This window comes from Rhinoraja longicauda, chromosome 5 (assembly GCF_053455715.1).
Source record: "Rhinoraja longicauda isolate Sanriku21f chromosome 5, sRhiLon1.1, whole genome shotgun sequence".
Classification (NCBI taxonomy): Eukaryota; Metazoa; Chordata; class Chondrichthyes; order Rajiformes; family Arhynchobatidae; genus Rhinoraja; species Rhinoraja longicauda.
The window spans coordinates 18,444,087-18,516,175 of record NC_135957.1 but is presented as its reverse complement, the minus strand read 5'-3'; the positions used below and the strand labels follow the sequence as shown (position 1 = coordinate 18,516,175).

Below are 72,089 nucleotides of genomic sequence, written 5' to 3'. Positions count from 1 at the left end.
GCAGATGACGGACAAATTCTCTCTATAATAAAGAAAAATCCCAAACACCTGTCCGACAGATCAGAAACATTCTTCAGGAGTCAGGTGTGGATTTGTCAATGACCACTGTCCGCAGAACACTTCATGAATAGAAGTACAGAGGTTACATTGCAAGATGTAAACCACTGGTTAGCCGCAAAAATAGGATGGCCAGGTTACAGTTTGCCAAGAAGTACTTAAAAGAGCAACCACAATTCTGGAAAAAGGTCTTGTGGACAGATGAGACGAAGATTAACTTTTCTCAGAGTGATGGCAAGAGCAAAGCATGGAGGAGAGAAGGAACTGCCCAAGATCCAAAGCATACCACCTCATCTGTAAAACATGGTGGTGGGAGTGTTAAGGCCTGGGCATGTATGGCTGCTGAAGGTACTGGCTCACTTATCTTCATTGATGATACAACTGCTGATGGTAGTAGCATAATGAATTCTGAAGTGTATAGACATGTCCTATCTGCTCAAGTTCAAATAAATGCTTCAAAACTCATTGGCCAGCGGTTCGTTCGACAGCAAGACAATGATGCCAAACATCCTGCTAAAGTAACAAAGGAGTTTTTCAAAGCTAAAAAATGTTTAATTCTTGTGGGGCCAAGTCAATCACCCGATCTGAACCCAATTGAACTTACCTTTTATATGCTGAAGTGAAAACTGAAGGGGACTAGCCCCCAAAACAAGCATAAGCTAAAGATGGCTGCAATACAGGCCTGGCAGAGCATCACCATAGAAGGCACCCAGCAACTGGTGATGTCCATGATTCGTAGAATTCAAGCAGTCATTGCATGCAAAGGTTATGCAACAAAATACTAAACATAACTACTTTCATTTACATAACATTGCTGTGTCCCAAACATTATGGTGCCCTGAAATGGGGGAATTATGTGTAAACACTGCTGTAATTTCTACATGGTGAAACCAAAATGTATAAAAAAGGCCTTTATTAAAATCTGACAATGTGCACTTTAACCATATTGATTTTTTTCTATTACAAATTTCAAATTGTGGAGTACAGAGGGAAATAAATAAATGACGGGTCTTTGTCCCAAACATTATGGAGGGCACTGTATGTGATTTATTATCTGCTTTTGTCATGCCCTTCCACTGTTGCATAATTTCAGCCATTTAACTTAGGTCAGTTTACAACATAAATGAGAAATATATGATGAGAGGATATCAATACTGTTTTATTCTCCACAGATACTGACTGATGCAGCATTTTATGTTTCTATTTCAGATTTCCAACAGTTACAATCTTGAGAAATTATTTTGCTTTTATTTTTAAATATATTTTACGAGTTATGTTTAAATATCTGATTTCCATGTTTGCCAAATTCTCTATATTTTTCAAGGTCATTAGAGATCACATTCAATCTTGGATGAATGACAGTTGATCATATTTCATGATGTAACAATCAATTTTCAAGAGTCAAGATTAAGCTGAACGAAAAGGGCGAATTGTCCTATGAAGCTGAAATTTGAAGACAGCTGCCTAGAAATTCCATCTCACGCACCTGTCAAGGATGTGTGCTGTGGCAATCAATATTAATCCCATTTCAAGAACTCTAACTTCAAGAACTGGCTAGAGCCAGGAAACATAGTTCAAGCATGAAGCTCACATACCCACACCCTAAGGATTATATCAACACTGTTGCAATGCCCAAGATTCCTCTTCAGCCTGATCAGCAGTTCTTGTTTACTAACAAAAAAAAGTCAGCTTTTATTAACCAAGGCACAATGGCGCATTTGGTGGAGCAATTGCCTCACAGTGCCAGATACCTGGGTTCTATCCTGACCTCAGGTGTTGTCTGTGTGGAGGTTGCACATTGACCCTGTGAATGGCTGGGTTACTTCTGGTTCCTGTTTTCCTTCCAAATTCCAAGAGATGTGCAGATTTGTAGGTTAATTGGCCTCTGTAAATTGTTTGGGAAGGAACTGCAGATGCTTGTTTAAAAGAAGATAGACACAAAATGCTGGAGTCACTCAGATGGACAGGCAGATTGCTCCTAGAGTATAGGGAGTGCATGAGAAAGTGGAATAACAAAGAACTTGTGTGAATGGATGATTGATGGTATGTGAAACCACATTTTTGCCAGGCTTCTCCACAATAATCTTCAATAAGCCTCTCTGCTTTTTTGGTAAATGACTCAAAATTAACACTAAAACTTCTTTGCATTTTCAGTGACATTTCTACCTTCAAATCTGAATTCCAATTGTGCTTGCAAGTGTGCCTACAATATTTTGCTCTAGGTGGGTCAAAGTCATTGTCACTCAAGATCATTCCAGCCTGTTCCCATTTCTTCCTGACCCAACTCACAGTTTGCTACTCATGCTTGCAATAGTGTTGGCATTATTACATTAATATTCCGAGGGTGAACTGGTGCCCAAGGTAACATGCCTCTATGACTACCGGCCAGTTGCACTAATGTCCATGGTGATCAAGTGCTTTTGGAGTTTTGCCATGGCGCATATCAACCTCAGCAAGAACCTGGATCCACTATAATTTGCCTATTGCCACAATAAATCAACGGGGGATGCGATCTTACCAGCTCCCCACTCTGTACTGGACCACAAGGGCAATAAAAACACACACATCAAGCTGTTGTTCATAGATGACAGCTCATCTATGTTCAACACCATCATCCCCACCAAACTTATTATTAAGCTCAGGGAACTAGGTCTCTGCACATGCCTTTGTAACTGGATCCTCGAGTTTCTCATCAACAGAACACAATCTGTACGAATTGGCAACAACATTTCCTCCTTCATAACCATCAGCACAGGGACACCTCAAGGCTGTGTGCTCAGCCCCCTGCTCTAGTCACTCTATACCCATGATTGTGTAGCCGGATACAGTTCCAACTTCATCTTTAAATTCGCTAACGACACCACCGTCGTTGGACGAATAATGGATGGGTCAGTGTATAGGGGGGAGATTGATCATCTGATTGAATGGGCCCAGAACAATAACCTTGCTCTCAATGTTAATAAAACTAAGGAACTGATTGTTGACTTGAGAAGAGGAACACCAAGGATCCAAAACCTGTCTTTATCATCAGGTCAGTGATGAAAAAAGTCAACAACTTCAATTCCTGGGCAAGCATATTTCTTCAGATTTGTCCTGGACCCAGCACATTGATGCAATCATAAAGAAAGCCTACCTTTCCGAGGAGAGTCAGTATGTTAATAAACTCTCTTGAACATCTATAGGTGTCGGGTAGAAAGCATATTGATTGGTTGCGTCATGACCTGGTTCGTCAACTTGAACGCCCAGGATTGAAAGAGATTATAAAAAGTGGTGAACACCGCCCGGTCCATCACTGGTACTGACTTTCCCACCTTCGAAGGGGTCTATAGAAAGTACTATCTCAAAAAGGCAGCCAAAATTATCGATGACCCACACGATCCTGATCACACTCTTATTTCACTCCTGTCATTGGCAAAAAGGTATAGGTATCTAAAAACTGTAATGTCCAGGTTCAGGAACAGCTTCTTCCTAATAACCATCATGCTATTGAACAATGCGAACTCCAACTAAACGAACTATGAACTGGCTTGGTTGTACTAGGAACTTCGGACTTTGTTTTGATTTTGCACAACATTGGGCTTTTATTTATTGAACCTCTTTTTAAAATTTGTTTGTTTATTATATTATCCATTGAGTACTGTGGGGTGCTGCTTTAAGAACAATTGCATTGTTCCATTTCGATATATATGACAATAAATCGCTCTTGACTCTTGTATTGGAAAGAGCAGAAGTAACAAAAATCTCTGTACCTTAGAAGAACCTATCTCGCAATGTCTTACTTTGTCGACGTGGCAATCAGCCTGTCTGATTTCCATGGACATTTTACAAAAGAACGTCTTCTACGGAAACTGTTTTCCACTAACTTGTCTGTGCTAGTATTCTCCCAATCTTTTACAAGGTGGAATGCTGACAGCTGTGTGATCTTCACACAGATCAATACAATAGTAAATGCCAACTTGCACACTGCACAGGGAAACCTAACAAAGCTGCTTTGAACTTAGCAAATGAAGATCCAAAACTTTAAAAGACTGATATTACCAACATTGGGATAGCACCTAACTATGTTTTAAGCTCATTAAAAGTAATAAAGGAGTTTTCGTAAAAGGTTATTGAACATCTTCATTTCTTTTAGAAAGAAAATGAAAAAATGAAAGAAGGAAAGAAGGCAAAGAGAATGAAAGAGGATAAGTAAGTCTGACCTGCAGGCAATTTTCTGATTCTATAGTCCAGAAGGAGTAAAGTGATAATTTAGTGCTTCAAATGATTTCTATGAAGGAATAAGTATTGGTCTAGAGACCTGGGGTAACTTACCTGCTCTTCTTTAAAACAGTGCTACTGTAACTTTGACATCCACCCAGATGTGCAATCTGATCCTTGGTTTTAAGACCACACCTGAAAAGCAGTAAAATGGCACATTCACCAGTGCATGTATAAGAGTTATAAATTGGTGGTTCCCCCCCTGACCTGCGTGGTTTTTTTCCTGGAGCTCCGGTTTACTTCCACACTCCAAAGACATACAGGTATGTAGGTTAATTGGCTTCGTATAATTGTAAATTGTCCCTCGTGTATGTAAGATTATCTAAGTGTGCGGCGATCGCTGCTCGGTACGGACACGGTGGCCCGCAGTGCCTGTTTCCGTGCAGTATCTCTGAACTAAACTGAACAGTTTTGATATCATATCAAAGTTTCTTTATTGTTAAATAAAATTCAGAGTCGATTTCCATCTTTGTTGCCATTATAAATGCTGAAAATATGCTGAAAAAACTGAATTTACTATTACTGCAAATAGGTAGATGCACAAATGCATGCTATCTGCGAGGGTCTTACCATCTCTGGATGTAGATGTTTCAAGGATGAGAAATAGCAAAGAAAAATAACCAAACATAGTTAAATAAAAAACAGAACCATTTGGAACAAATAGGAATGCAAATAAACCTTAAGGTTTTTATTAAGCCTTTCTAAACCATGTAGGTTCTTAATGGTGTATTAACAGAGAACCGTTTCTACTGGCAAGAGGATTGATAACCGGAGGATACAGAGTTAGGATAATTCGTATTTTTGTTAACAAACACAGCAGGTTGTTATGATCTATAGTGTTCTGCCTGATAAAGTGCCTGAAGTAGATTCAATAATAACGTCCTAAAGGGAAATGGATAGCAAGTTGAAAAAGAAATACAAGAAATGGGAAAGAACAGGAGAGATGGCTCTGTACGGCTCTCAACTAACTATTTGGACACTAGTGGGTGAATGGTCTCTTTCTTGTTCTGTAAGTATGAACACATTTCACACGTTTGAAGCCATCCAATTAACTTAAAGGGACTATGCTTGAAGGCCTTTTATTTTCTTCTGTCAATCACTAAACCGTTTTGAACCAAGCCATACTTTCTTCTCAACAGCAGATAACATCAATCTCTATAATTTATCGTGTGATTGCATGTCAATCAAAATATTCAAGAGCAATGAAGTTGAAGTGGTAAAAAAAATTGCTATGCCATTATTCCATTATATTAGGAATGGTAAATGGAAAGTCAAATGGGGTTAATTGTTTGAGATCACGCTGCTCAGAGAAAATTTAACCCGCGTGAATTGAATATCAAAGCACAACAGCACTTTCTGATAAAGCACGTGGTACAGCTTTCCTGATGGGAGAAACTAATGATAAATTTACCTCTCAATCAATTTTTGTTGCCGATATGCAAAATCATTTGTTTCCTCTACAAAAATGCATCTTCATCATACCGTTTTTACGAATTGAACTTGGCCAAAAAATTCAATTGAATGGTGCTGCATATTTCAGCATTGTGCAAATGAATGTGGAATTTTCTCAGAGTGAAGCACAAATATGGCTATTATATCACTCTGGAAATTCAATTGTGCACATCCTGAATGAGTTGTGCATGCATATCTGACATAACCACTGGCGAAACTAGCACTGTTGGGAAAATATTTCCACTTTCCATTAAAAAAAAGCATGATCAGGCACTAAGGGACACAAAGTGCTGGAGTAACTCAGCAGATCAGGCGGCATTTCTGAAGAATATGGAAAGGCTCTTCCAGCTGTGTTCTCCCGCCTCAACCACCCCCCCCCCCTCCTCCCCCTACAAACTGTCTGAAAAAGGATCTTGACCCGAAATGTCACCTATGCATGTTCTTCAGAGATGCTACCTGACCTGCTGAGTTACTCCCACACTTTGTTTTCCTTTGAGTATTCATGAGCATCTGCAGTTCCTTATTTCTACATGATCAGGGACAACTTGGTTTTGTTAAAATGCTGTTCTGGGTTGTGATCCCATTAGGTTCACTCCACAATCCACCCAAAGTTCTCTGCCCACATACTCCCAGAGTCTATGTGCCAATCCCCAAACAACCCTGGCCTCACCATTTATCCCAGAAACCCACACTTCAAACTGCACAAACCTTTGATCTGCCCCACATTGTACTTGGCACTGATCTCCAGCCAACCATCAAAACACAACTCTGCTCCTCAAGTCCTTGTTCATGTTTCTGAATACACCCCTCTATCCTTTTCTCAACTCTAAATATTACACTCTCCTTTGTGCATTACCCAAAAAACATACAGTGCCTCTCTGAATTATGGTGTTTTAATACCTATCTCAATTTCTCGGCCCCTGTATTACTCATATGGCTTTAACATTTTAGGAAACACCATGCTCCATCAAAGAACAATAGGGTTCAAATCATGGCTATTGGGCCACAAGGGGATGAAGTAGTGCCGCAAAATCTAAATGTGATATGTTAAGTTCTCTGCAGGGTCATTGTTTAGAGGTATCAATGACATGAAAAATCATTTAAAAAAATCCTACAGTTAAGCAATATATAAATAAACTCCTTTAATTAACTCATTAAACACTGCTTCATTTATTCCGTGGTAGAATATGAAGAAATTTATTAGACACCTTTTTTGATGAGGCACACATGCATGGAAATTATTATTGGACAAATATGTACCTGCTTAGCCCAACTTGTGCACAGCCCACTTGCACGATTATTATTCACCCGTTGGCTAATCTAAGCAAAATAATATGGATGTAAGAAATCTGGTATAAAAATTGTGATACAGGATTTCCTGAACATTTTCTATTTTCAATACTGTGTTTTTGAACTTTATTATTTAATGTTAGAAAGAAAATCGAAAAGGTAGCACTAGCATTATATCTTTTGCAGCTTTAGAACAATCTGAAATATTTTAAGACAATTGAGTATTTTTGAAGTGGGTTTGGTCATAATTCAGGAATAACGTTGAGATATAGACTCCGAACAATAGCCTCATGCATAGTCTCTGAAAAAGGATTTTCATTCCAGCAATCTACACATTGAGGTGCTCCTATCTGAATGTAGCCCCCAAATGCATTAAGGATTGATGGACCTGGAGAGCAGAGAAGTGTTTGCCCAAGCTCTGCCTCATGAGCCGTTATTACCTCTTTAATAATTGACTCCAGCATCTTCCCCACCACCGATGTCAGGCTACTTTTCAAGAAAGGAGCGAGAGAGAAAATGGGGAATTATAGACCAGTTAGCCTGACATCCGTGGTGGGGAAGATGCTGGTGTCAATTATTAAGGAAGTAATAACGGCGCATTTGGATAGCAGTAAAAGGATTGGTCCAAGTCAGCATGGATTTATGAAGGGGAAATCCTGCTTGACTAATCTTCTGGAATTTTTTGAGGATGTGACAAGTAAAATGGATGAAGGCGAGCCAATGGATGTAGTGTATCTAGACTTTCAGAAAGCCTTTGATAAGGTCCCACATGGGAGGTTGGTGATCAAAATTAGAGCACATGGTATTGGGGGTAGGGTATTGACATGTATAGAGAATTGGTTGGCACACAGGAAACAAAGAGTAGGAATAAACGGGTCCTTTTCAGAATGGCAGACAGTGGTGAGTGGAGTGCCACAAGGCTCAGTGCTGGGACCACATCTATTTACAATATTTATTAATGATTTGGATGATGGAATTAGAAGTAACACTAGCAAATTTGCAGATGACACCAAGATGGGTGGCAGTGTGAACTGCGAAGAGAATGTTAGGAGCTTGCAGGGTAACTTGGACAGGCTGAGTGAGTGAGCAGATGCATGGCAGATGCAATATAACTTTGATAAATGTGAGGTTATCCACTTTGGTGGCAAAAACAAGAAGGCAGATTATTATCTCAATGGTGTCAGATTAGGTAAAGGGGAAGTGCAACAAGACCTTGGTGTCCCTGTACACCAGTCACTGAAAGTAATTGTGCAGGTACAGCAGGCAGTGAAGAAAGCTAATGGCATGTTGGCCTTCATAACAAGAGGATTTGAGTATAGGAGCAAGGAGGTCCTTCTGCAGTTGTATAGGGCCCTGGTGAGACCACATCTGGAGTATTGTGTGCAGTTTTGGTCCTAATTTGAGGAAGGACATCCTTGTTATTGAGGCAGTGCAGCATAACTTCATGAGGTTAATCCCTGGGATGGAGGGACTGTCATATGAGGAAAGATTGGAAAAACTGGGCTTGTATTCACTAGAGTTTAGAAGAATGTGAGGGGAACTTATAGAGACATATAAAATTATAAACAGACTAGACAAGCTAGATGCAGGAAAAATGTTCCCAATGTTGGGGGAGTCCAGAACTAGGGGACACAGTCTAAGAATAAAGGGGAGGCAATTTAAAACTGAGGTGAGAAGAAACTATTTCACCCAGAGAGTTGTGAATTTGTGGAATTCTCTGCCACAGAAGGCAGTGGAGGTCAAGTCACTGGATGAATTTAAAAGAGAGTTAGATAGAGCTCTAGGGGCTAGTGGAATCAAGGGATATGGGGAGAAGGCAGGCACAGGTTATTGATTATGGATGATCAGCAATGAATGGTGGTGCTGGCTCAAAGGGCCTAATGGCCTCCTCCTGTACCTATTTTCTATGTTTCATCTGTTCATTATCTGTTGTCTTGATCTCAGTTGTACTTCCCTTCATATCTGCTGTCTGGTTTACCACATTCTGATTCTCAAAGGTGAATGAACCATTGTTCATATGATGCATGGTGTTATTCAAACAGAGAAGATAACAGCACAATATTCAGAAGTGAAAGTAGTTCTGCACAAAGACTCCCTGGCAATTTGATAAAAGAAAAGCAAAAGAGATTTCATAAAGCTCTCCAATGCCCATAACTTCCCTGGCCTCAAGTCCCAGCATTTCCAGATGTGCTCTCATCAAAGATCTTGTTGTTTCAAAACAGTAAAATATATATGACTAACAATTTACTATAACGTAAAGTAGGCTTCAGTTTTACAATCTGCTTTATAGTTCCCGATAGGTGCAGAGCACATAGAAAGTCATAAGTGGAATTTAGTTTGACAGATTGTCTTTTAGTGTTAGATTTTCTCACAGGATTAAAATTCAAGCTGGGGCATTATAAGATTGGAAGCTTTCTTGTTCAGAGTATGATAATTTATTTTGCTGATTTCCCATTATTTTGCCGTCGTTCCACCATTTTAGAAGTTAGCACTTTTAAGATATAAATTCAAGAAAAAAACAAATCTGGTCTCAGGCCAAAAGTCTACTGTCAATCTACCAACACAATTAAACAAATATTAACATCAAACATTTGAGGATTCCAGCTGTTGAGCTAAATCTTTCTTTTAGAATGGATCACTGTGAAACTTATTATTAGAAAGGAACAAGAATTATGTCAAATGTTAGCTGACCTCTGTTCTAGCTTTTTTTTATTCCCTTTGAGGCTGATCTCATTACAGTGATGTTACTTTGAATGCTGATGGTTGAATATTTGTAAATAAACTCGAAAGGGTCGTGCACTTATAAGATTAAATTTAGATTGGCAATTTCAGAATTTTAGTAAATGTGATGACTGCAAAATAGTCATTCATATTTTCTTGAGCAGACTACCAAAGAAATGTTTCTACTCTAGTGGAAAACTAATGCTCTGTGGTGAAAAAAGAAATGTTCTATTGGAGCAAAGTTAGCAGAGAAAAACAAAAATATCCTATCATTACACTTGATTGACTGTTATAAATAGAGGAAATAAGTAAGAAATAAAACAATTCAGAAAGTACACATTAAAGGCTATTTACAAACACAATATCATAACTAAAATCGCAATATCACTTGATAGTATGAAATGTTAATGAGCCGTTTGTGTGCTCGTGGGAGAACCACTCATGTGATCAGAATTTGGTGTACAATTAAATAGAAACAGTGGAATAAAAAGTTTACAGGGCAAAGTCCTTGGATGTTTTCAGATATAAAGGGACACAATGGATTTAGAGATAGTATAGGAAAATGGCATTGAATAGATTTGACATGATCTTATTGAATAATGGAGCAAGCACAATGAACCAAATGATTTCTACGCCCTTCTAGTTCTCGTGTTCATATGAAGAGAATAACTGTGAAGACCAAGTAATTGAATATAGTCAAGACTGAGATTTGCAGGTTTTTGGACTCCTGTGGTTGCAAGGGAATGTGTCATAACTCCCACAGTAGTTATGGGGATGGAAGTCAAGGATTATTGGAAACAGGCAAAAGCAAAGATGTGTTGAGGCCAAGATGCGATCTGCCAGGGGGCCATATGGCTTACCCGCTCTCCTATTTCGTATGTTCCGAACTGTACTTCCCAAAACCAAAAATTAATCCCTTAGATCATAGGATTGTGGGAGATGCCCTGTAGGGCAAGCTAATAAATAGTGAAAACCTAAGCCCAAAAAATAAAGAAGAAATTGGCAAAAAAATGGACAGGTTCGATGCTATCATTTAGAAAATGAGTTAACTAATGTTGGACAATTCCATATCGAGTCCAGAAACCTGTAATGTTCCCAGATCAAAGAAAATGTGCTCCTTCAAAAGCTTGCACTGGGCTTGTTTGTAACAGTGCAGGAGACTGCTGACAAATGGGTCAGAGTGGGAGTGGGATTGAGAATTAAGTATCATGCGACATGAGAGCTTAATGTTGCTTACATAGCAGTCAACCTGCCTGCGCTGGTTTCTTCACTGCAGGGGAAATCGCATTGTGAACTCAAATGTGGTACACTAGATTTCCATTGCTTTACCTGGAAAGACTGGTTCTCTGGAAGATGAAAATGTAAATAAAAGAAAAGATCAAGAACAGGACATTTTTCTGTACTGTGGTTGGGTGGCAAAGAGTCATAAGTCCAGGAGTGGGTACAGAAGAGAGAATCAGGGAGTCTTTCAGCATACAATGCTGAGGGAGGAATACGTGTCTGTTGATGGAATTTTGTTGGATCTGACATTTAAGCTCTTAAGTAATTTTGAATTAACAGATGAGAAAAAAAAAGTCCTTGATAACATTAATGTTCTATCATTGTCCAACTCAGCTAACCATCCAAAATGATTTCCTGCAAGCAACAAGTAAAATTACTATCCTTCTTTCTACAGGTATGTCCATTCCTTAGCCACTGAATTAGCTTCTTCCATTTAGTTTATTTTTCTAACCTAATCCAAATGTAGCCGAACATCCATGTTGCTACTTCCTCTTACTTCCTGGAATGACCATTTAATTCATTTGGTACGAAAATTGTGTATAGTCAGCTTGGTAAGTAAGCCTAGGAGTAGAAGAGCCAGATCAGTTGCTGATTATGATCAGTTCTTCATAGCACATTCACTACACCACTCGAATGGTACATTGAAGCTTTCTACAGTGCTTTCCATAATGTTTGGGACAAAGACCTTCATTTATTTATTTGCCTCTGTACTCCATAATTTGATATTTGTAATTGAAACAAACACACGTGGTTAAAGTGCACATTGTCAGATTTTATAAAAGGTATTTTTATACAGTTTGGTTTCACCATGTAGAAATTACAGCTGTGATATTCATAGTCCCCCCATTACAAGGCACCATAATGTTTGGGACACATGGCTTCACAGGTGTTTGTAATTGCTCAGGTGTGCTTAATTGGCTCCTTCATGCAGGTATAAGAGAATTCTCAGCACCGAGTCTTTCATCCAGTCCATCACCTTTGGAGACTTTTATTGCTGTTTATCAACATGAGGACCAAAGTTGTGCCAATGAAAGTCAAAGAAGCCATTATGAGATTGAGAAACAAGAATAAAACTGTTAAGAGGCATCAGCCAAACCTTAGGCTTACCAAAATCAACTGTTTGGAACATCATTAAGAAGAAAGAGCACTGGTGAGCTTACTAATCACAAAGGGACTGGCAGGCCAAGGAAGATCTCCACAGCTGATGACGTAAGAATTCTCTCTATAATAAAGAAAAGTCCCCAAACACCTGTCCGACAGATCAGAAACACTCTTCAGGAGTCAGGTGTGGATTTGTCAAAGCCCACTGTCCGCACAAGACCTCATGAACAGAAATACAGAGGCTACACTGCAAGATGCAAACCACTGGTTAGCTGTCAAAATCGGATTGCCAGGTTACAATTTGCCAAGAAATACTTAAATGAGCAACCACGGTTCTGAAAAAAGGTCTTGTGTACAGATGAGATGAAGATTAACTTATACCAGAGTAATGGGAAGAGCAAAGTATGGAGGAGAGAAGGAACTGCCCAAGATCCAAAGCATACCACCTCATCTATGAAACACGGTGGTAGGGGTGTTATGGCCTGGGCATGTATGGTTGCTGAAGGCACTGGCTCACTTATCTTCATTGATGCTACAACTGCTGATGTTAGTAACATAATGAATTCTGAAGTGTATACACACATCCTATCTGCTCAAGTTCAAACAAATGCCTTAAAATTCATTGGCCGGCAGTTCATTCTACAGCAAAACAATGATCCCAAACATCCTGCTAAAGCAACAAAGGAGATTTTCAAAGCTAAAAAATGGTTAATTCTCGAGTGGCGAAATCAATCACCCGATCTGAACCCAATTCAGCATCGCCAGAGAAGACACCCAGCAACTGGTGATGTCCATGCATCGTAGACTTCAAACACTCATTGCATGCAAAGTATAGGGTACAAAATACTAAACATGACTACTTTCATTTACATGACATTGCTGTGTCCCAAACATTATGGTGCCCTGAAATGGGAGGTCCATGTATAAACACTGCTGTAATTTCTACATGGTGAAACCAAAATGTTTATAAATGGCCTTTATTACAATCTGACAATGTGCACTTTAACCATATGTAATTTTTTCTACTACAAATCTCAAATTGTGGAGTACAGAGGCAAATAAATAAATGATAGGTCCCAAACATTATGGAGGACACTGTACATTTTGGGGGGTACCGAGATTCTTTCCCAAATGCTCAACCCCGTTCTAATCACATTCCAATATCAGAAAAGCAGGATGCCCATTCACATCTCCTGCCTGGCACTCTCAATGACAGTTCATTGAAAGCTGCCCCAATACTTTTCATAACTACAGTTCAGAAGCTCCAGCCCTGTTCAGAAATTGCATTTATTTATTTACAGTCTGTTCACAACGTCTAAAATTGTACTGGGTATATATGTTCGAATGTACAAAAGACCTGTAAATTATATCGCTAAAGTGCATGATGCTCCACAGAACATGGATGCGCAGAAATATTTTCATACATCCCTAGATCAAACTGATAGAAGTCCTTTGTGCAGTTTGATTTAAATTTGTGCTTTTATTCAATGCCACATTTCTTGGATCCTTGATCTGATTCTGATTATCAAAATGTTCATGCTCCGTGTTAGTGCCCAGATCAAAAGGGTATAGATGGCGAACCTGTTAAAATGATGCACTTTTGGCGTAATTATGGATTTATGGAAAGCTTACTTTCTAATAACACACTTACTAAGATTAACTGCATTCACAAAAAATGGTTCTGACTTTTCAATATTAGGATACTATCAATGATTACAGAATCCTGCCGTGCTAAAGTGAATAATTTAGCCATTTCGCAGAACAATTAAATGTTATTTGAAATTTCATAAACTCTTTCACTGATGAAAGTTTGCCAGGCCATCTGGGTGCACAACATTGCTGACCTTGTAGTCAATCTATTCTGAGGCAATTTCTAATTCAATATACACACATACAATACAATATTTAAGCTAGTCCTAGGGAGTGAAAGTAAGTTTTATTGTCAAAGTTGTGTGGTGGATTGCTGCCTTGTCAGTAAGAATTAATCAGTTTTCAAATGTGCTCTGAGTGGTATATGTCCATTGTCCTGGATAGCAGAAGATTGACAACATAAATTACAACATCTTCTATCCTTCAAGGAAATCATATAGACTAATAAATACAATCTGATTAAGTACCAATGTGCACTAACTAGCATTTAAACACATTGGTAACTGCTTGATTTAACTTTTCTGACTGAAGGCCATTTCATGGATGAAGTCATATTTCACTGTATTAATTGCTTCCTCTTCAATGAAAACCAATCCCTCGTGGAACATCTTCTGTCATACCAGTTTACTGATTTTTAATCACTCCTGCATCATTATAATTCTACCCATGGCTGCAAAGGCAAGCTTTAGACCTGGAGATTCAGACAACTTTTCTAAAGCAAACCTTCTCCTATGGTTATGCTGGATATATTTTTAAAATAATATTACTCTTAATTTTAAGAGCTATATATAACTTAATAGTTTAGTTATTAGGTCCACAGTTCTAGTTGACACTGTTTCCAATGTCCAATGTTGCAATATTCACATGGTAAAATAATTATATTACATTCCATTGCCTCCAGAATATATAAATCCCAGTTTCCCCAGAAAAACAGAATCAAGATAATTTAATTGATCTTTATGTGCCTTACAATGAAAATATAGTTGCACATGATATCTCTTCAAGATTTCTCATCACCATTAATGTGATATATGTAGCCCATAGATCTAATTACATGTTACCATTCCAGTGACAAGGACCTGTGAAAAAAAATCATTCATTCATTGAGCGTTTCTCCAAAGATTCTGACCTATTGCCTCATTTACATCTGGACTGAATTCTGATCAATCAAGATACAAATTAAATAAGTGGGTGTATCAGAAAGCACCCAAACATTGCTACAATTGCTACCTGCACCAAAATTCTCACTAAATTGTGGGATTTGATTCAATCTGATGGAGATTTTGTTTATACAGCGAGAGCATATATGAATTTGATCCAATATGAATATAATTTAGGAGTTGCAACAAAATCTTGCATTTATCTAATCTTCAACAGAGTAAAGCATCCTAAAGCACCTACAGGAACTTTAGCTAACAAAATCTGATACCAAATTAAATAGGGAAAGATTAACACATATGACGAAAATCATCATTTCATAAAAGGTTTAACAGAATTGCTTGTTGAACAAAGAAAAAGGACAGCAGCACTTTATAGAGCAATTAGTGCCAAAACCTCCTCTGAGAGCCGGAATGGATTGATGAGCTTAAAGTCTAGTTTTGTTTCAAATATGAGAGTAAAGAGTTAGAATAAAAATTCTAGAGCATGAGGCTGCTTTTTGAGTTGGATCCCCATAATGAGATGGGACTCTTTAATCCCCTGTCCTGCGGATGAACACATCTTGCTGTGTGGTGTGAAAATGATTCAGTGCTACATAATCCATAAATTAGAAGTCAAATCATATCTTTTGTTGGATGTTGATAAGGTGGTGGGTGCTAATATCTCCATTGTCCACAAGTCCTTTCAGAAATTATCAGAGCTTGACTTCATGACATAAAACTTCTTATATCTTAATGGACAACCATAGTTAGTAAGATCTGATATGCAACAAGGAAAATGTTGCTTGATTGGGAATCACAAGATTAGTCTTGCACCTTGATAATGCATTGATCGTCATAAACAATCGGGTCAAAGTGTGTAAGGACAGGGAATCATTTCATGCATCCTCCTGTAAGTCTAAGCATTTATCTGACATGTCAATCAACTAGTACCATTAAAAAGGAGCCCAATCATTGGAGAACAACTTCACAGTTGTAAATGCAGGTGAGCAATTAAATGCAAAATTTAAGAAGCCAGAACTTAAGGAACACAAAAATCTTGAAGGGTGGGAAAACTGGAGATTCAAGAGTTAGGAAGCGGGGAGATTCTATCCCAGACACAGTTTACGCATCTAATAATAACAGTCAACAAATAGTTAGAGTCAATAACTCAACAGTGATGGTCCTGAGCAGATCAAAGCCAGAGATAATGTTTCATTAAAATTGCAGCCAGGTGGCATTATTTAAGCATTAGGACTTGGTTAGTTGCTACACTCCCATCTTTAAGTCCAAAATATGTGAGTTTAAGAACAAATTTACAGTCATGAAATGTAAGTTGATACATAGGGAATGCTATACCACAAAAAAATGCCATTTCCTGAAGGAGGTATTATTAGGACATTGAAAGAGGCATATTAAAACCATGGCATTTCTTCTTAGTAAAATGGCCAATATTTATCTTTCAACCAACTTTACTCAAAACATTAATTCCTTCGCAGAGACTCACCATTACTGCTGTGATCACAAGTACTTCATTGTCTGCAATATGTCTGGAGCATCCTGACATTGTGACACTAACACCACAGGTGACCATATCTTAGCATCATTTGGTTACAGAAATTGACCTTTACAGAATTCACAAATCACAAACTAAACATTTGAGATATGGAATAAAATTCACTCTCGCTGAATTAATGGCAAAAAAAATCAATACAAAATTTTATTTTCAACTCACAATTCTCAATGCAGGCACAGATAACATGACTTTGGGTACGGCAAATCGTGATACACCCCATTTTGTAGTAATGGAAATCCCATATCACGGGTTCACCAGTGTCATAATTCTATCTATGAATGATGCAAGTCTTGAATGGAAGACCTCAGAGAAAGTTTCCTAGTCAATTATCTGAACAAGCTAAGCTTGTATCTGCTAAAGTTCAGAAGTCATGATTTAAACTTTTTAAATCCTGAAGGCACTTGAATGGGATTGGAGAAAATGTTTACTCTTACGGAAGAATCTAAAACAGAGGCTCAGTGAATAAAACAAAAAAGTTCATCCTTTATTTTTCTCACAGATTTTCACAAGTTCTTCGAATTATTTTCCTCAAAGGATCTTTGAACACTTTTAATATAAAAATAGATAGATTCTCAATAAGCAAGGAAATGAAAAGTTACTGTGGGTATGCAGAACTCAGATTACAATCTGACCAGCCATAATCTTGCTAAATGGTTAAGAAGCGTTGCGGGGCAAATACTCCACTTTGCTCCTGCTGCTATTTTGTATTTTAAGTTAGTTTATTTTTGTTCTTTTTAATTGCTTCCAATCTATTCATTAGCATAGGCATTTAAAAAGTAGGTTAAAAGACACTGACAAAGTGTAGCCATGGGAAAAGCACAAGGAGAAAGTGTGGGCAACTGGCTGGATCAAGCACAATCTAGCCCATTCAATTGCTGCACACAATTGTGTCTTGTAATATATTAGTTCACATTTTGCAGTTGTAATTACAAGAAATCTGACATAGCTTTCACTGCACTGCGAATCTGACAATAATTGTGGGAGTAAGCTAACGTGCAATTAAAAGAGGAAAGTTAAAAGTTGTTTCAGTGATTCCCTACTGTTCCATAAGCTCCAGTTTAGCAGCTGGCACCAGATATATCTTTACAAAAATCTGTGAAAAATGGCATTCTCAGACATTTGTGAGCTATTCTCAATGTAAGAAATTGTAAAAGTGTTATGCTTTGTGACGTGAAGTGTAAGTAAGCACTAATGACATGCTTGGCCGTAGGCATTGCCGAACAAAATTCCTCGTGCTGAGAATCTAAATTTATATATGTGGATTGTCAATTCCTCCAATAGTTATTTCAACATTCATTATTTTCAAAATAATAATGATCAAAATGTAACATTCATGTATTTTGTTTATCTTAAGCTCCTGCGTCAAGTTCAATCTTTGCACTCGGAAAAATGTTTTAAATGTCACTTTTAAAATGGGCTTTTTACTGCATTTTCTAAATGTGATCATTTTTCAGTCTTACTGGCTGCTTTTTGGTCTTGATATTACTGTTCCAAGACACCAGAGATCACCTCAAACTGGTAAGTGACAGGAAACAACTTTGGAAAAGTAAAATGCATTCAACAGACCTCCATGAGCATCTTTCTTTGTGATCAAAATCGAAGGTTATCATTTTGCCACTGACCATAAAATATGGGTCACTTCATATTATGTGGTATAAAGTTGCTTGCCTGAAGTGCCACTCTAACCATGGGACCAGAATGCATTTTACATTAGTAACCTTATGTTCCAGTACATTTTAATTTGGGAGTAGAAGCCCAATTATTTTCTGCATTTAGCCTTCGCTCTTGCAAAAAAGAAGAGGATCTAGTCATTTTCTCACTGCAGGGTACTTCCGCCAGTAAAAATATTCTACTTAGCTAGCCTAATAATGCGAAGCTAAGAATAACCCTTAAAGGGATTGGGCAAGTTCAACGTAGTTTCAAAGAAACAGGCTTCTCCAATCTGCTGTGCCTTTCAATCACATCATGACAGTTCTGTTCTTCGACACCATTTGTTCAATGGAACTCTGTATCATTTGATATCCCTCTTTATCTAATTAGTTATTAAAGCTCATGGCATTGCTTATATCTGAATAAAGATTTTTTTTTTTTTAATTAAAAATTGAAATACTTTTCAAGTAACTTCAGATTCACTTAGTTCTGCAGTTGGTGAAAAAATATAACTATGGAGACCATGGAATGAACCACCACCAGCAAGAAGAAAGAGTTTTGATAGCAGAACAAAGAAGGGTTGAAGAATGAATAAATTTCAATGAAGCGTGAATTGGGGCAGCTCGAGCAACGCGCTCAAGATACTCTCAAGGTAAAATCCTAATGCTTTCAGGGAAGAACTAATAAGTCTATGAAGCCACAGTTGGGAGCGTGTTTACTGACATGAAAAGATCAGCAGCCATCTGGCACTCCAACTTATTGCTTGGTTGTGGGCCCAGGGAAAAGGCCTGGAGACCTGGTTACAGAACATTTATCAAATGACAAACATCAAAGTTCTGGCCTTAGGAACTGCAGTCTTATTCATAAATGAAGAACGTGATGTGTAAAACTGCTAATCAAATAAATGTTCAACATAATAATCTAAAATAAATAAAGTAGATATTCAAAGTTAAGATAAATGAAAAATATTTTTGAAAAAATGGAGTCATAATAATGCCTCCAACTAAAAGCAAAGCAACTGATTACAAAATGCTGAGCAAGACGTTCAAAGTAATAATTGGAAATATTGCACATAAATATGTTACATTGAACAGCTGGCTTGAAAAGGATTGATCAAGATATGTCGCTGTAAAGAAAGTTGCTGATATGCAATCAGTAAACTCGATTCACTATTGTAATGGAATACCAGAACTATGACAAAATTGCTAACAAAATAATTTATTTTCAGTATCCTGGCATTTCATTCTGCCAGTCTAGCCCATCCATGAGCAATTTGGACAAATGCCCACATTCCTAATAGGCATTGTTACTGAACAAACCTCTATGCTGGAATAATGGAATCGTGCTAACCTTTGGGTTTGTTTCCTTGAGAATGATTTTCACTTTGGTGTCAAGCACCATCCTTTTGTTTTGCAGATACTGGGACTCTTATTAGACTTTACTTTAGACTTTAGATATACAGCATGGAAACAGGCCCTTCGGCCCACTAAGTCCATGCCGACCAGAAATGACTCATACACTAACCCACACACACACACACAGCGACAATTTGACAACTTACCGAAGCCAATAAACCTACAAACCTGCATGTCTTTGGAGTGCGAGAGGAAACCGCACCCAGAGAAAATGCGGTCACAGGGAGAATGTACAAACTATGTACAAATAGCACCCATTGTCAGGATCAAACTCAGGTCTCTGGCGTTGTAAGGCAGCAACTCACTGTGCCATCCCAGACTCTTATTAGACTTTAGAGATACAGTGCGGAAACAGGCCCATCGTAACACTGAGACTGCGCTGACCAGCAATCATCCCCGTACACCTAGTTGCATGACCGCGGTGGTGCCGGAGGTCGTCAAAGACATGCCACTGAGAGAACAAAGAGAGACCCTGCGTGGCGGGTTGCCGAGAACAAAGAGGGATCTAGCGTGGGGGGGGGGGGGGGGGGAGGGGGTGCGCTGAGAGAACAAAGAGGGACCATTGGGACTACATTGAACACTTTGTAACATTGTCGGCACCCTCTACATGGCGACTCTTTGCAAACTTTGTTTATGGTATACAAAACAACGAATTTCACTGTGACATGTCACATGATAATGAAAGTATCATTCATTCATTCGTTTAAATTCCATCAACCACTCCTCAGCACACATGCCCAGCCGATAAAGATCCTGGTGCAATTTCTGACAATCATTTTCACTATATACAATACCACTCACATTATGCGAATCATACGTTGTATGTTCTAATCCAAATCATTGATATAGATGACAAACACCAATGGGCCCAGCACCAAACCTTGAGGCACACCACTAGCTACAGGTCTCCAGTCCGAAAAGCAACCTTCTGCCATCACCTTCTGCTTCTTTACATGAAACCAATTTTCTATCTAGTCAGATATCTCTCCTTGGATTCAATACGATCTAACCTTCTAGAGCAGCCTACCATGCGTGACCTAAGGCAAACTAGATCTTATGTGCAGATCTTCAGCTTGAACATTACCTGTTCCCACAGCCTTTGTGTGGAAGAAAATATTAAAACACTTTCTTACTTAATTTTGATCGGAATTGAACAAGGTAACGAAAGGGTGTACGGATGTGGCAATTGGCATCTTTCGTTGACCAGTGCAGAAGAGGTTCATGGGAATCGGCAAAATAAGATTTAGACGTATTACCTCTTGTCTGGGAATGTGTTGAAGGGTGGATGGTAAATGTAAACATGAAATAGTAGACGCAGATAAGGAAGCTTATTTTCCTCTGTGGGAAGTTACAGTAGACAACCCGTATCCCCTAGAAAAGGAATATTGCAGTAAATGGTGGGCTCATGATTGGCACGGAGAAGGGGTGGTGGTACGGTCCGCTTAAAAGGTGAGATAAAATAATGTCAAGGTGCCCTTGTATTATGTTTGACATGTATTAAGCATCTGTTGTTGAATAAGATTAACATAAATAAAAAGTATGTTATGACTAATGAAATAATTGGTACCCATTTAGTAGATAGTATATTTTTGTATAGTTGTATCTAACAAAAAGCAAAAAATGTTTACTGCACAGTATCACTGTCGGTTAATTCTGATGTGAAATCAGAGAACTGGTGAGCAGTTAACTGCCGCCATCTCTCCATGATATCACGCAATAAAGTCTCTTGAAGCAAACCTGCAAAGTCCCCGCTTTTCATTTTCCTTCAACTTCTCTCTAAATTAATTTCTTCCACACTTTGCAAGATCCAGTGCTTTCAGCCATTTCTTGATAACGCATGGAGTGAATCAAATTGGTTGGAGTGGCTTCTGCAATGGTGGGGATCTCTGAAGGAAGCCAAGATGGATCATCGATTTGGAACTTCTGACTGAATATACTTCTCAGTGCTTCATCTAGAGGAAAAGAGTGGCAATGTCAGAATGACCATTAACCATCTGGGAGAGGAGGTACATCAGCAACAACTAAACTTCTTGGACAAAAGATTGCTGGCTGCATAGCAGTGGTCATCATAGATTGTTACTTTAATCCTAATGTACTTTTTTTGTAAAGGTACAGCATTGGAATGAAACTATGAGTGATTTAATTATTTACATAAGACTATTTTTACATCGGTCTGCATGGAGATTGGGTCATTTGTGCACACACCTGTTAAGATCACAACTTGAATGCCATCATGAAGCAGATTTCAGTTGGCGATGAAATTCTGTGGGCAGTCAGATTAACCAATTAACCAAATCTAGCGCTTTCGTTAGTTTGAAAAAAAAAGCCATATTTTGTGATTAATACTGTCAATCCTTCCTCCTGGAGTTATAATGCATTAAAGATCATGTCCATTAAGCCTATGGATGGATAGAATCTGCACTGCAATTTGGGGAACAACTCTTCAGCAGGCGGCAGATAAGGAGGATAAGGATGGCTTTTCCAGCGGCAGACCTCAATACGTATAATCTGCTTTCTTGAAGATTGTCTTAATTACAGCATCCGAGATCCCCTGAAATGTCTTTCTTTTCCCACTCGTGGATGATGAGGTTGTAGATTTGAAACGCAGTCCCTCTCTGTCAAATTTTAGAACCTGAGCAGGGGTATCATCTACCCCTAAAACCTTGCGCTTTTCACCTAACATAAGGCCTTCACAACTTTGCATGTGTCTGGGATTGTTACAAAGCTAGATTGGCTAGTCTGCTTGCGAAAGGAATTAAGGCTGCTCATGTCAAGGGCAACATCAACACTAAGAAGATCTTTGAAGTGTTCCTCCTAACAGATGCTGAATCCTTCTCTGTCTTTGATATGTTTGCTCTCAGTAGGCTGGGCCCAAAGAATTTGGACCATCAATAGTCTTGTTACATCTCTGCCTCAATAAGAATACAAACGCCACTCAGTAACATAAGAGAAATAAACAACTCAAATTATGAGTGTTCTTGCCACCAAAAAAACAATCTGACTGAACAGTGTGGCACCAGCGAAGAGGACTACGAACTAATGGTTAGAGGAGCAATCTAGGGATTGCTTCAAGTCTGGTCCGGAGAGGCAGAACAACGACGCCAAGATTGCTTGGAGTTGGTAGACTGGGCAATGTTCAAGGACTTGGCAACCAACCTGAATGAATACACAACGGTTGTTACCAACTTCATAAGGAAATATGTGGAGGAGTGTGTTCTCACGAAAACTATCCAAGTGTTCCCTAACCAGAAATCTTGGATAAATCAGGAGGTCCGTAATATTCTGAGGACTAGATACGACCTCAAAAAGGCTAAAAGAGACGAAACTGGAGGACGCAATGGACATTTGACAGCTGTGGCAAGGTATGCACAGCATTACTTCCTACAAGGCAAAATCAAGTGGCAGCTCAAGCGACAGTGAGGCATCATTCCCAGACAAGATCAAGGCGTTGTAAGCACACATCAATAGAGAGAACATTGAGGTGCTTTCTCGGGTCCACATTGCCCTGATGGTATAGATATCTGTCACCAAGGCTGACGTCTGAAGATCCTTCAGGCGAGTGAATGCTCGGACACCATCTGGACTTGATGTATCTGGATGTGTTCTCAAACTCTGTGCGGACCAACTGACTGGAGTTTTGCGGACCATGAACTGCCTTGGTAGCACTAGAGACTTTGGGCATTGTTTTGTATTGGGTTTAATTTTTTTTGTTTGTTTATTATATTTAATGAGTGCAAAGTTTTACAAACCTATTGTGCTGCTGCAAGTAAGAATTTAATTATTCCGTTTTAGTACATATGACAATAAAACACTCTTGATTCCCTTATCCATGATCTGCCTGATCCACTGAGTTACTCCAGCTTCTTACTCAAAATTTGTAGTTCCTTGTGTCCTCACATGGAATTACTTAGTTTAGCAGAACCCCATATGACTATTCAACCCTGTTTTTTATGCCTCTTCCCAGAGCCTTCAACATGGCGGCAATAGGCGGCACGGTAGCGCAGCGGTAGAGTTGCTGCTTTACAGCGAATGCAGCGCCGGAGACTCAGGTTCGATCCTGACTACGGGTGCTGCACTGTAAGGAGTTTGTACGTTCTCCCCGTGACCTGCGTGGGTTTTCTCCGAGATCTTCTGTTTCCTCCCACACTCCAAAGACGTACAGGTATGTAGGTTAATTGGCTGGGTAAATGTAAAAATTGTCCCTAGTGGGTGTAGGATAGTGTTAATGTACGGGGATCACTGGGCGGCACGGACTTGGAGGGCCGAAAAGGCCTGTTTCCGGCTGTATATATATGATATGATATGATATGATAATAGCTAAATAGATAGATAGGTCCACTGGCAGGAAATTTATTCCTACTGCATTAAGTAGAATTGTTTTAATTAGTTAGTCTCTAGTAACAGCTTTGTGGATGCTTCATGACCTCCAATTTCTTCTTAAACTTGTAAATTCACAAGACAACATTTAAGAAAACTTACCTTCGAAAGTAACAGAACACAATGGGAACACCCAAGATGTCAGGCAACATCAGTAAAAAGAGAAATAGAAATAGTCTTTTAGATTAATAAATATTTGTCTGAGAATTCCAGAATTTAAAACTAACTCCCATTTCATTGTCCACAGATACTGAATGACCTGAAAGGCATTTTCAGCATTTTTTATTTTCATTTCAGACATCAAGCATCCACAACATTTTACTTTTGTATCAATTTGATCAAGGATTATGGGACAATTAAGTGAACCATTTAGCGGGCAACAGTAATTCTTCAAGGTCAGATCTTTTCAGTGACTTGATGTGGAAACAATTTTTTTAAATGGTGGTTTCCTTGTGGTCAGATAATCAAATGGTCACAAACAATAAAGTAAATTAATACTCTGCCTGGGCGGGTGTTTAGAAGCTAAGGTACACTTTCCTCAGAACCTTCACATATTTACCCTCAATTTAACTGTGTAAAAGCTGCCAACTTAATACACATTAATTTACATAATTTCCCATTTCAAAAATAATTAAGAGACCATACTTGAGTACGTAAATGCAATACGCAACATACAAATTATATACAGATTCAGACAGTAAGAAATGGAAGATAAATATCCACAGCAAATTTCAAAGAACTGGAGCATATCAGATTTTGCCATTATGCAATTGCAAATATAAGAAAAGAGGTTCCTCCCATCTCAAATGTAACAGATGTACTTAGATATAAGAGTATAAGTAAAATTCGTAGAAGCTAAAAACAGAAACGAGAAGGAATTTTTGAGAAGAATATGGTTCTCCAAGTGGATCATACTGACCATCAATGGCAATTCATAGAATACAACTGGCGAACTGAAATTCAAGGATCAGGCATATAAATTTGATATTGCATGCTTCTAGAAAATTTTATCAAGCTGATTTTGATGAAGCTGACAAAAATGAAATCTTGATTATTTATTGGTGGAGTGGAGCATTTCAACCAAGTCTTTGAGAAATCATGCAACCATATAAAATTCAAAACTACACACATGTTCTGGGCTTGATATCCTTTGGGAAAGACATGAAATTGCATTGCTTGACACATCATGTTGCTGAGTGGCTTACAATGCTGCAGATCCAAATGGAAAATTGAAAGGATCTTAAAACATGAAATTTCTACTCAGCAGCCAAAGGTTATTATTAGCTTTCCTGGTATAAAACTGGTGTGCTACAAATTGGGAGTGATGCCTTCAAGTTCATATTTTCGACCTATGCTCCCACTAATGTTAGAAGTTATCTTGCAAATATAAGGGAATGTTTTACAGTTCGTAGTATTCACACTGCCCTCACTCTGGAGGGAGATTTCTGTGGATTCAAGTGGAACAATAGTCAAGTCTTCATCCACCAATGTCAGCAGCATACTCAAAAACATGAATCCCAAGTCCTCAACTGCATACAAATTAGGGGGTTCACTAAAGCAGAAGAATCATCAGGCAGATCTGGAACTTAAGAAGCCAACAGCAGAAACCAAAGTAAGGCTTCAAGGTTCAAAGTACACAACAGTTTGGTCATTAGAAAATGCTGCCTTTGAAATAAGACATTAACAAAGGTCAGTTCAGGTGGGTGTAAAGGAAAAGGAGGGGTGCTAAAAGTTGGATTTTCCCATGTGCAGTAGTGATTTAATTCCACAGGATACAACTGATGGCTTCAACCTGATTAGCCAGATGAACAAACAGAATCAGGTAAGTCCTACCTCTATCCCGATATGTTGTCTAAATAACTCAATTTGATGACAATTCCTGATCAATTGATGGATTTCTCCTTGTAATGTTGGTTGGTCATCCCTTGCCCTGCCTCGAAAAAACTTTGGATTAAAGTTAACATCCCCACTGGCTTAGAATGTATAAGGGAAACTAAGCACTGCAGCTTATTGGAGAGATAAAAAGGAGGGAAATAACGTAAAACCTATGTACAACTTTCATTAGACTACAGTTGGGGAACTGTGCACAGTTCTGGTTTCCTAAATATCAGAAGCATGTGAGAAATATTGTAGGAGGAAAGCGAGATTTCCAAGGATGATAGTGGAGCTGAGATATAAAACAAAAAGGAAAGTCTCAAAAGTCTAGGACGATGTTCTCCGCCAAGGATATAGTTGAGATTTCTCATAAAATAATATAGAGGTGTAAGAAGATATGGGGTTGTCTGCACTGTTTGGGATTAAAGAATATCTGGCCATAAATATAAGAAAGTTACGAATAAATTCAGTAGGGAATTAAGAATTTCTTATCACCCAGGAAGGAAGGAGAGCATGGAATGGACCCAAGTGAAATAATTGAGGCAAGTATTCAAGAGGCAAATAGGAAAAGATACAAGGGAGACATTTACTGCAAATGTTGGATCACAAAAAGTGGGAGGAAGCTTATAGAACAGAAACACTGATATATATCAGTTTGTTTGAATGACCTCTTTCTGTGGACTCGATGTAACATGACTTATCCTGTAAAGTGACCTGTCTCATAAAATGGTGCTGATTTTAATCTACTGATTGTCAACAGCTGTATTTTCCCCAGTCGAAATTCCATTTTGAAATACATTTTGGCAGCTAATGAGCCTTCTGTGATTGAAGTAATATTATTGGAACAGATGATATGGTAATTTCAAAATGCATTAGACAACATTGACACAGCTACAGATATCAAAACAGAGAAGCACGATTTTAGTTTGCTTTTCATCATTGTTTTATTTTATTATTTTATATGCTTATCATGGGAGTAATGAAAATTCTTAAAGTACATACATTGATCTAACCAGAGAATAAAGTATTAAATTAGGAAATGATTATTTTTCTTACCCACAATCATTTTATCTCTGATGTTAATATTCTGTACTGGCCACTGCTTCTGGTGTCAGTGCCGACAAATCTTCAGGAGTGCACTGTGATGCTGCACAACATCTTAGAAGATTCATTGTTTGCTTCTTCTGATATACATAATCAGAATTTGAGCAGATACCATTATTTCATGGAAATGTTGCACATGCCAAATCCCACTCTCTATTAGTTCAACTTCCATTTTGTTAAGTTACTACACTGGTGACCAGAGTGATCCAGAGACACGAGTTCTAATTCAACTATGGCAGCTCGAGAATTTTAATTCAGGTAATTAAATAAATCCAGAATACAACAAAAAGCTAGGAAAAAATCTATTTGGTTTCCTAATGTCCTTCAGAGGAGAAAATCTGTTATTCTTACCCAGTTTGATTCATCTGCAAATCCAGAGGCCACCTCCACAATTCAGGAATGAGCGTTAGACAATAAATCCTGACATCACCACAGACATCATCACATCCTGTAACTGAATAAATAAACAGTGTGCTCTTTGCGACTAAGTTGGATGCACACTCCTCTATTTACCTGAAGTGGCCCACGAAGGAGAACACACCATGCCTCCCAATAATACATCAAGACCACAGTCTCTGGACTTTCACTTGCCTGAAAGAGCTGCAGCAACACAAGAGCACTCACCAACATGCTCGCTTTCAAAGAGAAAATGGAAAATGCAGTGACATCACATGAACGCTGACACCTGACATGGTGGGGAGAATCAACTGAAATGTAGTTTCCAAATTACAACAGTATTTTTTTCTGATAAAACTAATAATTTTTGCACCTAAAATTGAAATTCAAATCCTCTAAAAAACATTGCTTAAATTTGGAAGCTAAGATAAAAACAGTAGAATGAGGGTAGCCCAACTAGTTGAACAAATTATAAGTATATTTAAAAAAGGAACAGAGAAAAAATGTCATAGAATGAGAAGCGAAAGTCATTAACTGTAATTCCTGTGCCAAACGAGTACTTCAGGAAACTGCATGTATCTGAATGCAGCGCCGGAGATTCAGGTTCGATCCTGACTACGGGCGCCATCTGTACGGAGTTTAGTTTGTACGTTATCCCCGTGACCTGCGTGGGCTTTCTCCAAGATCTTCGGTTTCCTCCCACACTCCAAAGACGTACAGGTATGTAGGTTAATTGACTGGGTAAATGTAAAAATTGTCCCTAGTGTGTGTAGGATAGTGTTAATGTGCGGGGATCACTGGGCGGCGCGGACTCGATGGGCCGAAGGGCCTGTTTCCGTGCTGTATCTCTAAATATTTTTTTTAAATCTAAAAACATCTAATACCTGTTCTAATTCCTCCCCATATTCTACAATTTCTTTGGAATCTAGAAATATTTCGAACTCTTTCTATATTTAATGATTTGGCTTTAATTGCTTTCAGTGGTAGAAAATTCCATAAATACTTCACCCTCTGGGAGAAGTAATATCTCCTCATCTTAGACATAGAAAAAACTGTGCAGTAGTAGACCATTCGGCCCTTTGAGCCAGCACCGCCATTTAATATGGTGATGGCTGATCATCTAAAATCAGTACCCTGTTCCTGCTTTCCCCCCATATACCTTGATTCGTTTAGCCCTAAGAGCTAAATCTTGGTAATGCTGTAATCATAACAACCATTCAAAATTCATAATACTTCTGTGAAAGGGTTAAAGAAATGCAAGTTGTATTACAACTTCAACCTCACCTACATTACGTGTGTATCAACATCGCCCCATTGCTTGAAAGTTTAATGTCCACCGCAAAAGACACACTGATTTTGTAGACTTTTCAACCATAACCTACTCCTTTCAATTTCTACATGTCTCCACTCCCCCTGTGCACCCAACTGTTCAAGGTTACTGGTCAGACATCAAGGAAAAGACACAAATGCCTGATGCAGATCCATAACAATGACAGCATCACAAAACCAAAGTTCATCATGCAAACTAAGACTATGAAAGAACATTTGGTAATCACGGAAGTAAATCATGTTTATGAAAGAGAACATCGCAGATGTCCTAGAATGGAGTCTCATCTGAGCAGATGTAGCAAAAATGAAAAAAAGTGATTTTTTGGGGCTCGTGTCTTTGCAAGAGGTAGGGTGGAAGGAGCAATAGTCCAGATAACTCTAGGAGCCTGTGGGTTTGTAATAGACACCAGTCGATAGTCTGTCCCTGGTGATGAAAACAGAGTCCTCAAGAAAGGGCCGAGGGGTGTCAGAGGCAGTCCAAGTAAATTAGAGAGCAGGGTTAAAATCCTTGACAAAATGAATCCCTATCACTTTTTTACATAAGGAAATGATGTAATATTTTTACATATGCTTGATATGTGATTTACAGCAGTAAATGTATTATATAATATGAGTAGGCAGATGGCCACTACATTAAACATTGGAAATCCAACTAAAAATCCCATGCTACTCATCAGCAGTGGCATAGGGCATATATTCATTCTGGAGAACACCACACTCTGGAGGATATTGCAAGTGCTAACACTTCTCAATTTACAGAGAGACTAATAAACTTCATCAGTTCATGGTGTCAGTTTAAATTCTTTATGTGTTACTACCTCATAACAGATAACAGATGGCATGTTAGTGCCTGTATTTTTGTATTCTCAATGCTGTGCTTAGCGTATGCCAATGTCAGCATACAAATAAAACAAAGTGTGAAAATATGGTTTTAAAGTGATCATTTATCTTTCACCTTGTTTGCATTTCTTCAGAATAATGAAATATTTGTTTTCTCACGAAGAAGCAGGTACTTAAAACTGATGAAACATTTCTACATTTAAGCATAAGTGCATTTCCATGTTTTTGTCCATAAATTGAGCAATCAAAGCAACTGCATAATTTGCAGTGTCCTCAGAACGGTTAGACACTGGTGTAAATTGGATGTTTAGTGCCAGGGTTTCTGTGCAACACCTCATTTCACCTACTCCTTGAAATTGGATAAATTTTTCTGATGCGGAAACCGCAATGGTGAATCTCAAGAAACAAGCCTGTCTCAGGACCCCATGTACATTTGAAAGTCCACTCGACTACATTTCATTTGAATGTGTTGCACAACTGTTTATGCTCCTGGAGTCACAGGTATGAATTCTGAACTGCAATAACAGATACTTTGGATAAGCATCATAATTACTTAATCAGTACTTACTTCTCTAACGTAACAATCTCCTGGAGGAACTCAGCAGGTCAAGCAGCATCTGTGGGGGAAAGGGAATTGGGTCAAAACCTTGCATCAAGATGAAGAAGAGAAGGAATTGGGAATTCAAAAACTAGAAAACTAAAAGTAGGGCCACCAATTGTGAATAATCAAGAATCACCAATTGTGAATAAAAAAGAATAATCAAGAAACTAGAATTATTCGTAAAGTGGGATTAGAAGAAATTACACAGTTTGGCAGCAAAAAAGGCATGGAGGGATTGGAAAAAGTAGTTGAGAATTTTTAAAGAGGTTGATTATTCAAGAAGAATAGTAGCGATGAAGAAATGGCCTGGTACACATTGTGACCAAAAAGCAGTTTTGGATGTCCTCAATTTTGTAGAGTTATGGATTAAGTAAGGAAGTCTTGTAAGGAGAGTTAAGGTGGTCAATTCAAGGTTTAACCAAGTCAGATGAATGTTTCAACAGCACATGAGCACAGGCATAGGCTGGTAAATGTTATGAAGATAATAATAGCTGCCTTGGTGATAGCGTGAATGAGTGGTCCAAAGATTGTGAACAGGTTGTTCAGTCTGCAACAAATCAGGAATGGCAGATGCAGAGGTTAGAAAACATAATTTTAGAATGAACAAAATCAATAGCTTTGTTCTCCCAACATTTAGATGGAGGAAATTTCCACTGACCCAGGGCTGGATGCAAGGCACGCAATACATAAATTTAGAATTTATGGAAGGTTGTGAGAAATAATTGCAAGCTGTCAGTTTACATATGAAAACAGGCACTGCGCACATAGATGAGAAATAAGATAACACCAATAAATTCCAAAGGAATACTTGAGATATTTGAGATGATAAGTGTGCAACAGGTCACAGGAAACATGAAAAAAGGAAAAGGGAGTCGGTGTAGCCTGGCTAAAACTGAATGGAAAACAGTGGAGCGAGCCAAGTCGGGCATCATCACTGGTACAATAAACAGATAAGGGCAGAGGATGTTGTGGTTAACCATATCAAAAATGACTAAAAAAGGATATGAAAATTATGTAAATTTGATGTAAAAAGGAACTGCATATGCTGGTTTACACTAAAGATCGGCACAAATGCTGGAGTAACTCAGCAGGTCAGGCAGCATCTCTGGAGAAATGGAATAGGTGACGTTTCGGGTCGAGACATCATGAAGGCTCTTGATGAAGGGACTCGACCTGAAATGTCACCTATTCCTTTCCTCCAGAGATGCTGCCTGACCCACTGAATTACTCCAGCATTTTGTGTCTATCCTATGTAAATTTTGTCTCTGTTACAAATTACGTTACAATTTTTTCTTGCCTTCAGTTTTTTTGTCACTTTTCTCCTGGCCTTAAAGTTGAGCATCAATGGTCTCACCTGTAAACATAATGAGTATTTGAACTGCTATTCCAGCCTGCAATAGGTGTCTGGCTATTCACAGAAAGAACTACACTGTCCTACTGTACCACGACTGTTGAGGGCATGCAGCGTAGGTTTACTAGGTTAATTCCCGGAATTGCGGGACTGTCATATGTTGAAAGACTGAGCGACTAGGCTTGTATACACTGGAATTTAGAAGGATGAGAGGGGATCTTATCGAAACATACAAGATTATTAAGGGGTTGGACACGTTAGAGGCAGGAAACATGTTCCCAATGTTGGGGGAGTCCAGAACCAGGGGCCACAGTTTAAGAATAAGGGGTAGGCCATTTAGAACGGAGATGAGGAAAAACTTTTCCAGTCAGAGAGTTGTAAATCTGTGGAATTCTCTGCCTCAGAAGGAAGTAGAGGCAAATTATTTGAATGCATTCAAAAGAGAGCTAGATAGAGCTCTTAAGGATAGCGGAGTCAGGGGGTATGGGGAGAAGGCAGGAATGGGGTACTGATTGAGAATGATCAGCCATGATCACATTGAATGGTGGTGCTGGCTCGATGGGCCGAATGGCCTACTCCTGCACCTATTGTCTATTGACTGTCATGCTGGTCTCAAAAAGCAAGGCAAAATGAGCTACTTTAAAAATTATTCTCGGAGCACAGGCTTCCAAATAGTGTTAGTGCACGTACATGCTTTCAGGGTGAACCAGCATGAATGCAGCCAGGGCACAGAGGTTACATCTGCTTCGGTGCCCCCATTATCACGTAAAGTCCCATTGTGTGATGGCTAAAGAGTGCAGACTTTGGTAAGTAAGGCATTATTTCAATTGAAACATTTATTTGTGTCTTTCAGTTTTAATGATACATTTTGGTAACATTATTGTTTTTATTTTAAGTGGTTAGAGGTGGTAAGCAAGGAATCTTCCAGTCTTCCGGTTCATTAGGTAATAAGCTAGAACTGATTAATAGTATTTACTACTAACTAACTAAGTACTTGTGGTATGTGACAAGAGAAATATGTTTGTCTAGCTAAACCACGCATGTGCTGCAGTGTCTATTGAATTTGGACTTTGGTGAGTAAGAGACAATGGTGAGGCAAGGGCAAAAGTGCAGCTTTACATTTTGTTTAGTTTTAGTCTAGCCAAGTAATCCATTGGTGACCATGAAATAATCCAACTGTTGAATTTATCGTTTTCTTTTCATCATTTTAAAAGGTCTATCGTATTATCAACTATTGGATACAATTAAAATTTAATTTAATTTAATTTAATTAATTAATTAAAACTGTTGTCTCCAAACTACGCATGTGACTAAACAAATGTATAATTTACAAGTACAAATAGCCAACTGATACTGTTACAACTTATAAAATAAATACATTTAATGAAGACAGGCATGGTAGGATATGATTTATATTGTAGCTGTAATACAGGGAACTGGTGGATACAACTTGAGATCTATACCCAACAGAACTAACTAAGCCTCAGCAGGTCAAACGGGTCGTGCTAAGAGTTAATGAAGAATCCAATATTTAAATAGTGCAATACATCAGGGAGGGACACGGTTAGCTGGACACTTAGTTTTCAAGAAATTTACTTCCTCACAACATAAAAGGAGGCCAGTCAGGCTATTAGTCTATGGTGGTTAACATAGCAATTCCATCTCCCTTCTAATTTTTCTCTGTAATCTATTCTCCCCATATTCTGATCAACTCCACCCAAATCATACCATTCAACTGCAAACAATTAGAGGTCATTTACAGTGGACAATTAATCCACCAACTCCCACATTTTTGGAATATGGGAAGAAACTGAAACACCCGGAGGAAACCTGTTGACAGGAGAACATGCAAACACAAGATCAGGATTGAACCATGGTTGCTGGAGTTCTGAGACAGCAGTTGTATTAGTTGCATCTGTGACTTTGCCAGAACCTAATTATATGCACATAAATGCCAGAGAAAATCTAATTCTCATCCAAGATTTCTACTTGGTTTGGTGGTCAAATTAAACTTTTGTAAAAGATCACTGTATTTTTGATATGAATATTAAAGGCAATGGAACAGAAGAAAGAAAACTTTTAATTAAGATTCACATCACATTTTGATCTAATGTAGTTGTGGAACAGTCATTAGAATTGAAGAGCTCATCCAGTCTTAAGGCTGGCTGAAAAGTTCACTCTAATTACCACTCACTCATTGGTTAACTGCTAACAGCATGACACTAAAATGTGGTTCAAGGGGTACTGACATCAGTATAGTAAACCCTCGTTATAGCGGACCATAAGGGGGGAAATGGTTTTCTGTTATTGTCAATTGTCCGCTATAACCAAGTAAGGCATTTTCTTTGTACAAGTAGTAGAAACAAATGACTGCAGGTGCTGGTTAAAACACAAAAGGACACAAAGTGCTGGAGTAACTCAGCAGGTCAGGCAGCATCTCTGGAGAACATGGATTGGAGAAGGTTGAAACCCTTCTTTAGACTCTCGGTCTGGAACTAGGCCTAGAATCAACGTGAGTTTAAGACCCCATCCAGCTGGCAGCCGGGGGAGAGGCAAGAATCGATGGAGTCAATGGTCGCCCAGACACGCCTGGAAGCAGCTGAGGAAGCTGTGTGGGCAGAAGGTCAGGCCTGAAAGCTGCGCAAACCAGGGGTGGAGTGATCAGCCGCACTGTAAGCGGCAGGTGAGGCAGGGTGAGCCAGGAGTGGCACGGAAACCGGCACTCTAAGCAGCAGGGCAGGCAACGTGAGTCAGGGTGGCACAAAAACTGGTGCTCTAATCGGTCGATAGGTAAGTACACATTAACCAAAATCCGTTATAAAGAGGTCTGTTAAAATGAGGGTTTACTGTACTGGGGATAGAGGAGGCAGTTCCCTTGAGATAGGCTTCTGCTGAAATGAGCAGGAATAGGTATTCTTGTTTTTAAGGCTTTAAACTCAAGGTGGGATTGGGGGAAAAAGGTTCAGGTGAGGGGATATATAGAAAGTGAAAGTGAAAGGATAAGGTAAGAACGCAGGCGTGCAAAGGAAGTAATAACAACCAGGAAATATCAGGAAAGGGCAATAAAAACAAAAGAGTATATCTTCAATTGCAGTTTGAGAAGGAGGAAAGGTAGGAAGGCAAATTTGAAACTTCTATCTGAAAGCACTCAACATTTATAACACATTAAACAAATTAACTGCACAACGGAAATAAATAAGTTCAATCTAATAGCTATTCCTGAGGTGTAGTTGTAAAGTATCCAAAGTTGAAGATTAATTACACCAACACACTTAACGTTTGAAAGGGATAAACAAAATGGACAAAAGGAGGGGCACCTGCAATAATAAAGGCAGTGGAAAGAAAGGATCTTAGCTCGGAAACTCAATAAATAGAATCCCTTCAGATAGAGCTAAGAAACGCAAAGGAGTAGAAAACATTTATGAATACTAATGTAGTATGGTATACATTGCGACTTCTAATGAATCACACAGAGATCAGAGTTACATTGAGCACACAAGGATGGGAGAATCTCTTGGAAGAATCACCCAACAGAATTATTATTAAGCACAAAGACAACATCAGGTGATTAAATGCAATTTCAATAGCTTACATCAATATTTTGGATGTGGACAAAAGTCTCCATAGAATTGAATATTTACAATGGGATCACTATTGTACATTGTCAGTTCTTGTCTTAACTGACAAGACCAACAAAAACATTTTCTTCAGAAAAAGTAGATCGCAATCAATATTCTAAATGTTTCTGAAGATAAAAATTCCAAGAATTCCAAATTGGCATTGTGAAGGCTGACCCCGTGTACACAAATATTTGATCATGAGAAAAAATATGCTTATAATCATGTTTGATGTACTATGTGGCAAAATAGCCTGCCTAGAACCTTCCTTGATTTCATCCTAGAATTTTCGATGTAGGCCAATTAACATAGCCTGTACATTTGGCCAATGCATACAATAATATCTCACGATCCTGTCAGTTCTCTTATCAATTCCCTTAAAGTGCCCTCCTTCTATGAGCCTGCTTGCTTCACAGACACCGCTGTTTTGTTTATATCGTGTTATTTCAAAATCATTAACTGTGTTGGTTACATTTAAAGTCAGTTTGAAGACAGATTCTCGTCTGTATTAATGGTTACTCCCCTATAATTCTGAATAATAGCCATTTATCGCTAAAAGTATAAGTAAGAAAATTAGAACCACGTGTAGCAAAGGCATTACAAAAATCACAGGGGGCAAAAATCCACTCTGCAGAGTGATCATTTCCGTTATTAGTACTGTACATTGAGGAGCCAACAAGGTAATATGCAATTTTTGATCTCGAAGTGTGTAATAAAAGTATTCAATAATAAATAGCCTTGTACTCAACAGGCTTTTCATAAAGAGTGGCCATAAAACAATAACATTTTATACTAAGACTGAAAATTATTTTCTTAATCCAAAATCAAAGTCTCAAGCCTAAATGAAGTAAATAGTAAATGTAAAAAGTGACTTCATTAAACTACATTAAATATCTGACAGTAAACAAGCAATGGATAATGTTTAAAGAATGCATAAATTACAACAAATATATATCACACTTTAAAGGCATGAAAGCAATCTGAAAAATGATCCAACCATGCCCACCAAAAGAGGTTAAAGACAGTATTAGATCACAGGAAAAGACTTAGAATGTGTATAAAATGCTGCAGTCTTGAGGATTGGAAACATTTCAAAATTCAGCAGTGAAAGTAATCATATGAGAAAGTAAAACACCACACAAAAGAGACAACACATATAAAAAACGGACCATAAATATCTTCCACAGTTAAGCAAAGAAAAAAAAGCAAAGATTAATTTGACAACATCACAGACCGAGACAGAATACATTATAATGTCTGATAAGTAAATGGCATAGAAATTAAACACGTATTTTGTGTCTCCCGTCATATACAAAGACAGCTAAAACTCTACCATTCATAAAAATACAGAGTTGGAGTAATTACGGATTACTTGGCATCTGATGTCCCATATCCCAAGACTATCGGAGATATGGTGATGGAGTTTGTGGTTGTGGTGTCTGTCATCATTTAAAATTCGACAGGCCCTGGAATGATTCCCATAGATTTGATAAATGTGAGCACAATATTGTTTTTGAAAGGAGGGGCAGAATGAAATTGAGAACTACAGGACAGTTAGCATGACATCAGTAACAGAAAGGCACCTAGAAATAATTAAGGAAGTGGTAACAGGACATCTATGATAATGAAATCATATTTGACAAATCTATTAGAACTTTTGAGAATATATCCAGCATAATAAATAAAAAGCTGTATATTTTGACTTTCATAAGGTCTTTCATAAGAGATCATAACACTCGGGATTTTAGTCATAGATTGAGGACTGTATAAACAGCGATTCGCAAACAATTCAAAGGCAAACATTACATTGGCCTTCACTGAAAGAGAAGTTGAGGTGGCACAGTGGCGTACCTTGTGGAACTGTTGCACCACAACTTCAACAATGTGTGTTTATATATTTTCTCTGCAACCCATGGATTCCTCTGGTTTCCTTCCATGTCCCAAAGACATGCAGGTTAATTGGCTACTGTAAATTGTCCCGAGTGTGCAATTGACATACACAGAAAATGTCCTTTTTCTGAAAATATCCTCTATGTCCAGCACATGGATTCTGTTGGGAATTCCAAATGACTGTCAGACTTTTATGGTCAGTTCCAGATGCGAATGTTGGGCTTGTTGCACTAACATTAGCAGGAAAGTCTTGTACAGGGCATATAATATGGCAGCATAAATACTTTTCATACATACCATATGCCCATTAGCTCCCAGTTGCCTAGGGGACTCCTTAGAGGTACCCGTGGACTTCTGTCTCACCTGGAAGAACTGCTGAGATCCCTAGATGGAGGTGAGGGAGGAGGTATCGAGAGAGGTGTTACACCTCCTGAGGTTGCATAGGAAAGTTCCTGGGGAGGAGATTGTTAGGGTGGGAAGGGATGCTTCTCCCCATATTCCCATCAACTCTTTCCAGTTTCCATCATTCAATTGCATAATAAGGACAAATTGTGGTGACCATAATAACACACACATCTTTAGACCATGGGCATCAATGGGAGCAACTGGAGGAGACCCATGTGATTATTGTGAAAATTGCACACAGACAGCAATCGAGGTCTGGATCATATCTAGGTCATTGGAGCTGTGAGCAACAGGTCTTGAAGCTGTAACAGTGAATAAAAGCTAAAGCAAGAACCAGCTAATGTTGCTTCACATCAAATACATGTCTGCATGTTAAGTTCAATAACATTCTCATGCAGGAAGGAATGAGTTCCAAGTTCTGCAAAGAGCTCTGTGTAAGGTTTTTGGTGGACTCTTGCTAGATGGAAAATCTTGCCAGATGCGTGATTTACCATGATGAATTTGATAATAGTACAATTCACATCCACACAATTAGCTACACCAACTAAACCTCAAGCTTCTACTGAAATAAAATTCAATATACTGCTGACGCATGACCCATTAGATCCAAAATCTTGCCAATGACACCCTAATATAATTAAGTTATTTTTATCTTCTCAGGCAGTCGCTCATAATTGAAGATCCAACCTTTTGTGGGTTCTATGGTCACTAATAAGTAGTTGTGGTAATGGTAGACTCTTCCGTGGATAGGCTAGGACTTCTACAACACATATTTGGAATATATTCAGGCATTTCTCTTCCATTATACTGTCTTGTAATTAACGCATCTTTAACATATTTATTGTTTCAACACACAAGAAAGATTTATCCTGTTATCCACCGACCCCTTAACCTTAATTTCATCATGTATCTCGGTATGGTTATTTCACATTAGTTCTTCTGTTCTCCACCTGGGTCAACTTTACATACTTGGAAAACACTGTTTCCTTTGTATTTAAATTAGATTGAATATCAATTGAACTCTCTCAACCATGGAACAAAAGTCCAAAAAGCTAATCAGCTGTATTTTTAATCGGATCTTTTCGTTCAAAAATACACCACCACCAGAAGGTGTGCGAAACCTTGATTATACAATCCTGTCCCACATGAAGAAACTCAGTCATTGTTTAGATTCCCAAACCCTGGTGCAAAAAGTTGATGTTATCAGAAGTGGCAGCTGGAGACAGGATTTACATTATTGTGAATGATTCTACAGAACATCCAGGTTTGATATTAAAACCTTCATGCAGGTAGTCCCTGGGTTATATCAGGGTGCATTCCTGGCAACTGTCCATAAACCAATATTTCTGCAAGTCAAAAAAAGCAGGTTATAGCTACCCATATTACTGTTCTGCATAAACTTCCTATAATTCTTTTTGTTTAATTGAATATCTTCCATGTTCACCCATTATTAAATGAATGGAAGATATACTGCATCCAGTTGTAAAAGAATACCACAAAATATTGCATTGTTGTTACTACCAACTGAAAATTTAAAATTTATAGGATAATTTTCATAAAGTCTAATTTCCATAACTCAGGGACCCCTATAATTTTGCTCACCTAAATAAAACAAGTAAATATACTGTATAACAAAAGAAAAGAATAACCATGTTGGTATGGGAGAAATTTACAAATGAAGCATACCTTACTGTTTTAGAAGCTCCATCACTCATTTTCTTTAATTAAGTAAATGACCTTATTGTTTACCATAATTTAATGCTTAATCAATATCCCATTAAAAATTAATTTGGCACAAAGCCACTAAAGCAATTACTTTCTAAATTTTAGTTTGCTTCTCTGCTGCAATCTGCTCATCATGCCTCCCACTCACTTCAGATTTCACCCAACATAATTTGCTTACTTCTCGCAGAGAACTGCAAGTTCCAAAAGAAAAATAGAAATTGCCATCCTACTCCAAGAAGTGTACATAACTTTTAACATTTTTATTATCATAGAGAGCTATGGAGTTTCAAACAATTGTCTTCAGACTTTCACATTATTGAATTTCTAATGCCAATCGTTGAGTTTTTATTAGCTCAAGAAAAAAATATTAAATTGTAGTTTCAAATGTTCTTGTAATATGAAGATTTGTCTCTTCTATTGCAACAGTGCCTTTGATGCACGTTTAGAACACAAAATTCTACAATGTAGCGACCATAGAGAATGGTCCAGGTCGTCGAACCCTCGGATTGGCCAGCGAGGTCACGTGGGAACGCGACCATGGGGATTGGTCCAGGGAACGACATCGCTGATTGGCCAGCGATGTCATGTGCGCGTTTGGCGCCCGATTTAGTCAGTTCGGCGAAGTCTTCAAGGAAGACAGTAAGTTTGTATTGGTTGTCCTGTACCTTGTTGTTTAACTTTGTATTCGTGTATTGCGGCTGCAATAAACTTCGTCTACAACCAACAAGTTTCGGACTCGCCATATTGGTGACCCCGACGTGATCTGGACGATCACCGACTGAGCAGGAACCCGACGCCTCGTTGACGATGACCGAGCAGGGCACACCGGAGTCAAGCGCGGCAGGCGTTCATCTTCCGTTATTTTGGATGTACGCACCGCAAGCTTGGTTTATCCACGCCGAGGCTCAATTCCATATAAAGAAGGTGTCGGACGAATCCACGAAGTACTTCTACCTCGTCAGCGCTCTATCGCCGGACACAACCAAGCGCGTGATGCGGTTCATCGTAAATTCACCTGCGGAAGACAAGTACGAGGCCATGAAGAAGGTATTACTGCGAACCTTCGGGTTGAATAAGCATGGTGGTGCGGCAAAACTTCTGCACCTACCGGATCTTGGAGACCAACTGCCTTCCGTCCTCATGGCCGAAATGATGATGCTAGCCGGTGAGCATACGGATTGCCCGATGTTTGAACAGGCATTCCGCGAGAAACTTCCCGAGGATGTCCGACTGCTGCTTACGGATTGTTCTTTTAAGGACCCCGAAGCATATGCAGCGAAAGCGGACGCGCTCATAGCGGCAAAAAACAAGGCAAGTGGTTCAATCAACAAAGTCTCGACATCGGTGACCACGCCACAGCGACGGCAAGATGGCGCCACGTCTCCCGCCAATTCTTTGAAAGCCCGCCAAAAAGATCCGCACAAGCGCGGCTGGTGCTATTATCACCTACGATGGGGTAACGAATCCCGCAACTGTCGTTTGCCTTGTACTTTCGCGGGAAATGCCTCGGCCGATCGTACATAGGGGCAGTTACGATTGGCCAGAACCGGCGCCTCTATGTCCATGATCGATTCACGGACACAGAATTTTTGGTAGACACGGGAGCCATCGTCAGCATAGTGCCGCCGACCGACCTCGAAACCAGATCGGGTAAGACAGGTCCCACCCTCATCGCGGTTAATGGCAGCCCAATTCGCACTTTCGGTACACGGAAGATGTCCCTTGTGTTAGGCCTCCGCACGTACGAATGGCCATTCATCATAGCCGACGTCAAACAAGCGATCCTGGGCGCAGATTTTCTCTGGGCTTTTTCACTGGTTCCTGATGTCCGCGGTAACGACCTCCGACCCTCCGCCGAAGATGAGCACGTCGCTCCGACAATCGCCTCCTCGCCCAGCCCTACTGTCCAGGCCGTCGTCGCGGCCCCCGACTCGTATGCTGCGATTCTGGCAGAGTTCCCAGAGCTGCTCGTCCAACGTTTTGACGCACCTTCGGCTAAGCATGGTGTGGTCCATCACATCCGCACCGAAGGCCCTCCCGTTTTCGCTCGGGCCAGGAGACTACCGCCAGACAAACTGGTGGTGGCAAGGGCGGAGTTCAGGAAGATGGAGGAAATGGGAATTGTCCGTCAGTCTGACAGCCCGTGGGCCTCGCCGTTACACATGGTCTCCAAGGCATCTGGGGGGTGGAGGCCATGTGGCGATTATCGGCGTCTCAATGCTGTCACTACGGCTGATCGCTACCCCATACCGCACCTACAGGACTTTTCATCTGGGCTGGAAGGAGCGGTGGTGTTTTCCAAAATCGATTTGGTGCGAGGATACCATCAGATTCCGGTGCGACCGGAGGACATACAAAAAACTGCAACTATTACTCCGTTCGGGTTGTTTGAATGGTTGCGTATGCCTTTCGGTTTAAAGAACGCGGCACAGGCTTTCCAGCGACTGATGGACCGCGTGGGCCGGGGGTTACCCTTTTTGTTTATTTATTTAGACGACATCCTGGTAGCCAGCCCCTCAGTGCAGGAACACCAGGCCCATTTGCGGACCGTGTTCCAGCGGCTCCAAGAACACGGGCTCATTATCCAACCCTCCAAATGTCAATTCGGCCTGCCTGCCCTCGATTTTCTAGGGCACAGAATTACTCCTGACGGCGCCGCCCCTTTGCCCGAGAAGGTGGAAGCTATCCAGGCTTTTCCCAGGCCCACCACAGTAAAAGGGCTGCAGGAGTTCGTAGGCATGGTTAATTTCTACCATAGATTCGTTCCGGCAGCGGCGCGAGTCCTGCGCCCGCTTTTCCAATGCCTTGCAGGGAATCCGGTAGAGTTGTTGTGGTCCCCGACCGCAGAGTCGGCTTTTACGGCAGCTAAGGCAGCCTTGGCAGATGCCACCATGTTGGTCCATCCGAGCCGCTCCGCCCCCACGGCCCTGACGGTTGACGCCTCTGACGTGGCGGTGGGTGGGGTTCTGGAGCAGCAGGTCGGTGGCCGTTGGCAGCCTTTAGCGTTTTTCAGCCGGCAACTAAATTCGGCCGAGCTGAAATATAGCGCATTTGACCGAGAGCTTCTAGCTCTCTATTTAGCTGTCCGTCATTTCAGGTATTTCCTCGAGGGCCGCCCATTCGTGGCATTTACGGACCACAAGCCATTAACATTTGCTTTTTTGAAATTGTCTGACCCATGGTCGGCCCGCCAGCAGCGGCACCTGACTGCTATCTCCGAATTTACCACAGATGTCCGTCATATCGCGGGTAAGCTTAATGCCGTTGCTGACGCCCTGTCTAGACCTGCTTTTCCCCCTATTTCGGCGGTGGACTGCGAAGTGGATCCCCAGGAGCTCGCGGAGGCACAGCTCCTAGCGGATACCGTTTCGGCTTACCAGTCCACCACTTCGGGATTGAAGTTGGCCCAGGTAGCTTGTGGGTCGGAGGGCACGAAAGTCTGGTGCGATGTTTCTCTTCCTCGTCCCAGGCCGGTAGTACCGCCCTCCCTTCAGCGCCGGGTTTTCGATGCCATTCATGGGCTGGCGCACCCGTCCATCCGCTCCACCTCTGCCTTGGTAGCAGCGAGGTTTGTCTGGCATGGCCTGCGGAAACAGGTAGCGGGGTGGGCACGTTCCTGCGTGCCCTGTCAGACCGCTAAAGTCCAGCGCCACGTCCAGCCCCCCGTACAGGATTTCGAGGTACCGGCTTTTCGTTTTTTCCACATCCACGTGGATTTGGTCGGGCCTTTGCCTTCCTCCCGGGGCTACACCCACCTCCTCACGGTGGTGGATCAGTTCACCCGGTGGCCAGAGGCTTTCCCATTGTTTGATATCTCGTCAGCGTCTTGTGCTAGGACTTTGGCCCTTCATTGGGTAGCTCGTTTCGGGGACCCGGCAGTTATTACAACTGACAGAGGGCCACAGTTCACTTCGTCCCTCTGGGCCGCGCTGGCGGAACTGTACGGGTCCAAGTTACAACCCACAACTGCATATCACCCCCAGTCAAATGGACTCGTAGAAAGGTTCCACCGCCAACTTAAGGCGTCCCTCAGTGCAAGGCTTGAAGGCCCGGACTGGGTAGACCAACTCCCTTGGGTTCTTTTGGGCATCCGGACTGCTCCTAAGCCAGATCTCGGTGCGTCGTCCGCAGAGCTAGTATATGGCTCGACACTTCGAGTACCCGGAGATCTGTTTCCGGACCCTTCAGCCCTGCTCCCTACAGTCCCATCAGCGTTAGCATCTCTCCGGGAACGGGTGGGCTCCCTGGCTCCAGTGCCGACTTCATGTCATGGGTGTCCCATGGTACATGAACCGTCTTCCCTGAAGGACTGTGAGTTTGTTTTTCTGCGTAAAGATGCCCATCGCGCCCCGTTGCAGAGGGTCTATCAAGGGCCGTTCCGGGTTTTACGTAAGGGAACGGCTACTTTCACCTTAGACATGGGCGGCAAGAGTGAACTCGTCTCGGTGTCCCGGCTCAAACCTGCCCATTTGGACCCGGATCAACCAGTCCTGGTCGGTCAAACCCCTAGGAGAGGCCGACCTCCGTTAGTTCCGCCCAGTCCAGAAATCCCCGTTCCGACAGTTCCTCCAGGACCCCCCGTTTCGGAAGTTCCTCCAGGACCCCCCGTGCCGGTAGTTCCTCCAGAACCTCTCGTTCCGGCTGTTCCACCAAGTCCGGAACCTCCGGCTCCTGTGGTTCAGGCTGTCCCTCTCCGTACTCGTTATGGTCGCGAAATCCGGCTCCCAGCTAGGTTCCGCACCTCGGGTTCTGGGGGGGGGTCATGTAGCGACCATAGAGAATGGTCCAGGTCGTCGAACCCTCGGATTGGCCAGCGAGGTCACGTGGGAACGCGACCATGGGGATTGGTCCAGGGAACGACATCGCTGATTGGCCAGCGATGTCATGTGCGCGTTTGGCGCCCGATTTAGTCAGTTCGGCGAAGTCTTCAAGGAAGACAGTAAGTTTGTATTGGTTGTCCTGTACCTTGTTGTTTAACTTTGTATTCGTGTATTGCGGCTGCAATAAACTTCGTCTACAACCAACAAGTTTCGGACTCGCCATAACAATATGTTTAATAAAGTGTAATAAAAACCGTACCAGAGTTAATAAACTTACTTTTGATACATTAGAATAACAGCTATGATCATATGTGAGGAGATCACTGTGGAGGTAGGAAGAGTGACTGCCGAGACGGTGGCAAGGCAGGTGATAAAAAAGAGAGGAGAATCCTTTTCAGAGAGCTGATTTGTCTTTCTCCGAAGATGTTCAAATACTTCTTGGTACAGATAAAGTGTTTGATAAATGTCTCTTTTAATTTTAAGACTTTGCACCATGGCAGTGTTGTAAATGAGAAGCACACCGACATAATTTCTCTGCCCTCTACCCCTGCTCTCAATTACACCGTCGCTATCCCCTACTCTCAATTTCTCCATGTCTGCCGCATCTCCTCCCAAGATGAGGCTTTTAATTCTAGGGCATCCAAGGTGTCCTTCTTCTTTAGTAAACATGGTTTCCCCTTGCTGTCAAAGGTGGATGCCTCACCCGCGTCTCCTCTGTGTCCCATAATTCTGCTCTCACTCCCATCTCCCCAGACGTTGAGTTCCACCGGTCCTCAGCACCAGCCTCTACATCCAACACATCATTCGCCAACATTTCTGTCACCTCCAACGTGATCCCACCACCAGCCACATCTTCCAGTCCTCACCCCTTTCTGCCTTCCAGAGAGCTACCTCTGCTTGGTTCATTCATCCCTTTGCACCCAAACCACCCCTCCCCAGATACTTTCCCCTGCAACTTGCAACACCTATCCTTATATCTCCTCCCTCACCGTCATCCAGGGACCACAGCAATCCTTCCAGGTGAGACAGAGGTTCATGTGCGCCTCCTCCAATCTCATCGACTGCATCTAGTGTTCCCGATGTGGCCTTCAGTATATCGGCGAGTTCATGTGTAGACTTGGCGATCGATCCACCAAGGTCTACTGGATCTCTCAGTTGCTAACCATTTTACTTCTTCTTCCCATTCCCTTTCTGTCCTGGGCCTCCTCCATTGCCAGAGTGAGGCCACGCATAATCTGGAGGAACAGCACCTCATATTCCACTTGGGTAGCTTACAACCTAACAGTATGAACATTGAATTAACCAATTTTAAATAACTAACTACCTTTCTTCCCCACTCACTCCCCTGTGCCCCACCTATTTCTCCCCTTCCCCTCCACCTGCATTTCTTCCTTTAGCTTCACAATTTGCAACTATTCATTCCTTTTATCTTACACCATCTTTTCATCTCTGGCCTTTTTCCAACTACCTGACTTTCAAAAAAATACCCCCCCCCCCCCCTCGCAAGATTAAAAAAAGATATAACTATACCGTTTTATCTTTTGTTTCGGAGAGTGGGACACGAGGTGAGCTTGGGTATCTGAAGACTCCCTTTTTTTTCATTTTCATATATTTATTCTGATAATTCAGCCCATTTAACTGTACAAGGTAGGGTCGTCTTCCCAAATGATGGTCGAAACGTCTCACGACATGCTCCACATCCCAAAGGTCAAGCTATTCCAGTGGTTTTATGATTGCTTCATTGACTTCTATACTAATCAATGCTTCCGCCCGTTCCACCTCGTTAATGGCAGATGAAAGTTCAGCGTTAGCCTTATTCAGGCTGGCGTTTGCAGCAGTGACATCCAAATTCTCCAGGACTGCTGCCACTTCAGCTAACAGCTGAACCGAGGAGTCTGCATTCACTGTCACGGAACCACTGCTCACAAAATATTTAGTCCTCTTCATCGATGACAGTAATAACTCCAGGTTTTAGCACCTGAAGCGTGGGCACATGAGCTGGTAGAATACCAAATCTTCCAGTCAGTGTCGGAACATCTACTTGCTTAACACTCGCTTCATTATAGAATACCTGGGATGGAGAAGCAAAGGTGAATGACATCCTGAAGGCGGTGGCTGAAGCTGGTGCCGCCTCGGCATAGCCCCTGGCAAGCACTGGCTGAGCCAAAGGCAGAGCACCGGGTCGGAGTATGGAGCAGATCCTGGCGGCGAACATGCCCGCAACTTCCCGTCCCAGTCTGGCAGCTCCAGCAAGGACAAGCTGGAAGACACCCGGTGCTGACCTCCCCACTCCCACCTGGCGTAATAAAGACTTTACTGTTTTACCACTAACTTTGTTGCATTGTTGTCTGTCTGGAGAAAACAAACTTTAACACCTTCACCTTCCATTCGACCTACCAATGTGCAAACCTCACATTTGATTGGACTAAACTTCATAGGTAAATTCTCCTCCCATTTCTGTAGGTGTGACAAACAAAAAAATTGCTTTGGTGATGCTGGCGGAGGGCTAAATACCAAACAGCACAGTAACCAAAATAAATAGTCAAAAAATGACAATATTCTGGGCAAACTCTGCTCTTCTTAAAAACAGGTGATATGGGATTTTTTTTATTTTTTGAGGGAGAGTAGGGTATATCTCAACTGTAAAATAACATCCGACTCATGTTGCATTTCTTCAATGCTGAAAGCACAAAGTAAAGGCCAAAGAGTATTCTTCACTGCAATTACCTTGTGATCAAATGAATAAAATACACCAATATTGCAGCATGACCTATATACAGAAGATAGGATTAGTTTATTAAAGTGTGGCATGACGATTTTCACATTAAGTATCAACTGCACACCATGATTAAAGCATTTAAGCAGCTTATCCATCTGTCTTTGAACACATTTGAGTTGATTTTGCTCAACTCATTAAAGTTCTTTCCGGTCACACCATATATCCAACCCGTGCTTGCCCAGACAGTTAGGTGGTATTTGCACCAGATGAGCCAATTGGTTTCCTCTTTTCTATCAACACATTCATGAAGCCAGATGAGTTTTGCATGTAGATACAAAATAGTCTTGGAATTGTGCTTTTCCCACCTGATTTGTGTTGTACATAACGTTAACTGAACTGGAAACTAAAGCATTTGATAAATCCAGATTGACCAGTAATAAGAATAACACAAAAGTGGTGAATGATTAATGCTATTGGAGAAAATACATTTTCATACAAATGGCCATGAGTGTTAATTTACTGAAAAGTAGACACAACTGTAATCAACTAAAAGTGGAAAACATGTCCAATAACGTTGTAAAACTCCACCTGAAATAGAAAGGCAATCCATTTACAGTGCCTTCCACAATGTTTGGGACAAAGATCCATCGTTTATTTATTTGCCTCTGTACTCCACAATTTGAGATTTGTAATAGAAAAAAATCACATGTGGTTAAAGTGCACATTGTCAGATTTTAATAAAGGCCATTTTTATACATTTTGGTTTCAACATCTAGAAATTACAGCTGTGTTTACACATAGTCCCCCCATTTCAGGGCACCATAATGTTTGGGACACATGGCTTCACAGGTGTTTGTAATTGCTCAGGTATGTTTAAATGCCTCCTTAATGCAGGATTAAGAGAGCTCTCAGCTCCGAGTCTTTCCTCCAGTCTTTCCATCACCTTTGGAAACTTTTATTGCTGTTTATCAACATGAGGTCCAAAGATATGTCAATGAAAGTCAAAGAAGCCATTATGAGGCTGAGAAACAAGAATAAAACTGTTAGAGACATCAGCCAAACCTTAGACTTACCAAAATCAACTGTTTGGAACATCATTAAGAAGAAAGAGAGCACTGGTGAGCTTACTAATCACAAAGGGACTGGCAGGCCAAGGAAGACCTCCGCAGCTGATGATAGAAGAATTCTCTCGAGAAATAAAGAAAAATCCCCAAACACCTGTTCGACAGATCAGAAACATTCTTCAGGAGTCAGGTGTGGATTTGTCAATGACCACTGTCCGTAGAAGACTTCATGAACAGAAATACAGAGGCTACACTGCAAGATGCAAACCACTGGTTAGCCGCAAAAATAGGATGGCCAGGTTACAGTTTGCCAAGAAGTACTTAAAAGAGCAAACACAATTCTGGAAAAAAAGGTCTTGTGGACAGATGAGACGAAGATTAACTTTTCTCAGAGTGATGGCAAGAGCAAAGTATGGAGGAGAGAAGGAACTGCCCAAGTTCCAAAGCATACCATCTCATCTGTGAAACATGGTGGTGGAGGTGTTATGGCCTGGGCATGTAAGGCTGCTGAAGGTACTGGCTCATTTATCTTCATTGATGATACAACTGCTGATGGTAGTAGCATAATGAATTCTGAAGTGTTTTGACCCACCCTATCTGCTCAAGTTCACACAAATGCCTCAAAACCCATTGGCTGGCGGTTCATTCTACAGCAAGACAATGACCCAAACATACTGCTAAAGCAACAAAGGAGTTTTTTAAAGCTAAACAATGGTCCATTCTTGAGTGGTCAAGTCAATCACCCGATCTGAATCCAATTGAGCATGCCTTTTGTATGCTGAAGAGAAAACGGAAGGGGACTAGCCCCCAAAACAAGCATAAGCTAAAGACGGCTGCAGTACAGGCCTGGCAGAGAGAGCATCACCAGAGAATACACCCAACAACTGGTGATGCCCATGAATCGTAGACTTCAAGTAGTCATTGCATGCAAAGGATATGCATCAAAATACTAAACATGACTACTTTCATTTACATGCCATTGCCGTGTTCCAAACATTATGGTGCCCTGAAATGGGGGAACTATGTATAAACACTGCTGTAATTTCTACATGGTGAAACCAAAATGTATAAAAATGGCCTTTATTAAAATCTGACAATGTGCACTTTAACCACATGTGATCTTTTCTATTACAATTCTCAAATTGTGGAGTACAGAGGCAAATAAATAAATTATGGGTCTTTGTCCCAAACATTGTGGAGGGCACTGTAGGTGCTGAACAGGAACTAAACAGAAAAAGTACCTTGGCAGTTACAACGTTAATCCAATTTTGTCGGAAATAATTATTAACATGTAATTTTGACCAAGACAGCACACTTTCAATTTAAATATAATTTTTCATATGATGACCCCAGTTCTTTTTTACTGAAGATCTTCTCCCAGAGAGAAGATCTAGGAAATAAGAATGTGAACATAATGCAAAGAGCTGGAGTCGGCCACACAGCTTTCAGGGCGTGGTCTGCCTTTCAATAAGTTTACTGGTAATCTGATCTCATTCACACCCAGATCATCATGACCCTCAGAGAAGAAATTCCTCTTTACCTCCAACTCAAAGGGGCAACCTTTTACTCTGAATCATTATTTCCTATTTCTGGATTTCACCGCACCACTAGTGCAGTGGAGAAATTGCTCACTTCTTCTACCTTGTCAAGTCTGCTCAAAATATCACTATTCAATATGATCTCTTTACTTTCTTTGAAGCTCCAGTGCATACCCAACCTGTTCAACTGATGAACTAACTGATTAATAATCTGTGTGAAAGGTTAGCAACTAAAACTGGGAGTCAGAGTATCTGATGATCAGAAAGAACAAGTTGGAGTACAGGGTGACTGGAAACTGGTGGGGCGCAGAATTACAGTACATATTAATATATTGCTAAAGAACATGATAAGTATATTTTCACATAAATTGGCCAGGAAGAGTACAGCTGTTGACTCCATCACACTCCCAGGCTGAAATTTCAGCACAAAAAAACTCAAAATGATGATGGGAAAGAAGGAAATCTAATAGGAGAGGATAGATAACAAGTTTATCCAAAGGTCAAGTTTGGAAGGCAGAGAAAATCCCCAAATATTAAGCAAGAATTTGGAAGTCAAGGGGGAAAAGTGGCCAAAATAGGAGTGTACGAGAAGTGGGAGAAACATTGCTGGGAAAATATTTGGATTTAAAAAAAATATTTGGGTAAAAGAGATATCCAAATCGTCCCTTTACAACTCAGTGCATTGATTCAAAGTAAGACAGAATGTTAGCAAATTGTTATTCCTTCTCTGAAATCCAATTTCAAGTCAAAAGCAGGTTAAGCACGTAAATTCTCTCTCCTTGGCAGCAGCAAGGGAATAAGGTGAGCAAAATTTGGGCAGAACAATCTAACTGCCAGTCTGTACCAAAATTCAATTTACAACCACAGTTTATAGTTTTACTACCAGTTTCCATAACTTATTACTCAACCTAATCATTTGCTAAAGCACTGCACATCATTTTCAGTTTCATACCTTCTTTTCAAACCTGATTCTCACACAGTCTTTAAAAATGAATGTTGTGGCTAGAATTTTAACTGGAATTATATCAATGCAACTTAAGCAGGAACGAAAAATAACACTCAATGAGCTTTAAAGATAAGACGGCATCTTCGGAGAGAAAGGGATAGTCCACAACTCGGGTTGACGCCCTGAGCGAGGGAAGATAGCTTGTATAAAGAGGCGAGGGCAAGGGTGATGCAAAAGCGGGAAAACTAAAGGTGGATCCATGTGAAGAAGGGTTGATGGGCAGATGGTGCCAGGTGATGACAGCAACAGAGACTGGCAACGGAGACAACAAAGATGAATATCTTAGTCTTGCCACAAGCAACCCGGAAAGGTATCCATGGAGGATTATGAAAAAAAATTATGTTTTTTTAAATAAAAGGTGTTATTGTCAGTGCAAAGAAAGCCAGTTGACCCACGGTTAGGTGTCATTCAGCAGATTACAAGTCCATTTGCTTTCTAACTCACTATGGCAAGGTGATATCTCATGAGGATGGGCACATCTGATTATTCAGGCTGGGATTGATGACATGAAGCGAATGGAAATGTAAGATTATGTCATGGAACCTATTGTAGTATACCTGATCAGAGTTAGTAACTTTACAATGCAAATATTTGGTCCAAAATAGTGCAGGGGAACTGAAATTTAAAATCCCCACAGATAATTTATTTGATCACACAATAAAGAATTCAACAATTCCGATACACAAATTCTACAAAATTGTCTCCCATACGAAAGCGGAATGAAATTCATTGACATTACTTAAATTAGCTGGGTTCCAGAACAAATGTGAAGATCTGAGGATGCAATTCTGTTAAAAGTACAAATTCACAGATCAACTTTTAGAGTTAATCAAATCGCATTACTGAAAAATCAGATAATTAAAAATCATCACAAAGTTGTTGAATCACAAATGTATCCAATAGAACATTATTCACACCATATAGCTTCATCTTTTAGAATACTTTACTAGACATATTTCAATGTCCAAGAGTTGTTCGCCATCAACTTAGCAAGAGTTGAAATAGAAATAATGAATCACAAAGAGCACCAGTAGTAACTCAGAACACATGTTTTTTTTTAAATTCCTTTACATGAGAAATTCAGCAATTAGAAATTACAGCATCTCATATTTCACTTGGGCAGCTAACAGACCAGTGGTATGAATATTGATTTCTCTCACTTCAGGTAGCCCCGGCATTCTCTCGCTCCCTATCCCTCCCCCACCCAAGTCGCACTGGCGTCTCATTTTCGCCTTACAAACAGCTTACAATGGCCTGAGGTGAGGAAAAACTTTTTCACCCAGAGAGTTGTGAATCTGTAGAGCTAAGGGAATCAAGGGATATGGAGAAAAAGCCGGAACAGGGTTCTGATTTTGGATGATCAGCCATGATCATATTGAATGGTGGTGCTGGCTCGCAGGGCCGAATGGCCTACTCCTACCCCTATTTTCTGTTTCTATGTTTCCTTTAACATCGTTACTTTTTTGCATATCTTTCATTCATTGTTCTTTATCTCTCCACATCACTGTCTTTCTCTCGTTTCCCTTATCCCTAACCAGTCTGGTCTTGACCCGAAACATCATCCATTCCTTCTCTCTGGAGATGCTGCCTGTCCCGCTGAGTTACTCCAGCTTTTTTTGTCGATTCAGCAATTAGCCTCTGACTCAGCTCAGTTCCATCTCAGCAACTGACATTTTTCCTTTGACCACATTAGCACATTGCACATACACATAACAATTCAGTTCTAAATTACCACAAGAGAAAGGCTTGAAATTATATTTCGAATCTGACAATGAATGAATTTCCATTACATCTGGTTTCAATCTTTTTAATAAGGTTATCGCAGCATTTATTCTTTTACAGCGATCTTCTATATTGATGCATCCAAATTTAAAATAGGAGATATAACCACTCAGGATTAGAACTTTTGCTCTTGCTCCATGTTACTTGAGTTCCAAGTGTGTTTGTCTAAAATGAAGAAGCTCTGCCACCTTAAAATGTAAAAATGGGTCTGAATAACTGCAGAATTATCCCCAAATACTTAAAGCCAACATAGTTCCTTCACTTATGTATTTTCACTGGAATAGCACCATCATACAACCAGGGAGGGAAATGTACTCATCCAAAAATTATCCCTACGCCCACCAGCAAAGAGCTATGGTAGATGTGATTCGCATAACCCGATAGTCAAGTCTAGTTGCTATCACTGGCAAACTCTTTCAGGGAAGAAGACAAACGGAACCCTTCAAACCCTTTTTATTGAAGTCAGTTGGTCAAGAGATAACACAGTTAAATGCCGGCTTTTCCTATTTTCAATGGGACATTAAACAATTATCTTTGTGATTCACATGCTAAAAGAAAGAACATTTAATAAGCATGCCAGTGACCTCATTCCCACTTCCCTGGCTCTCAAAACAATTAGAATATTTCTAATAAAATATGAATTGATTCACAATAATTTCCTCTCTGTGGCAGAAACATTATTCATAATAAATATATATTCAATGTAAGGAATAGCAGCAAGAGAAGACCTTTCTCCTGGGCCATACAGAAGGACCAGAAAGCCTGAAGACAAGACTAATCTTTCAGAAGAGACAGGGTATAAAAATTTGGCCAAGATGAGCAACACTGCTACAGTATTCTGAGAGCTGGGATTTTTTTGTTCATGTTTTCAGGGACCATTGCTTACAGGAACAAAAGTTCTCGTGGAATTTGAGGGCGTGCAGCTTAGGTTTACTAGGTTAATTCCCGGAATGGCACGACTATCATATGTTGAAAGACTGGAGCGACTAGGCTTGTATACACTGGAATTTAGAAGGATGAGAGGAGATCTTATCGAAACGTATATGATTATTAAGGGGTTGGACACGTTAGAGGCAGGAAACATGTTCCCAATGTTGGGGGAGTCCAGAACAAGGGGCCACAGTTTAAGAATAAGGGGTAGGCCATTTAGAACTGAGATGAGGAAAAACTTTTTCAGTCAGAGAGTTGTGAATCTGTGGAATTCTCTGCCTCAGAAGGCAGTGGAGGCCAATTCTCTGAATGCATTCAAGAGAGAGCTAGATGGAGCTCTTAAGGATAGCGGAGTCAGGGGGTATGGGGAGAAGGCAGGAACGGGGTACTGACTGAGAATGATCAGCCATGATCACATTGAATGGCGGTGCTGGCTCGAAGGGCCGAATGGCCTCCTCCTGCACCTATTGTCTATTGTCTAATTGGTAATAAATATATGGCAAAAGCTACAACCCCACAAATTGATCCATCGTCCATGTCTGGATCACTATGACGATACAGTAAAGGTCACAATGATTCTTTTTTTTTAGATCATGCTTTATTGAGTCACCAACTGCAGCATATAAAAGCAGAAGTAACTGGAGCAGAATTAGACTTTTTTACCTCTGGAGTCTGCTCTATATTCAATGTGATCATGGCTGATCTTCAACGTCACTCCATTTTCCTGCTCAATCCCCACATCCCTTTTTTTCCTTTCCACGTGTACCACATAAATTGCATATACACCACATCCAATGAGTCCGCACCGACCAGCAATCACCTGCACAATAGTTCTATCCTACACACAAGGGACAAATTACAAAAGCCAATGAACCTACAAACTTGCACATCTTTAGAATGTGGGAGGAAACTGAAGCACCCAAAGAAACCCCACTCGGTCACAGGGAGAACATACGAACTCAGTACAGACCGTTGTCAGAATCAAACCCGGGTCCCTGGCAATGTAACTCGGCAACTCTACAGTTACACCACTGGGCCGCTTGGTGCCAATAGATTCCAACATTTTCTTAGCATCAATATTAGGCCATTAGCTGGTTGTTTCCTCTTTTCTCCCATTCTCTTTTCTTAAAGAGCAAGATTACAATCTGCAGCAGCCATTTTGAAGCTGCAGAATTTTAACTGAACATCTATGTCCCTCTAAAGTAGAGATGCAAGTCCCTCTGTGTGAAGTCATTTCTTCTCAATGGATGCTCCGGTTTCCCTTTCCACATCCCAAAGATGTGAGGGTTAGAACATTAAATCGTCACGGTAATTTACACTGGCCATTTAACCTATCAGCACGTCTGGTGCGCAGGTAGTATTACTGTAAATGGATGAGTGATAGTCAATGCGAACTCCGAGAGCCAAAGGATTTGTTTCCATAATGCATGATTCCATGACTCTGAAAATTATACACAGTCAGACCAGAAATGGGGGGGGGAGGAAAAAATAGAGAAAGAACAGAAAATAAAGTCCTCTCTAGTTTTATTATTATTTATTTTATTAATCACTATTCAATTCCACAAAAGAGCCGAAGCACCATCAACCAAATTCATTTTACACATTCACATTCAGTAACATCTGCACCATATTTTAGCATGGACTGATAAGCATAAGTAATACTCATGAAGCACAAGTGCTCATCCATAACCATCTCAGATTTGGCAGCAGGATGCATATTTGGAGTGGAGAATTTTGCAGACATGCCTGAAGGACAACCTCAAGCAGCTCTGGGTCTGGATGGCCAGACTAGGGACCGCAGCAGACAGGACTAACAGCTGCCAGAAAACAACATGGACACTAGCAGAATAGTTGTGGGGTGGCCAAAAATGCTGCACGAGACAGGACCATTTCTTTTTTTGTCATTTATTCATTTTTCACTATGTTGTATTGCTGAAAGGGCCAATATTTATTGCCCAACCCTAATTGCCCTTGAGTGGATGGTGGTGAACCACTTTATTGTGCACTATAGTACTCAATAAGATACTCACACGCCTGTGGTAAAGAGATTTCTAGGATACACAGATCACAGAGGTTTCAGAGATGCTGTCAGAGCTGCCTAGGAGGGTAACTGCAGTGCATTTTGCAGATTGTACACATTGTACCCACAGGACTGAAATGCATACCACTGAACAAGTTAAAAGTTGCAAGACAGCATTGCTGAAATCAATTGGAGGACAGGACGCTGAAGCACCATTGCCTCCTTAAAATTCCTGCAAAACATGGTATGCCTAGTTATGGTTGCATCGGTCAGAGCATCCAGTACAGCATCTAGGTGTTTGTGCAGCACCCAGATGTTTGGTGTCTCATGCTGATGCTGCAATAATACCACAGACATCTCAAATGTTGATATGCAGTCAGGCATTAACAGAAACATTTGGCTCCAAATTTTGCAGAAAGTCTGGTGAAATGTTGGTTCTGGATCCAACAAGCTCCTTGATGTTTTAAATAAATTTCCCAAAGATATTTCTGTGCACACATCTCAGCTTTTGTCTGCAAATTGCCCACATCTGAGCTCTCGGATGCAGAACGTGAGTAACCTGAGGAACTAACACTTGGCATACATCATCTCTGTCTTAACTGAAGGCTACTTCTGCCTATTGATTCATCGTGTGCACACCTTGCAGCTACCCTCTGCTACACGTAAAACAGCAACATCTAGGCTCATAGTTTCAAAGGTTATTTCGAGTAATTGGCTACATTCTACTTCACTTTCTTGTTGTCAACAGCCAGGGCCTGCTGCTGCTGATGGCCATAGCGCATGACCTTCTCCTGTAAAGTATGTGTGTAACTGCATCGCAATGAGACTGGTGATGTGCCTGCCATAACTAAACGGCCAGCATTCTGTAGGTTTTTTGAAAACTGACGTGTTTTTTTTCATCAGCAGCAATAAGCATACAAGACTATGGTGTGTGATTGGTACATGAAGGGTTATAGTTGTGTTATTGCTTTGAATAGATGGAAGGAGACTGGTGGTGCAGTTATTGAGAGAAGGATGGATTTGTTGATGTTTTAATTGACCTTGATCATGCCTATGAGATCAATAATCTTTTGCAAAATGACATCGTGGTCCTGTGGTTTTACTGAGGTCACAGTCACCAAGTGCAATCACATTTTAATTGCCATTTGACTTTCGAGTTACATGTTTCGCCAAGAGTAATTTACTTCTTCATGTGTCTGCAAGGAATATGGAACTGTGTACAGAAATCAGGATGACTACTCTCCATCTTGTCCCATCATGATTGCAAACAAGCTTCTGTAACTTTCCAAGGGGTTTTACTGGCAAGGAAAGCTGTGATGAGGTTTCCAAGAGATGCAGAAATGGTTTCAATCACATTAATTGGTTTCCAACAGGAGCTATCTGCCTATAGCATTCAACCACATGAATATATACTAAAATAATAAGCAATAAGGTCAACTCTGGTTGGGTGCAATAATCATGAAAAGTAGGTAGCAAGACAAATTTTGTACATTCTGCAACAAATCAAATGGATTCCTCAAACCATTCAATGTATCATATTTTGCCAGCTACCAAATGCCATCTGTCCAAAGAATGGCATTTAGGCATACATTTTACTATAAGAGCAACAGTTCCATTTGTAGAACAACATTTTTGTTCTACAATTGGAACTGTTGTAACCAATTCATTTTCATTGACAAGTAACCATTATTCTGATAAATTGAATGCTATTGTACTATCCACTTTAAAATAGCATTCAATTAATCTTATTACTTAACAAAAATAAAAACAGAAAACACAATAAACATTCAACAGGACAGGCAGCATCTGCGCAAAGAAAAACAGCTAACATTTCAGGAATGGGATCCTTCATCAGAACTGGGAAAGAAATAAGTTAACATCGGTGACTGAGAAGGTGAAAATTAGGGTAGGTGGAACAAAGATAGTTTTTCTGATAGACACAATTTCCTAATGTAGATGTTAAAATCAGTTTAAGCCTCCTTGTGCATGTAATATTTTGCTAATGACAAGGCTGTAGGACATGTCCAACTGCTTTGATATATAAAAAGGAAAAGAAAGAAGAGGGGGTAAAAGTGACACCAAAATGATGGCAGGCAAATGGCCAATTATAGAATCATAGTCATGCAGCACGGAAACAGACACTTTGCCCACGCTGACCAAGATGCCCCATCTGTACGAGTCTCACCTGCCCGCATTTGGCCCACATCCCCCCAAAACGTTCCTATCCATGTACCTGTCCAAATGTCTTTTAAATGGTATTGTAGTTTTGGCCTCAACTACCTCCTCCGGCAGCTCATTCCAAGTACCAGCCACCCACTATCTGAAAAATGTTGCCCCTCAGATTCCCATTAGATCTTTCCCTCCTCACCATAAAGCTATGTCCTCTGGTTCTTGATTCACAGATTTTGGATAAATCTACCTTTTCTGTTCCCCTCATGATATTTTACACCTCTAAAAGATCACATCTCATCCTCCTGTGCTCAAAGGAATACAGTCCTAGTCTGCCCAACCTCTCCCTGTAGGTCAGGCCCTCAAGTCCCAGCAACATCCTGAGAACACTTCTCTGCACATTTTCCAAATTAACAACATCTTTCCAATAGCATGGTGACCAAAGCTGAATGCAATACTCCAATTATGCCCTCACCAGCACCTTGTACAGTGTAACATAACATCCCAACTTCTATACTCAGTGTGTGATACTATGGTGTGTGAATTGATGAAGACCAATGTTCCGAAATTCTTCTTGACCACATTATCTACCTGTGACGCCACGTTCAAGGAATTATGTACCAGCACTCCTTGATATCTCTGCTCCATAACACTCCCCAGAACCCTGCTATTACCGTGAAGGTCCTGCCCTGGTCAAGCTTCCCAAAATGCAACACCTCACATTAAACTACATTAAACATTCCTCTGCCCATTTACCCAACTGATCAAGATCCTGCTGTAAACTTTGATAACCATCTTCACTATCTACAATACCACCCAATTTAGTGTAATCTGCAAATTTATTAATCATGCCTTGCACGTTCTCATCCAAATCGTTAATATAAACTACTAACAGCAATGGGCCCAGCACTGATCCTTGAGGCACATCACTAGTCCGAAAAACAACCTTCTACCATCACCCTCTGGTTCCATGAAGTCAATTTTCTATCCAATCGACTAACTCTCCCTGGATGCCATAGTTGGCATACAAAGATAGAGAATGTTGAGACAAAGAACTGCAGATGCTGCTTTACAAAAATAGATTCAAAGTGTTGGAGTAACTCAGCAGGTCAGGCAGCATCTCTGGAGAACATGGATAGGTGACGTTTCGGATCAGGACAGAAGGGTCCTCACTTGAAATGTCTCCTATCATGGTCTCTAGAGATGTTGCCTGACCCGCTGAGTTACTCCAGCACTTTGTGTGTGTGTTTTTTTCGAAGAAAGTATGTGTTATCTAAAATTGGAGAATTTAATTACGCGTCCTGCTGGCTGTAATGTTTGGGCAATATAGAAATAAAATTTTATCACCAAGATATGAAGACTGATAGACTTAAAAGATCCCAAAGCACTACTGAAAGTGCAGAGGAATTCTCCCAGTGCCTGACTGATATATAACAAAGTCAATATTACTTAAATAGATTATCCCTTTGTTCTTATGGGACATTGCGATGTATAATTTTGATTCTGTGGCTTCTTGACTACACTGGGACAACAGAACAAATAATACTTAACATTTACTCTGATATCATTAAAGCCACTACTTAAATGGAAGTTATTAACTGCTAAATGACTGTCTTTTTCAAGATAATATCCTATTGTCTGTTGTTCACCTGGCTTGCTCCTGCATATCTGTTCGTTAATACCTTTTTTAGAATGTGCAAGCATTTGTATTCCTTTGAATCCTCTGAAATACAAAGGATGTTTTAAGGTAATTCTATTTCTATATGTAATGAAAAGTTGCTCTAATCTATTGTAAGCACAAGCTTTTACATGATGCTAAAAATGTTGAATAATTGCCCCAAAATGATAATGCTGATTAAACATTGCATATTGTGTATTACTGTCACAATATGAGCAGCAAAGTGAGCAGCAATAGCAGACAGGGATGTGATGCTGAACCTGACTCTGAGGGACAGCAGGGATTGCAATGTCAGGCAGAGCCATAGTGATAGGAAACACGTTAGTTAAGGGGGCAGACAGGACTTACTGTGGCAGCAATCAACACTCCAGGATGGCGTGTTGCTTCCCTGATGCCAGGGTACAAGATGGTTCGTAGTAGCAACATAACATTCTCAAGGGGGAGGGTGATCAGTCACAGGTTATTGTGCATTTTGGCAGAAATGACAGAAGTAGGAAAGGGATGGCATCCTGCAAAATGAATAGAGAGAGTTAGGCTAAAGGTTAAATAGCAGAACCTGCATGGTAGTGATCTCTGGATTACTCCCAATGCCACATGCTAGTGAGGGTAAGAACAAGAGGATGGGACAGATGAATGCATGGCTGAGGAGTTGGTTCAGAGAACAGGGATTCAGATTTTTGGACCATGGGGATCTCTTCTGCAGCAGAGGTGGCCTGTACAAGAGGGGTGGGTTCACAGACGACACCACCATAGTGAACCAGACATCAAATAACAACAAGATGGAGTATAGGATGGAGATTGAGAACCTCATAATCCTGTGCCAAGACATCTCTCCCTCAATGCCAGCAAGATATTGTGATTGACCAGGATATGAAGCAGTATACACCCCCATTAATACATTAATGGTGCCGAAGTAGAGAGGGTCAAAAGCTTCAAGTTCTTAGGAATAAATATGACTAGCAATTTGCCCTGGACCAGCCACACCGAAGCTATAGCGAAGAAAGCATATCAACTCCTCTACTTGCTTAGAAGGCTTAGGAAGTACGGCATGTCCATAATAACCCTCACCAACTTCTACAGATGCAATGTAGAAACCATTTTATCGGGAGGCATCACAGCATGGTTTGGGAACAGCTCCCTCCAAGACCATAAGAAATTGCAGAGCTGTGGACGTAGCCCAGACCATCAAGCAAACCAACCACCTTTCCAATGACCATCTGCACTTCATGCTGCCTTGACAAGTCCACCAGCATAAAGGAGGGTCAGTCTCACCCTGGTCATTCCCTCTTCTCCCCTCTCCCATCAGGCAAGAGATAAAAAAAAGTTTGAAAATGCATAACTACAGATTCTGGGACAGTTTTGTCCCTCTGTTATAAGGCAACGGAACCTTCCTCTCACCAGCAAGAGGTTAATCCTGACCTCCCATCTACCTCATTGGTAACCTTTGCACTATCTTTAATCAGACTTTATATTGGACTAAATGTTATACCCTTTATCCTTTATCTGTACATTAAGGACCGCTTGATTGTAATCATGTATAGTTTTTTACTGTACATGCACTGTGTACTAGTACAGATTGCTCTTTGAAAGTGCATTGCAGCTATAGTGGTCAAGAAGGATTTTGATACATTGGCCTTCATCAGTCAGGGTACTGAGTATAGAAATTGGAATGTTATGTTGTAGTTGTACAAGGCATAATGAGGCCACATTTATAGTACTGTGTTGTTCAGTTTGGATCATCCTGCTATAGGAATTATGTTGTTTAGCTGGAAAGAGTGCAAAGATTTACGACAATGTTGCCAAGACTTGAGGGGCTGATCTATTGGGAGAGGTTGAGCAGGCTAGGACTATATTCCTTGGAGTGCAGAAAGACGAGAGGTGATCTTATGGAAGTATATAATATCATGAAGGAAATAGATAGAGTAGATGCACAGTCTTTTACCCAAAGTTGTGGAATCAAGAACCAAAGGACGTAGGTTTAAGGCGATAGGGGAAAAATTTAATAGGAACCCGAGGGGCATCTTTTTCACACAGAGGGTAGTGGGTATCGGGAACAAACTGCCAGGTAAGGTAGTTGAGGCAGGTACTATAACAACATTTAGAAACCATTTTGATGGGTACTTGGATAGGAAAGGTTTAGGGAGCCATGGGCCAAAAGCAGGTAGGTGGGAAAAGTGCATCTTGGTCGGCATAAACAAATTGGGCCAAAGGCCCTGTTTCCGTGTTGTATAAACACGTTATTCATTTTCACTTCAGCAATCTGCATTCTCAACATTGGCCCGAGGCAGATTAGATTTAAACCTGTCACCAGGCCAAAATCAGTCAAAGCCTGTAAAAAATCATATATTACAAGTGGAGCAAGAACTTGTATTTTCTGAATGTTGTGCATGAATTAAATTAATTAAATCTGACATTATTAAAAGTATTGTCCAACTGCAGTTCTAATTAGAGCTATATTTTTAATGCATAAATCAACAGATGTAAATAGGCCAACTGTCCACCTGATCCAGTCTATCAGCAACATTCATCAATGCTTGGCCATTGGTTAAGTTGCTGAGCCATTTTAGGGGATGGCCATTGAAAACCTCTACAATATTGAAATCCTTGCATTTGCTCCTCACAGTGCCTCATACAAGGACATTAGCTGAGAGAGTAAAATAGGTGATTATATGGAAAAGGTCTCTTTTCTCATGTTAAGGGCTTGGGGTTAATGATTATGAATCCTATATATTCCAAATATAGCACTCTGCCTCCACCTCTTGTGGATCAGATAATTTAACACATTCCCAGAGATTGTGATGGAAGAATTTATTCACAAAATGCTGGAGTAACTCAGCAGGTCAGGCAGCATCTCGGGAGAGAAGGAATGGGTGACGTTTCGGGTCGAGACCCTTCTTCAGACTGAATCTTGTGATGGAAGAATCTTGTTTAAAGGTGTAATTTTGTGATAATGCCAATCTCAGGCTATTGCTTGATGATTCAATCGGATAGCTCTTCTAATTTTGACCTCAGTCTTCAGGACCCAAAAGTCGAATTTGTCGGACTTGCCATGTGCTCCACCTGTTTTTATTTTTTATTTACTTTTATATAGAAGTTTTGAAACAAACAAATGGCTTTGAGAGTCATTTCAAAAGGTAAATAAAATTAAACCAAATTGCTGTGGGTCTGGAGTGGCATTTAGACAAGTGCAGCAGATTTATTTTCACCAAAAGGAACCAGATAGGATTTCACAACAATCTAGCAATTTCATAAATTCACCATTACTGAGACAACATTTTCTTTTAAACTTTATTCCAGATTATTTGTTTAACTTCAACAGCTACAATGCTGAATTGTAAAACTAGGCCTCTACTTTATTAATATGGTAATTTAATCAAAGTGTGAAGACAATTTCTTGGATTAGGACTGAGGTAGAGATGAAGAAAAAATTAAATGAATGTCAAGTTGGAATGCAGAAATTCCAGAGCTATACAAGTCTAATTCCCGGCTAAACAAACAACTATTTCTTTAAATGTTAATACAATGATATGTCAGTTATAAACAGTTCAAAGAATTAATGGAAAAATATACATGCCATTATAAAACATTACGTCTGTACCATTCAACTTCTTGTTATTAATTAGCCATGCAACCTAACTACTGACAGTGTTAATAAATGAGCTAATAGACTGGATCAGGTAGGCATGGTATATTTACTTATGTTGGTTTATACATTAAAATGAGAGCTCTAATGAGAACTGACTTTTTAAAATATCAGATTTTCCCCAATTTAAATCCCTCTATCCACATTTTCTTGGAAATCAATACCATCATGATGCTCCGTAAAGTGGTCACATTTTAGATAATTCTGTCACTTTCCGTTTTTGTCTACCTGCAATTTTACTTTACAATTACTGTCATATTTCCCTACGGCATTGAAAATAGCCATTTTAACCTATTGAGTCCATGCCATCTTGCAAAGCAATCCCGTTCCTTGTTGAATCTGAAGAAGAGTTCTAACCTGAAACATCGCCTAATCATATTCTCCAGGGATGCTGCCTGACCGGATGAGTTACTCTAGCATTTTGTGTTTATCCCATTCCCCAATAATTTCCCCTGTAACCCACATTTTACTCCTTCGAAATGTCACCACTAAATAAACCTAAATATCGGCACATCTTTGGGATGTGGACGAAAGCAAACATCTGGAGGAAGCCCGTGCAGTCACAGCAAGAATGTACCAACTCCACACAGACAGTACCAGACATCAGGATCAAACCCTTGTCCCTGGAGCTAGGAGGCAACACTTCTATTAATTGTTCCACTGTGCTGCTCAATGTCCAAAAATATGACTGCAACACATCAATTCAAAAAACATACAATAATTTACAACACTGAATTTGGTCCACTGTGTCTATAATGGCCAAATATGTCCTTGAGGTTAATACTATCTCTCATTCTTTGATCCGTATAACTACAGGTATGTCTCTTCCTATCGTTTCTGAAGGCTCATACTGGTATTTTGTAAATCGGATGAGGGGTTTTAGTTTCCACCGCCCAATTGGACAATGATTTCAGATCCCACCAATAAAGTGCAATATTTTTCCCCCGAAATTCCCTTTATCTATGAAATATCAGAAATCTATTTCTGGTCTCTCTGCCATGGAAAATGGGTCCTTATTCTTTACCCACCTCTATTCATTTTAATTTGCATAATCTTATTTCTTATCTTTAATTCCTCATGGAATTACATACCAGGTTAATATTTGTGCTGACCATGTGTTTATCGATGTCAACAAGGCCACAAAAGGCACAAATCAAATTTGTTCAGGGACAAAGGCCTTTGTAAAGTACGTGTCATTAATGTAAGTGGTAGGAGGTGATTTTAGATCCACTCTTCAGCTCACTATGCCTCAAAAATAAATTCAGTGCTCTTACCCAAACAATATTGATGACCTGGGTGTGCATGAGGTAAGATAAGTCTTGAATGGTTTAATTGAAAAGAGTATCACAATCATTGATTGATTTGAGAATCTTCTCTTACCTAAACTGTAATCATAAAATCAAATAGTATGTAGCAGTATTCGGGATAAGGGAGAATAGATTGTAACAGTGTTTCCCATGCGCTCCCTGGTTTAATTTTGACCAGCTGACCTATGACCCCACCACAATCTCTTACTTGCAGACAATCTGGCACCTTATTTCAATTTAAGTACCAGAATTTCAAGTGGAAAACGAGGAAGGGATATCGATTGAGAAGGAAATGACTGCTGGCATCTCACCATCTAGCCCTGAGAGGAATGAGTGGAAAAGGAACATTAAGTGGTTTCCACTCCACCACAGTCAACAAGATTCTCAGTCCATCCATTCAATTTGCTACACCTTTTCTCTTTGTCCTCTCGTTCCACCCCATCAGTCTCAATCTCAAACCAGTTATCCTCCATGATGTTTGACAATACCAGCATGACATCACTGTAAGAAATATGTCATCTCTCATTTTAGCATTTCAATATGATTGCTGTTTCTAGAATGCTCTACTTTACTTATTGGTCTCCTGCAACACCCACTGCAGATGCTGGTTTATTTCCAAGCGAAGCAGCACATTACTCCCATTTCTTCCAATTGGTCATGTAATAGAATCTAGATGCTGAAATTTGGCGCAAAAAAATCAAACTGCTGGAGAGAACTCAGTGGGAGGCAAAGGGATTGTTAACATTTCGGGTCATGACCCTGCATCAGGACTGGGAGTGATCCCATTTTACCACCCCCACCTGCCTTTCTATTTTCCACAGTGACCACTCTCATCCCACCTCGTTTTCCTACTCCCATACTGACCCATCTATCCTCGGCCCTGTGAGGCCCAACAGCAGACTGGAAGAATAACAACTGATGTTCCACTTGGGTGACCTACAACCCAATGGCATGAACATTGAATTTCCCAATTTCCAGTAACCTACATCCCTTTTCACATTCTGCTCGTGCAACCTCTTTCTCTACCCTCCCACTGCATAGTTCCATCTGCTCATCTTCTATTCCTTCTCCTTTCTTCCCTCATTTTTTTTTCTATTATTCACCAGTCTCTTTCTCAACATTGGCAGCACGTGGCGCAGCGCTAGAGTTGTTACGTTACAGCGGCAGAGACCCAGGTTCGATCTTAACTATGGGTGCTGTCTATACAGAGTTTGTGCATTCTCCCTGTGAACCTATGGTTTTCACTGGGAGCTCCGGTTTGCCACACAAAGATGTGCAGGTTTGTAGGTTAAATAGCTCTATAAATGGCCCGAATGTATAGGGTAGAACTATCATATCATATATATACAGCCGGAAACAGGCCTTATTTCGGCCCTCCAATTCCATGCCGCCCAGTGATCCCCGTACATTAACACTATCCTACACCCACTAGGGACAATTTTTACATTTACCCAGCCAATTAACCTACATACCTGTACGTCTTTGGAGTGTGGGAGGAAACCGAAGATCTCGGAGTAAACCCACGCAGGTCACGGGGAGAACGTACAAACTCCTTACAGTGCAGCACCCGTAGTCAGGATCAAACCTGAGTCTCCGGCGCTGCATTCGCTGTAAAGCAGCAACTCTACCGCTGCGCTACCGTGCCGCCCACTAGTGTGCAAGTGATTGCTGGTCGTGCGGACCCGGTGGGCCAAAGGGCCTGTTTCCATGCTGCATTTCAAAAGTAAACTTTCCCCAAACTCGTCACGCAGTGATTCCAATTGCCCGTCATTTCACATCTCAGCTGACTCCACCTATCATCTTCCAGCCCTGGTCTCACTCCCTCCCTCCCTCTCACCTTTTTCTTCTGATTTCTTTCCTCAATATCTCAGCCCCGATTCAGAATCTCAACCCCAAAACAGTAACCATCCTTTGCTTCCACAGATGCTGTGAATTATTCCAGCAGTTTATTTTTTAATTGAAGTTTGATGTGATCACAGTATGACATCCTCCACAATGGAAATACCAAATGCAGAAAGTATCAACACTTTGCAGATTATATCCATTGAAGGCACAACAATAATCATGTGTTTCCAGATTCCTTCATTTTAATTCTTCCTGCCACTTCCTTACCTTCAATACTATTGTGACAAAGTTCAATGCAAGCTCAAAAGAACAGTCCCTCATTTCACAACTGGACACATTACAACCTTCCAGACTCAGCACTAAATTCAACAATTTCAGATCAGCTGTTATTCTTGCTTTTGACTCTGACATTCACAGCTTTATTTCTTCCCTACTTTCACGCGTTTCTGCTCGTACCTATTGCCAAGCTTTTAACATCACTTTTAGTTGGCACCATTCTCACTTGTGTCATTGAATCTCTCTTGATCTCCACAGGCCTTCCAATTTGTTTTCTCCATCTCTACCCCTTCATCGTTTCTCGATAAATTATCAAATTATTTTTATCTTCGATTTTTTTTCCAATGCTAATAAAAGGATGTCAACTGAAACATTAGCTCTTTTCCCCTTCACAGATGCGTCCTCTCATGCAGAGTATTTTCAAGCATTTGTTGTTTTATTTCAATGAGCTGCAGTATTTTGCCTTTGTACTAAATGATAATAGATCAATGAACCAAAACTGGGAAATCAAAATCTAATGAGAGACTGAGGATAGTGGGGATACATGACTGGGGAAATAACAGGAGAGAGAGAAGCAACAAAGCTAAACAATAGGGACAGAAAATTAATACTTTCAATGTCACAGATTAATTCAAATCCAATAAAAATTCTATAGAATTGTACTTCCCATATCATGCTTACTTCCTGTAATGCATTCCTCTTCAAAGTTTTGTTTAATAACACACTTGCAGTGTTCGAATAAGGTCCAATTTCTGACTCACTAAGAAACAATGCCTTTGGAGATGCAATATTATAATAAAAACATAAGTATTTTTCAGCACTTCAGGGGATGGCCGGAATACATTTTGTACTTGCCTTTGTCTATGATATTTAGTCAATGAGTCATAACAGGAACTTGAAAGTGCTTTTACATTATACTTACAGTATATTTTGGTTCAGCTATCACTCACTGTGTACCCAGAAGGTTGTGGATCCAAGTACCTCCTGAGGGACTTGGGCACATAATTCAAGGCATCCAAAAGTTGCTGTATTTTCGATATCAATAGCACAACACAAAAACAACCCATTTGTTCCATTAGTTTTGTGCTGCTGATTCTCACATGAACTAGGTATCCTAATCTACTATTTACTTTCTATGTTCCACTTTATCCACTCACTCTTAATAGACAATAGACAATCGACAATAGGTGCAGGAGTAGGCCATTCAGCCCTTCGAGCCAGCACCACCATTCAATGTGATCATGGCTGATCATTCTCAATCAGTACCCCATTCCTGCCTTCTCCCCATTCCCCCTGACTCCGCTATCTTTAAGAGCTCTATCTAGCTCTCTCTTGAAAGCAAAATAAATTCTGGTTGTTACTCATGCAGCTTTCTCACACTTGTCTAATGACACTGCAATTTATGAAATAAAACTAAATGTATACTTTGTTTACAACAATTGAAAACAAGTTTCTACCATTTATTTTTTAATAACTTTTTATAACCTTGAAGATTATTCAATAAATGCTGTGAATTTGCTTCATCAAAGAAAAATCCAAAACTTCACAGTCAATGAACTGATTATAAACGGCTTATCAGATCATAGTGATAAACACAGCAAATGTGTTGCACATAGGTGGCTCTCACAAACAACTTATTCCATGCAGGTACGTCTTCACGTATTTTTAAGTGTTGTTGGTCAAAAAGTCAACATTGCCAAAAAGATCTTCCTCTTCTGATCGTGCCAGGGAATTGGATCTCACTTTACAGAAGTATTCAAAAGATGTCACTTCTAACAGTATAGCACATTTTTGGTAGATACTTAAGAAATCTGTCAAGATTTACCTGCTCATTCTTCTGCCACACCTCCTGACCCAACAAACCTTAAGTTTGATTAAGTTTAAGAACTCCATAAGATTATTCAAAACCAAAATATTGTATATAATGTTGAAAGTAAAAAATAATAACAAAAAATGCTGGCAATATTCAGCAGGTCAGGCACATGTTTTTCTGATCTAGCACTATTCATTAATTATGATGAAATACAAGGTAGAGAATATCTGGAACTATTCAGATCTGCTATATATATATTTTTAATGGTTTGATGAAATCAGGGAAATAACATCTACAAGACAAAGGTGGACCCGTTGGGTCCAAATCTCTCCTGAGGGCCTCTCCTGGGGCAACCATCCCCCAACTCACGATCCTGCAGGCCCGGCAACTCTCTCCAACTGACGAAGCCCGTTGCTGGGCAGGGAGTGTTTCCTGAGGCTGTGGGCAGACGAGCCGGGACAAGCAAGGGGGAGAGGGAGCCACACACCTGAGCCCCTTGCCGCCAGCGCTGCTGTCAGAGCAAGCCGTGGACCCAAAGTCTCTCCTGCATAGGCCTAGCACTCTCCCCTTCCCCTCCCACTCCCCCCCACTCACCCACTCCATACCTCCTCAACCCCCAATTATCCCACCCTTCTCCCCCTCACCAACCCCCCTTATCCCCCCTCCTCCCCTCCCCATCCCCCACAATTGCCCCTCAACCCCCCCTTAAAACTTTGCCAAACCTCTCCTGCATTGGTCTAGCACCCTCCCCTCCCCCAATCCCCCTCCGCCCCTCCCCCACCCCTACTCACCCTCCCCCTCCCCTCCACCCCCAGGCGTTTTTTTAATTTGTTTATATTTTTAAAAAATTTAATGAAGTAAATGTAAATGAAAGAGGCATTTAACAAAAAAAAGAAAGAAATCTTATCTGTAACGGCTCAGGAGCAGCGGCAGGCACAGTTTCAAAAAAAAGGAAAAGTCTTTCTTTAAAATAAAGCATTGCCTGTTTAAATTAAAATGCTTTAAATATAAAGTGTTTATTCTTGAAATAGAACTTCTCCCATGTGATACCCGGACCATTGGCGCGTGACGTAAGTAGACGCAAGTATTAAATGAACGGGTCCCAACTGCGCAGGCGCGGAGCCTATAAGCTCCCATTGTGACGTCAAACGCGCGCCTGGAAGGGTGCTGGTCTATTTAGCAGCAGCTCTTCGGGTATTCCCGTCACTCTGGTGGGCCCCCCCTCCATCATTGGTCGTCACTCAGGGGGGTCCCATTGTGCCGTCTCACGCTGAACATGGCAGTTCAATAAGGTAAAAGGTAATTTTTAAACATTAAAACTTCTCTAACTTGAAAAATATAAGAGCAATTTGAATAAAAGTTTGGAAAAAATGTGTCCCCAGGACAATGGTGAGTAAGGTGGGCCTAAAATTGTGCGGGTCATGTACCGTTTTTTTGTGGGTAAGAAGGGCATACAGCAACAACGGGACACAGAAATAACAGGAACATACGGAACAAACATACAAGATGAGAGTTCTAGTAATATACTAGACCAAGTGGACCCGTTGGGTCCATTCCTCATTGGGTTTCCATTGTGACTTGGGAAAACCGTGTTTCTTCTTTAAAATAAATTGTTTAAAATTCTTTTTTAAATCTCAATGAAATAAATATGCTATGTAAAATAAAGAGGCCGAGATGGATCCGAGGTATTTTCCAAAAATGGGAGGCCGGGCAGGGAGTGTCTCCCAGGGCCTTGGGTGGGCGAGGGGGACAGGGAAGGGGAGAGGGTCCACGCACCTCGGCCCTGTGCCACTAGCGCTGCAGCCAGAGCAAGCTGTGGACCCAAAGCCTTTCCTGTATTGGTCTAGCACCCTCAACCTCACTCACCCTTTCTTTAAAATAAATTGCTTTTTTTTAAATGAATTGAATCTCAAGGAAATAAAAATCCTATGTAAAATAAAAATCCTATGTAAAATAAAGAGGTCGGGCAGGAAGTTGTAGCCAATCAATGGATTCCATGTAGGGGTGAGCGGCAGGAACAAATCAGGACGCGCCGGCGACCAATCAGAGCGGGGAGCGTCGGCACTCCCCCCACGTGGGGACCCGGGCCTATCGGGCGTCGAGCGGGAGGTCGTAGCCAATCAATGGACCCCACGTGGGGGAAAGCGGCAGGAGCAAATCAGGATGCACTGGCCACCAATCAGAGCGGGGAGCGCCGGCGCTCCCCCCCACGTCGGGCCGGGACCAATTGGGTGTCGAGCGTGTGGTCAGAGCTGAACACACAATGGCATCCCTCCCCCAACTGCGCACGTGCCGGAGTTGAAAACAAAATGGCAACCTTCCCCCAATAGCGCACGTGCTGATCCGGCAGACATCCGTTGGGCACAAACCTCCTGCATTGGTGTAGCACCCTCCCCTCCCCGACTCCCCCTCTTCCCTTCCCCCCACTCACCCAATCCATCCCCCCACAACCCTCCTTTTCACCCCCTCCTCCGACTTTACCGTCCCCCGGGGCCGGGCAAGGGGGGAGAGGAAAGGGGAGAGGGGGCGACTCACCTTGCCTTCTTGCCACGGGAGGAAGGTCAGGCACGAGACATTTGTTAAAGTCAGTTTATTGGCCCCGACTCCCTGGCGCCCCTGCCCCTCCCTGTTAGCCGTGGACCCAAAGCTAGTTCGCACTCGTGCGGGTCCCATTGTGACATCACACGCTGAAGATCATAATGAAATCGGTTTAGAAGGTAGCTTTTAAACTTTAAAATCTCTCTAGCTTTAAAAATATAACACCAATTTGAATGAAGGTTGTTTTAAACGGTCCTCAGGACAATGGTGAGTAAGGTGGGCCTAAAAATGTGGCGCTATCGTGTACCGTTCTGGTTGTGTACAGGGCATTGTACACACATAAACACAAACAAACTGAGAGTTTTGGTAATATAATAGAAGATAGATACAGATTACCAAATATTTACACGCATATTCTTAACAATAAATACCATATTGCTGAACTAAAAACAATCAAATAGGATTGTGAATCATCATACTTCAAATTAAATTTCAATTCATCTATATATTACTAAATATAGTACTGTAGGGGGAGCGGGGAAGAGAGGAAGTGGGGCAGGGGAGGGTGAGAGACCACTGCAGGAGAGGTTTGGAGGAGTTTTAATAGGGGGTTGAGGGGGGATGGAGTGGGTGAGTGGGTGATGGGGGGAGGAGGGCGGGATAAGGGGGGTTGAGGGAGGATGGAGTTGGTGAGTAGGGGGGAGTGGGGAAGAGGAAGGGGAGGGTGCTAGGCCAATGCAGGAGAGTCTTTCGGTCCACGGCTAGCTCTGACTGCAGCGCTGACGGCACGGGGCCGAGGTGAGTGGCACCCTCTCCTCTTCCCTGTCCCCCCTCGCCCGCCCACGGCCCCGGGGGAAACTCCCCGCCCGGCAACAGGCTTCATCAGTTGGAGAGGGTTGCCGGGCCCGCAGGATCATCAGTTGGGGGAGGGTTGTCCCAGGAGAGTCCCGCAGGAGAGATTTCGACCCAACGGGGTTCACCTCAGTCTAGTATCTAATTTATAATTTAATTGAAATCATTACATTATTCTTATATTTTCAGAAAATATACCAGAAGGTATGAAGAATTGCACTCTTAGTTCTTAAGCACTTTGGGGCATAAGATGTGAAAGACACTCTTGAGTAAACAGTTCACTTATATCAATGGGTTAACATCCCCAAACAATGTGACAACAGACTAATGAAAACGTAGGGATTTGGAAGGAAGTTCAGTTGATTTCTTAGAATCAGCACTAACAAATGCAAATTGTGGACTGTCCTGTTTGGTCCTGAAGGTTAAGTAATTATAGATCTTTGCAAGTTAAATATAACCCATTTTCAAGCACACACACAGAATGAAAATCTTTCAAAAATATTACAGAACATTAAAATGCCTTGTTGAAATATTCTTATTTGAACCTTCAATTTGTATACTAATGTAATGCTGCAAAAATGTTGCAAATACCCATAAAGCAAGGGTTTACCTCATAGATCCAATCAGTGAAGCAGTGTTTCAAAACAATAAGACATTTTGGACGCCTTGGACAATATTCACCCCAAACTCTTAAGTACAGTGACCCCAAAAACTCATATAGCTTGCACCTCAAAAAGACTTCGACAATTCATTGAATTCATTGACGCGGATTTACCTTAAACAATGATAAAAGTTCATGGACTTAAATTTCTTCACCGACTTAAATTTAAACTCTGTTTATGTTTCCACAGATGCCATCTGACATGCTGAATATTTCCAGCAGTTAGCTTTGGTACCTTTGACTCTGACCCTGCGAAGGCCAAAGGAATGAAAAAAAGATCCTATTATTCAGTTGCTCACAGAAGTCCCCACCCCCACCAAAAGAACTGACAT

The 72,089-nt window shown here is 40.7% G+C and overlaps 1 pseudogene; it reads right to left on the bottom strand.

The window, feature by feature from the left end:
- Positions 1–45,550: 45,550 nt before the first annotated feature.
- On the bottom strand, positions 45,551–46,131 carry LOC144593886 (ATP synthase F(1) complex subunit delta, mitochondrial pseudogene; annotated as a pseudogene).
- Positions 46,132–72,089: the final 25,958 nt, after the last annotated feature.